At 45.4% G+C, this 72089-nt stretch overlaps 1 protein-coding gene across 1 annotated transcript; it reads left to right on the top strand.

The window, feature by feature from the left end:
* Nucleotides 1-20140: 20140 nt before the first annotated feature.
* On the top strand, nucleotides 20141-60995 carry LOC311226030 (collagen alpha-3(VI) chain-like; the record flags this gene model as incomplete). Its single annotated transcript, XM_084311410.1, has 3 exons — nucleotides 20141-20213; nucleotides 21094-21729; nucleotides 60985-60995. Exons 1-3 carry the CDS (start codon nucleotides 20186-20188, stop codon nucleotides 60993-60995), a joined length of 675 nt encoding a protein of 224 aa, XP_084167536.1. The 5' UTR covers nucleotides 20141-20185.
* Between the last annotated feature and the right edge of the window lie 11094 nt (nucleotides 60996-72089).

The raw sequence follows: 72089 nt of genomic DNA, 5'->3' as shown, positions 1-72089 counted from the left end.
TACTGCCATCAATAAAAGCACTTGCAGTGTACATACATTAGTATTTAGTAATGCATAATTGGTCAAACAAACTCAATCTTTGCAACTTCAAAGAAAGCTTGCTGTATTACCTACCTCACACACAGCAGTAGGATGCAGGGTTACAGCTCCGACTGCATTAATCCCTCTGGCATCTGAACATTCAAGAGGGGATGTGTCTAAAACTGAACATTTAAATGGATGGAATATTGTAGTGACGGGGCTGCTCAGAGTTGTAGCTAACACTTTTGTGTGACATTATGTAACCGTCTGGGTCAAGTTTAGGCCATTGGAAGGGCACCAATGGGCATGTGACGTCCTCTCATTTTCGCCACTCAAAATGCCATTTTAGCGTGATCTTTTCAGCTGTGGGGGCACATAGTCAAGTTTAACCATTGGAAGGGCACCAATGGGCACGTCCTCTCGCTTTTGCTACTCAAAAGGGCACTTTAGGTTTAGCACGATGTTTTCAACTGTGGGGGCACATGGTCAAGTTTAGACCATTGGAGGGGCACATCCTCTAGTTTTTTCACTCAAAAGGGCACTTTTGCGTGATGTTTTTCAACTGTGGGGGCACATGGTCAAGTTTAGACCATTGGAAGGGCACCAATAGGCATGTCCTCTCATTTTCGACACTCAAAAGGGCATTTTAGCCCAATATTTTCAACTGTGGGGGCACATGGTCAAGTTTAACCATTGGAGGGGCACCAATAGGGCACGTCCTCTCGCTTTTGCCACTCAAAAGGGCACTTTAGCGCAATGTTTTCAACTGCGGGGGCACATGGTCAAGTTTAGACAATTGGAAGGGCACCAATGGGCACGTCCTCTAGTTTTCGCCACTCAAAAGGGCACTTTAGCGCAATGTTTTCAACTGTGGGTGGGGGCACATGGTCACGTTTAACTATTAGAGGGGCACAAATAGGGCACATCCTCTAATTATTTCACTCTAAAGGGGCACTCAAAAGGGCACTTTTGCGTGATGTTTTTCAACTGTGGGGGCACATGGTCAAGTTTAGACCATTGGAAGAGCACCAATAGGGCACACCCTCTAATTTTCCGCCACTCAAAAGGGCACTTTAGCGCACGTTTTTTCCCCCAAAGAAATATTCACATTTGTAATCTTCAGAAATAGCTATACAAACCAAAAGCGAATGACTCATTCTTAAATGTATATCAGCATTGTTCCACAAGTTAACCCCAACAATAGAAATACACCTCCTTTTAATCCCTTTCTTAGCTTTTTGAACAGTAAATTTACAAATCTCAAATCATTTGTATGAGATTTGTACCTACTGTATGAGAGACTCAGAAAAAAGGCGTAGGCGGGTCTTCCCACAATCAATTCTTACTCCCCACAGCTGGGCCCACTCATTCACTAATCTGCCCTTATCACAGTCCTGGGCACCAGCCATAGGAAAAGACACAGATATTTCAGACAGAACGGCATCTCCAGTTATACAAAGAGAACTCTATTTACTAAATATTCCTGTCAACCCGTGACATCGACACCACCATTCCTCCCAGGTGTCAGGCTCCTCATTCCTTCTATTTTGGGGACTAAATATTATACTTCTGAAGTACAAACAAACTACTGCTGTGCAGATTTCAATAAAACAGACGATTCTGAATCAAAGGTATGTGTTGTGTGTTTTGGCATTTGATGTGTCTTTACAGGATGTATTACCTTTGAAAAATAAAAGCAGATCCGATAAATGAGTTGCAATTTTGAGTGTGGTGATCTTGAATCTTGAAATCTTCAAGATTCAAGATTTAAGATTATTTATTGTCATGTGCACAGTTAAACAGACAGTTTTCCGTACAATGACAATCTTAGTTTGCTAGTCTGCCCTTCACACAAAATCACACAGATCACACAATATACTTAACAAAAAATCTTAAATACAAGCTAATGCCAAATATAACGAGATATTTTGCCTTGCATGGAATGTTTGGGGAGTGTTTACCCATGGTTACTTGCTGGAAGAAAGATTCTAAACGTGAGAAGTCAAGACAGTTGGTCAACAAAAAAGTGTGTTTGTTTAAACATATTTTTAGACTAGGACTGGAAAATGAATGGAAGTGGTCACTAGCTTACTGGTAGATGACTTTAGATAGAAGACTGCAGAGTTATGACAAGTTCTTCTGAAGTGAAATAACCCTTTAAGGCCCAGCTACAATAATCCATCAAAAAACAGAGGTAAAACAGATGGAAGCTATTACTGTCTGTTCGTTTTGGTTTTAAATTCGAACCAAACATTTGCAGCAATAACAGCTTTGCTAATTAGCCCTTCAGGGGGCTGGAAAGGGGAGAGATGGAGGCAACACCATGAATACATTTAACAAGTAAACTGTATTTATTTATATGGAACTTTATAAGAAATAAGTTACAAAGTGCTTTACAATTTTTTTTTAAATAAATAATAATATACAACATCAGGTAGAAAAAAGGCAACTTTACCTCAACTGTGGGACAGGTGTGTACACACTCACCAGTCACCACTCACTCACTCACTGAACCACTGGAACGTTTCAGTTTGTGAACCTCAACGGTACACTTGATAAGGCAGCATATCCAATTTGACTTCTACAGTCATGAATGGCCTCTTCAATTGGCACAATTATTTGTATTTCATCATCATCATCATCATCATCATCATCATCATCATCATCATCGTCATCGTCGTCGTCGTCGTCGTCGTCGTCGTCGTCGTCGTCGTCGTCGTCGTCGTCGTCGTCGTCGTCGTCGTCGTCGTCATCATTTATTTATTTATTTATTCGTATTCTCTCCTCCCCTGGAGACGGAGCATTCTGCCTGCCTAGACCAGCCATCTGACATCTGACCAAATAGAAAACATTCTAAATACTTCACATTTAAACATTAAGCCTAACCTAGCTAACACAATCTTGTTGTAATTTGCTGCAAATGTGCTGCAAAAAAAGTATTGATTCTGTGCATAGATCACTAGATTTCTCAACTTTTAATAGAATAAGATGAGGGGACAATTGGCCATATAGCGAACATTAATATAAATACGCTGCATGGGTGTAACAAAACCAACAGGAGTAACACATTTATTAACCCTTTCACTGCCGCAGTACCAAACGGTTAACCCTTTCACTGTGACAATACACAGAAGGTTAACCCTTTCACTGCCACACAACAGCCGCGACCGTCGGTTGTGTGATAGTAAAGGGTTAACCTTCTGTCATGTGGCAGTTAAAGGGTTAAAAGAAAATAAATGTTTCTTTTGCTACAGATGAGCATCTGGACATCCAGTCCTCAGACATTAGATGTGTTATGTCCCTCCTGTCCCAGCTCAGACATTAGACGTGTTATGTCCCTCCTGTCCCCGCTCAGACATTAGACATGTTATGTCCCTCCTGTCCCCGCTCAGACATTAGACGTGTTATGTCCCTCCTGTCCCCGCTCAGACATTAGGCATGTTATGTCCCTCCTGTCCCCGCTCAGACAAGACAGTGGGACACAAGTCTAACACAGTGGAAATAATAAAGACAACATAGACAACGAATATATACCAAACATAAATGGAGGCAAATAATGTTAAACAGGTGAGAGAGCTGATGCCAGATCTGCCACATCTGGATCAGCCCACCAGGTGGCAGTGTTGTAGTGTGCAGTGAATGAATGAATGAATGAATGAATGAATGAATGAATGAAAACTTTATTTAACAGATTGCAGAATGGGTACAATACAGTACGGCTCAATACATACAATTGTTAAGGGGATGCAGACCTGAGAAAGACGTTTGTCTTGTTTCCATCAGGGTCCCCCATTTTCAATTCATATAGACATATATGACATACATGACATACAGATAGTCAGTACTGCTACATCTATACATTTATGACATACCAGATTTGCAAATACAGTACTGTTTGTGATACAGAAGGAGTCAAGAAAAGGGAGTATATACATTTGACGTAGAAACTGTACATTGGAGGTTGGGTGGGGGGGGTTGGGTACATTGGGATATTGACAACCATACTGGGTAATTTACATTGGAGGTGGTTGGGGGGGGGGGGGGGCGGGGGGCATACTGTATAAACAAGTAACACTGTACATTGAGGGGGGGGGGGGAGGAGACACTGTACAAACAAACACAATTGTACATTGAACTATTGACAAAACCATACTAGGTAAATGACTGTACATTGGAGGGGGTTGGAATGATTGGGTTAGGATATTTACAGGGGCCAGTGTTGAATTGCAGTCTCCCGTAGGTGTCCCTTGAGAGAGGTTTTGAAAGTGGGTAGTGATCCACATTCCTTTACAGCTTTGGGTAGGGCGTTCCACATTGATGTGGCATAATTGCGAAACGTGTTTAGTCCCTTATTTGAGCCGAATCTGGGTTTGACATGATTTGTGGAGCTCCCTCTGGTGTTGTGATCGTGGTATTCACTGACCTTTGGGAAGTATTTTGACATGTACATGGGTACCTTGGTCGTGTAGTGTATCTTGTAGACCAGGCCCATTGCAAGTTGTTGTACTCTGTCGTCTACTCTAAGCCATCCTAGGTTGTCGAAGTGGGCAGGGGTGAGGTGGGTTCTAGGAGTAAGGTCAAGCAGTAGTCTGACCAGTTTGTTTTGAGATGTTTGTAATTTTTTTTTTAGCGCCTTTGAGGTGCTTTGGTACCATGAGGTGCAAGCATAGTCGTAGTACCCCTGAATGAGTGCTCCTGCCAGAGTCTTCAGGGTGTTCTTGTTTACCAGAGAGGAGATCCGGTACAAGAATCGAGTTCGTTGGTTGACTTTTTTTATTACATTGGATGCCATTTTGTCACAGGAGAGATTAGCCTCTAGGATGGACCCCAGGTAGGTAATTTCATCTTTCCTTGTGACAATATTGTCACCCACTGTAACTGAGAAGCCGTCGGTCTTGCTGAGTTTGTTATTTGAACCGAAGAGAATGGACTCTGTTTTGCCCATGTGTAATGATAGTTTGTTATCAGCGAGCCATATGCAGATTCTGCCTAGTTCCGAGCTGAGGGTTTTTTCAACCTGTAACTTGTTCTTGTCAGAGACCAGCAGGGCTGAGTCGTCCGCAAACAGGAACAAGTTGCAGTCACAAGCTGACGACATGTCATTTGCATAAATTAGGAACAGTAGCGGTCCTAGTATGCTTCCTTGTGGAACACCACAGCTCACTGTGAGGGGGGGGGATAGGGTACCGTTTACCTCCACCATCTGTTCCCTCCCCTCAAGGTAGGATTGCATCCAGCTCACTGATAGACTATCAAAACCAATTGCTTTTAGCTTGTCAATCAGAATGGAGTGATTGACCGTGTCAAAGGCCTTTTGTAGGTCCAGCATGACCATGCCGCAGTATTTGCCTGCGTCCACCTCTTGTTTGATGTGGTCATTCAAATAGAGAAGGCATGTGTCAGTGGAGTGGGATGTTCTGAAGCCAGATTGGAATTCGTAGATTAGATTTTTTTCCGCTAGGTACTTTTCGACCTGTTCGTAGACTATTTTTTCCATGACTTTCGAGATGGAGGTGAGAATAGAAACAGGGCGGTAGTTGCCTGGGTCTAATTTGCTGCCCTTTTTGTGCAGAGGGGTCACCCTCGCAATTTTGAAGTCCTTGGGGACGTGTCCCTGTTTTATGGAGAGGTTTATTATGTGTGTGATGATTGGTGTGATGGCGGCTGCTGAGTCTCTGAGGAATTTGGAGGGGATGTTGTCATGGCCAGTGGCCTTGTTAGGTTGGAGGGCGCTCAGTTTATTGAGTACCTCATCTGTTGTTACCGTTTCCAGCTTGAAGTCGTCCTTGCGGACCCCTAGGTTTTTGTAGAAAGCTACTATGTGTTCTACCCCATAAAGCCCTGAGTGGGAGGGTAGTTTGTTTACCAGTGTTGTGGCTATGTTTGTGAAGAAAATGTTTAAGTAATTGGCTACATCCAGCTTGTCTGTGATGAGCGTGTTGTCAGTTTTTATGTTTATGTTTGAGAATCTGGTTTTAAGTTTTTTACTGCATCCTAGTTGATTATTGAGTAATTTCCAAAGTTCACGTGGTTTATTTTTGTTTTCCTCAGTTTTGTCATTGATGAAATTCTTTTTTGCAGTTTTGATCATGGAGTTTACGTCGTTTCTTAGTCTGTTTCTTTCTAGTTTGAGTTCAGTCACGTGGGCTTGGAGTTCACTGCTCGTGCTTTTAGTAAGCTTTGACTGACTTTTACGAAACTCAGAGCATTTTTTGTCTCTGGTTTTCATAGCGGCCAGTATTTCGGAGTGCATCCACGGCTCAGCGCGATTTTTTACCCTGGTGGTTCTTAGGGGGGCCATGTCGTTTAGTATTGCTGAGAATTTGGTTTTGAAACCAAGCCATGTTTCGTCAACCAGTGTACCATTGAGTTCATCTGACCAGTCCAGACTCTCCAGTTCAAGGTTGAAGGCCTCGCTAGAGTAGGTTTTGAGGTCTCTAGATGTGACTGTTTTGTGGCAGCCAGCCTTTTGTTTTAGTTTTTTTCGGGTACAGAATATCATATAATGATCACTTAACCCACATGCTATAACCCCTTTATTTGAGATCTTGGACTTGTCGGAGGTCAGAATGAGGTCAATGGTAGTCTGAGTTGATTCACATACACGTGTGGGTTGGGTGATTAGCTGGCTGAGGCCATGCAGATCACAGAACCTACTGAAGGCCTTGAAGACGGGTGCATCTTTTCGTTGCATATCCGTGTTCCAGTCTCCAATAAGAATTTTGTCTACATCCTCAACTCCAGCTAAACACCCATCCATTGTATCATAAAAGCCACTATGATCTGGCGGCCTGTAGACTGTGCCAACCAGTAGGGATTTCGCCCTTTCGAATAGGATTTCCACCCATACAGTTTCAATTGATTTATGATTCAGGTCATTTCTGTTGATGAATTTGGTGTCCTTGTGTATGTACATACAGACACCACCTCCATGTTTGTTCCTATCATTCCTGATTATTGAGTAGTTCTCAATCTCTATCTCTGGATCTTTTACAGAATCGTCGAGCTTAGTTTCTGAGAAGCACAGTATGTTTGCCTTACCATTTATGAATATTTGCTTGATTTCATCCAATTTGTTTTTTAAGCTGTTAATGTTAATGTGAAAAATGTTCAGTCCATTGGCGTTGGTTATTTCATTTATGTTGGCAGGTTCGAAGTATTGTCCGTTTGTAATCTGTTCCTCTGTGTTGTTGTGGGTGGGAAGGGGGGAGGGGGGCGTCGGGTCCCGCGCCGTGTTGGAACAACAAAGGACTCGTTCCTGGTTGTTTTTGTTGTTAGCTCTGCTAGCTAGCCGGCTATCGGGCGTCGAGATGTTTACATCCCGCGTCGAGATGGTCGTCATGGTTTCGACCCTCGGTTCACCTCCTCTCGTCACTGCCTCACGTGGTGTATTGTTATTGAAAGGGGTTCTGAAGGGGAGTTGTGAAGGTCCGAATCCTGGACCAGCCGAACCGGGAGGAGGGTTGCAGTCTGGTCCCGCAGGACCGGGGGAAGCGTTACATTCCCCCACCTGCTGGACAATTCCCATCATTCACCCTTGGACTACCCTCACCAGTGCATACTCTGTTACTCTGTTATCCTGTATCCTGTATCCTGCTTAGCTGTTTGTTCCTTTCGTATTCGTTCCTAGTCTCCTCGTGTCAGTTTGTGTTTTTCCCTGTGTTAGTTTTATGTACCTTGTTCTCTGCCAGCATTGCTGAGGTTTTGGTTCTTGTTTTTGAGAAGTACTTTTGTTTGTTGCAATTTAGTTATGTTCAAGTAAAGCTCTCTTCTTTGAATTACACCCCGCCGTGTCCTGCCTGCTTCCTCCTCGTTCTGTCTGCTATTGGGACCTCCTACAACACCACCATGCTGGCTAAACCCAACAAGACGTCTAACTGGCCAAACATTCTCAGAGTTTCAGGCTACATCACAGGTCACGTGAATCTAGTGTTGCCCGAGGCCTCCGATCTAGCACCAAAACTCTGAGTGTGAGGAGGTGGGCTGTTGGGACACAGTGTAACTAGTAAGGGTAGGTAAGAGATATGTACAGATACTGTATAGTATCTACAGATAATGTAAAAAGGATTATATGCAGGTATGTACAGACAGTAGGCCTGTCCCTGACTAAGAATTTGTATAGTTGACTTTGATTGGCCAAAATGTTCAGATAGTCGACAGGTAGTCGACTACCCCCACGAACAGTATATATATTTTTTTTTGGATCATTCCATTTGGGCTGTGGGGGGTGCTTAATGTCTGAAGGAGTCGACTGAAGGCTTCTTGTCCTCTGCGAAAGCATGCAATTGGTCCATTGATGGATACATCTTGATATTTGTCTAGTGTGTTCATTATTAGACGGTTGAAATCCTCTTTCAGTGCCTCTGTGCCTGTTTTCTTAGGCAGTTAGCTTCGCTGGTATGTGCGCCATTAGCGTTAGCCATGCTTCTAGGAGTCTTTGATTTTGGAAAGAATGATAATAAAAAAAAAAGTATGACACTTTAAAAAATATATAATTGGATTAGACTAAGAGGTTGGCAGTCTACTACGGCTCCTTTTGATCAATTAGTCGAATAGTCGAGGTCAGCCCTAACAGACAGATGTTGATATATATATGGACTGTCCGAGAACCCGTCTCTGTGTACTGAACCTCGCTGCTGGACCTTGGCCATTCTACTGGACTGAGGGTGGGAGCTTGCCGTTAACCCCTTCCTTCCCACAAACCGCAATAAAGTGTAGACAGCTGAATATGTCTAACAATAATTCAATGTGTCTAACCTAATTCCTTGTACTCTACTGTGTTCAGGATAACGTTGTGTAAACTCCCCTACCTAACATTGACATTTAATAGTGGAGCATGCACTGGAAGCTAGCGAACGCGTAGAGCCGGAGCTCTAGACACTAAAGACACGCGGAATATGACCCCCGTCACGGGGAGGGTTAGTAATGTCGTATGCGATAGCTTAGCTTCTAGTTATTGCTAAAGAGACATTGTGAACAAAGAAGCAGACGTGCTACTGCCAAAGAGTGCTGCACACATTGCGTTCTAGTTAAAGTATAAGCGACAGGACAGGGGGTCGTCCCGACCCACAGTTTAGCTTCAGTTAGGCCTAGCACCACAGTTTAGCCCGCATGTCGCTCCACCTCCCCAGCCCAGCAGCGGACCCCTCAACGGACGTCGCCGGACTACACCCACCTCCAGCCGTCACCTGCCTAACATCAACTCTTGTAATAAATAAATAAATAAAACTCTTGTATCTTGTATCTTGTATCTTGTAACCCAGCCCGCCTATGCCTGTCATCTCGCAACACAGACATTTGTTGCGGGAGCAGGCCAGCACTCGGTTGGTACACTCAAGCCAGGTACCAGCGTGCCCTCTAAGGGCGAAGAGAATAGATACTTTGAACTGGCACGTGTACCAGTGATTAGGGGCGCCCCGACGTTTGTTATTTTGGGGAATGCCGGCTTAGACAGGCTTTTTGTTTCAACTGTGGGCCCACTGTATTTTCTGGTTACATGTGTTGTGCGGTTAATTGGTGCAGACAGCACGTGTGGATAATAATAATCTTTCCCATCGAATAGCTCACAGAGCTCGCCAGTACCCTCTCTCTCTCTACCTACGGGGGAATGAAAAGTATCTTAACCCTTACAGGGACCTGTTTCATTACAGTAGAGTGTGAGATCTAAGTGCCATGCATTGTGCCTTGTATTGACTGCGTGTCTGTTAATGTGCATTCTGTTTAACCCCTTCCTTTCCGGGTAATGCTCATTATTGTTTAACCCCTTCTTACCCACGGCCTATACATCATTGGGACAGGTCTCTGCTCATCAGCAAGGAAAGGTACTGCTTTGGGGAGAAAGTATATCATCTATCACTACTGCCACCGGGTGTGGGAGGGTGCGGGAAGTATTAGGAGAAGTGTGGGTGTGTGGGGAATTACTGCGAGTCGCCCTGTAGGGCAAGAAGGACCAGCGCACCACCCCTAGGTTAGTAAATCCTAGGCCCCATCCACTCCCTCTGCTAAAGCTCCACTCTAATACTCCTGCACTACAGTCAGGGACTCAGCCGGACTCAGATCTGCTGCGTTCCCACTACCTGGTGACAGTGTACATCTACTCTCATAAAGTAGGGATAATCCACCCTGCTACAAAAGCATTTGATTTCTCTGGTTGTGACCTTGAATTTATGGTTTTCAGTCACATGAACACTCTACGACAACACGAGTGTGTCACAATATTCACGTACTAAAGAGATTTAAAACGAAGGAAAAATTATTAAAGGGGTCATTCACATGGCTATTAAAATCTTCAACCAATACGATTTTGTCATAACTAAGAACAAAAGAAGAGATCAAATATGAGAAATCAGATAAGGAGCCATTATTAGATTTAGGGGGATGGTAAATAATGGCGCTTTTCCACTGCATGGTACCTACTCTACTCTACTCTACTCTACTCTACTCTGTATTTTCGGTTTTCCATTACCAAAGTACCTGGTACCAGGTACTTTTTCGGTACTTTTTGGGTACTTTTTTAGTCCCTGCTCTGTCGCGGTTCCAAGCGCGTGCCAAGCGGGTAGAACTGGTACTAGAAAAGTCACGTGAAACACTGCAGACCACTGATTGGTCAGAAGAGAGACGCGTCACTCGTTGGAGAGTCTGAACCTGGTCTGAACGAAAACAGAAAGCCGCCATCTTTAATGTCTCGCATAGGATTTCATTATGGTTGCAGCAGGCACAAGTTCAATAAACAAACGATACAGTCACTGTGTATTCTGCCTCATTTATTGATTAAACAAACCGACATCAACACAATTTGCCACCGAGCGGAGAGTTTAGTCTCGCAAAAAGATCGCTGACTTGTTAAGGCTTAAGCTTATGTTGTGCTAATGTTGTGCTAGCGTTTTAGCATGGCTATCGTACATAGCGTGATCAATATAACTCGCTATTGATTGTTTGTATGAGTAACGTTAATGCTAGTAGAATAGACACAACGTGAGGTAATCACCATCCATTTTAAACCGGTTATTACCTAATGCTAACGTTAGCAAATAGACGCGACTGGTAACGTTACAGCTTGTTAGCCTAATGCTAACGTTAGCGTTAGCATAGACAGCCTAGCTAACGTTAAAGCTTGTAGAATAGACACAATGAGAGGTAACGTTAGCGTTAGCAGAATAGACACAACGAGAGTCTCGTTAATGTTGTTATTGATTGATTGATTGAAAACTGTGTTTTACTCTGGCTTGAGCCTAGCTCACGGACATAGCTATGCTGGAGCTCTCACAGAGCTATGGAGCTCTCAGCTGTACACCAGCAGCCCCGCCTCCCCACACGGAGACAAACTGAGTACTTTATTTTAGTACCTGCAGTGGAAAAGGAACAAAGTACCAGGTACCTAAAGCGAGTAGAGTAGAGTAGAGTAGGGTAGAGTAGAGTAGGTACCATGCAGTGGAAAAGCGCCATAACAATACAGAAGACGGGGATATTGCAACTCTCTGAAGTCTTGAGCTGTTTTGTGATATTTTAGGTTTGCCTGGTCAACTTTTATAAAACGTTTGTAAAACCCCAACTCTGTATTGTACAATGAAGTGATGTACATATTTATTTTCAGAACAACCTGGGCTATCGGAATATATGTGATTCAGTTTGGTCAGATCAAGGTATACATGCGTTATACCATAAATAATGTATTACATTTTTGCCATAGAAGTCGGTTCATTTTTCAAACTGTATTCTCAGGAGGCTCATACAGAACCAAGCATTTCACTGTAATGTACATGTACTTTATACGTGACAAATAAAACAAAACTTTAAATATTAGATCACATAGACCAGGGGTGGCCAACCAGTCAGAGACTAAGAGCCAAAAAAATTACTGTGGTACCACAAAGAGCCACACCATATATACCAGCGTTTCTCAGCCTTTTTTTCAGTCACGGCACCCTTCATGTGTTTATAGGTCTCACCCTCTGGCCTCTGATGTTGCTAATGTCTTTTTTATTTGCGCCTCACAGGGTTAACCTCTTAAGCCCGAGCGGTCCGGTACTGGACTGCAAATGACATCAGGCCATAAATCCATCTCTACAGAATGTATGAATTAATGTTGCGTTTTCTTTTCAAATGTAGCCAAGAGTAAATACCCTAACCCTGTCAAAACAGCAGTCAAATTGTATATTTTCAGCATTACGTTTGTTTACCAATGATTGTAACTGTTATTAGTGAAATATATGATTATAGAAATCTCAGGGCATTGAGTCGGAAACCGGCGCATATTGACGGGAGGAAGTGGCACAGCCAAAAGTGAGTGTAGTCTTTTGAAGGAAGAGACCCAGGGCTTTTGATGGACTTTCGAATTTCTAAAAACTACACTACCCAGCTCACGCCAGCCCCTGTCAATCATCTGACTTCTGGATTAACTTTTTTATTTCTCTTATTTTTCGGGATTATCTCCCACAAACCTGAACGTTATTGCCATAATACAGAACACAGTTAGTTTCTCTACCTTTCTGTGAACGTCTAGCAAAAAATGGCGTTGCAATCTGATGAAAGATTTTGGAGAAATTTACATTATAAAAAGTAACTGTACTTGTGAATCACGCCTGGTGATACTAAATCCAGATTGAATTCTGCCATTGGAAAGGGGAGATTTGGCCCGATCCATAGATGTGCGACTTGGCCATAATAAGGTAATTTATAGGCCTGATATTATTATTTTTTTATCTACTTTTTCTCCCCATTTTCTATTTTTCTCCCATCCCAATTTTTTATTATCCAATTCTACCCTCCCCTGTCTCAAACGTTGTTAGACCATGCCTCCCACTGGTCGGCTGCAATGTGGACGAAGCCTTGCATCACGTATCCCCTCCGGTACACGAGGAGGCAGCCGTTGCATTTTTTCACCTGCACAGCACGATCTCTCAGCGGCGAGGAGTAACGCATGGGAGGCTCACGCTGCCCCTGTTGCTTCCTGATTCTGCTGTACAGGCGCACCAACCGACCTGTAGGAGTCGCTGTCCACAACAGCCGATCCCCACCCACCGGCTTTCCCACCCCCTAATACTGCCAATTGTATTAGTATGAACGACCAGCCAAGCCGGAAGCAACGCTGAGAGCTGGGCTCAAACCCAGCATCTCCTGCGTTAGTGGCGAGTGCCTTGCCCACTACGCCACTTAGCCGCATAGGCCTGATATTATTTTTTTTTAAATTTTCTTTTTTATAATTTTTTTGACAAGACAAACATTAACACTAAATATCTCAATAAATCACAGGAATATACATTCCTGTATTTGAATCAATAAATGTAGGTTATGAGATATATACATAATCCCCATCATACAATACAGTACATACATATGCTCTTGCTCGTTCTTCTTCCCCCCCCTCAGGACCCCCCTTGAATAATCCATCCATTATTCGTTTCTAACCAGAGATTACAATTCATATGCTAACCTTTATTCTCTCCACCACTTCTAACCAGATTGCAATGCTGGCTTCATTGACACCTAAAATTCTTGCTGTAGATATCTCTAAATAAATCACATCGAGATAGGTAAGAATCCATACCTTCCGGCACATTTTATCCGGTTGAATCCATCGTGATGCTATTAACTTTTTAGCAGCCGTAAGACCGGACAAAATTAGTCTCTTTAGCTGTATAGAGGCTGCTAACTGCGAAACATCATTCAACAACAATACAGAAGGCATTACAGGTATGTTCAGAAATAAAAATTCTGATAATTGCGTAGTGACTTTGTAAGGTTTGGTTCTTTCCCCACCACGGGCTTCTTGAAGTACTGTGATGATTGGTCCGCTGCTCTCCCACTCGCTTTGTTCCTTTAAGCCTACTCGCTCTGTTTCCATTTGTTTTCTGTTAATCAATTCATTCCCCTATTCACACGCTTCTTCCCAGAGACGTCGTTGATTGGTTCTCCCCCGTCCACACGCTTATCAATCACATCCCTCAGCTGTCACTGCTTGTCAATTAAGCATTCCCGTATTATTTATACCCCGTTTCCCCATTCAAGTTTTGTTGGATCGTTTTGATATTTCAGTTGCATTCGCCGTTCCTGCTGCCTGCTGTTGTTTCCCTGTGCTTTGCCTCCAGGATATTCAAGAAGCATTCCTCTTGGACACCCTTTCCCCGAGGCGACGCACTCGCTCCATTCTGTTCCAACGCTCTTTACGCACAACGCCTGGGTGAGTTTTTTATGACTGTCTTTGATCCAATTCCGTTTTTCGTGTGTTTATATAACACTGAAGATTTCCAGCTTTTTATCAGACAGTCACTCACCCAGCGTTTAGCCTTTTTTTGGATTGTTTCATTTGGATAATATTTTGGCCTAACATCTCCCACTGTGTGTTTACACACCGAAGATATTATCACATTGGATTTGTATTTTGGGACTTCGCTCACAGTGTTTATTTTGCACCGAAGATATCTATCACTTGGGATTGTGTTTGGAACGTTACTCACAGTGTGTATTACACCGAAGATTCAGTCACTTGGATAACTCTGTTTTCGGGTACAAGTCACCTCTCCTGTTCACCTGCTCCGTTCCACCTGCACTCTGAGTTAACTCGCTCCCTCTCTCTCTCTCGGTCCCGCAACCACCTCGGAGATTCTGCCGAGAGAAGTCTGCAGAGCGGCTCTGACGTCAGCGTCTGCTTCCCCTGACTACCATCCCGGGAGAAGCTGCAGAGCAGCAACATTCATCCTTGCTTGTATTCCAGTCTTTGTTTGAACTCTTCCAAGTCTGTGCTGTTTATTTAGTCTTAATAAACAAGCCCTTGTTTTTGGCAACTCTGAATCCTACTCTCTTGTGTCGTTGCGTTTGGGGTCGGTGTCAAACCATAACATTACGATCCAACCAATATGACGACCCCAGCCGACACAGAGAGAGTCGTCACCTTGGGCATCGAGGGGGTGGTAAGGCGTGCCCTACGCTTCCATCGCGCTCCAGGCAATGTACCGGTTCATCGTCTTTTTGTCCCCAACTCAGTCCGGTCCCGGGTCCTCCAGTGGGGCCATACCAGCCGGTTCGCCTGCCACCCGGGCGTTCATCGCACATTCTCCTTCCTGGCTCGTCGATTCTGGTGGCCCACCATGAGGAGCGACGTCAAGGAGTTCGTACTGGCCTGCGCGGTCTGCGCCCGCAAGAGAGTCAGCACAGCAGCGGCAGTCCAGTTAGAGTCAGCCAGGGAACACAGCCTACAGCTAGATGCTGCTGCGGCAGCTGTACTGGAACTCAGGGAGCAGGTCCAGCTTATTCAAGGGTCCCTGGCCGCTCTGGCAGGACAACAGTCTGGTATTCTCGTTCAGCTTCACACGCTGTGCGACACCGTTAACGCTTTACTTCCCTCACTTCCTTCAGGAGCATTCCCCGCAGCCCCAGCAGTTCCCACGCTTCCCGATCCCGCACCTCGGGAACCCAGTCTCTCCGTCCCACGGCTGTTCGACGGCAATCCCGAGGAGTGTGCCACATTCATCATGCAATGTGAGTTGGTTTTCCGTCATCAACCAAGTCGATTCACTTCTAGAGGGGCCCAAGTGGCCTATATGACAAACTTGCTTTCAGGCCGGGCTGCCCAGTGGGTCACTTCCTCCTGGGCAATGGATGCAGATTTTGTTTTCTCCTATCCAGACTTCGTGGCTGAGCTCCGCAGGGTGTTCCACCATCCAGCCCGTGGTCTGGACCCTGGAGCCCGGTTGGGTACCTTCCGACAGAGGAGCGGCGGGGTAACAGACTACGTCCTGGAGTTTCGACTGGCGGCGGTGGAGAGTGGTTGGAGCGACCCAGCACTTCGCCTAACCTTCATGAGGGGGCTCAGTGACGCAGTCAAGGACCAGCTCGCGACCCGGGAGGAGCCTAACTCCCTCGAGGACCTGTTCAGCCTTGCCATTCGCATCGATGGACGCCTCCAGGAGAGAAGACGTGAGAGAACCCGACGGGGACCCCCAGACGTACCCCCCGAGGACCACGACCTCGAGGAGGTTTTCAGTACCCCAGATGTACCCCCCGAGTACCACGACCTCGAGGGGGTTTTTAGGGAGTCCAGGGCTCAGGTCTTTCCGCCTCGCCGGCCTTACGACTGTGCCATCGACCTCCGCTCAGGGGCTCCCTTTCCCGGCGGCCACCTCTACAGTGCTGACCGCTCTGCCCCCTCCGTGACTGGTGGGTTTGTTCCCTCCCGAGCCGTGACCGAGGAGGAACCCATGCAGCTGGGACGCAACCGCCTTAGCCCTGCCGAACGGGAGTCCAGGCTCTTCTCCGGCCGTTGCCTCTACTGTGGCCGGGATGGACACTGTGTCTCCAATTGCCGTGCCCGGCCAAGAGGACCAGGCTCGCCGGGACCCCGGGAGATCCTGGTGAGCCGTCTTTCCTGTTCCCCCACCCGTGCACCACCCAACCGTCTGGCGGACGTCACCCTAGCCTGGGCGGACCAGCGGGCAATGGTGGGTGCACTCATGGACTCTGGTGCTGATGGGAGCTTCATGGACGTTGGGTTTGCCACCCGGGCCAACATTCCACTTGAGGACCTCGAGAGGCCCTTGGAGGTCTTCGCAATGGGTCATCGCCGCCTGGCTGACGTCACTCAACGCACCTGTCCAGTCCTTCTCACCGTTGCTGGTGACCACGTTGAGAGGCTCCAGTTTTTCGTCACCAGCTCTCCTCTTGTCCCTGTGGTCCTGGGCAGGCCCTGGCTCGCGCTGCACGAGCCCCACATCGCCTGGTCCTCCGGTACCATCAAGGGGTGGAGCCCCTCCTGTCGTGCTCGTTGTCTTCGGGTGCCGTCCAGCCCCCTCACCGGGTCCCAGTCCCCGTCTCCGGCCTCCCTCGCCGGTCCTCTGTCCACGTCTCCGGTCCCCCTCTCCGAGCCTCTGTCTTTGTCCCCCTCTCCAGTGCCCCTGATCGCCGGCTTCCTTGGGTCCCGTCCGGGCAGGCCGGGGCCGAGTGGGTTGCCGGGTGGCTCCCGTGGAGGGGGGGTACTGTAAGGTTTGGTTCTTTCCCCACCACGGGCTTCTTGAAGTACTGTGATGATTGGTCCGCTGCTCTCCCACTCGCTTTGTTCCTTTAAGCCTACTCGCTCTGTTTCCATTTGTTTTCTGTTAATCAATTCATTCCCCTATTCACACGCTTCTTCCCAGAGACGTCGTTGATTGGTTCTCCCCCGTCCACACGCTTATCAATCACATCCCTCAGCTGTCACTGCTTGTCAATTAAGCATTCCCGTATTATTTATACCCCGTTTCCCCATTCAAGTTTTGTTGGATCGTTTTGATATTTCAGTTGCATTCGCCGTTCCTGCTGCCTGCTGTTGTTTCCCTGTGCTTTGCCTCCAGGATATTCAAGAAGCATTCCTCTTGGACACCCTTTCCCCGAGGCGACGCGCTCGCTCCATTCTGTTCCAACACTCTTTACGCACAACGCCTGGGTGAGTTTTTTATGACTGTCTTTGATCCAATTCCGTTTTTCGTGTGTTTATATAACACTGAAGATTTCCAGCTTTTTATCAGACAGTCACTCACCCAGCGTTTAGCCTTTTTTTGGATTGTTTCATTGGGATAATATTTTGGCCTAACATCTCCCACTGTGTGTTTACACACCGAAGATATTATCACATTGGATTTGTATTTTGGGACTTCGCTCACAGTGTTTATTTTGCACCGAAGATATCTATCACTTGGGATTGTGTTTGGAACGTTACTCACAGTGTGTATTACACCGAAGATTCAGTCACTTGGATAACTCTGTTTTCGGGTACAAGTCACCTCTCCTGTTCACCTGCTCCGTTCCACCTGCACTCTGAGTTAACTCGCTCCCTCTCTCTCTCTCGGTCCCGCAACCACCTCGGAGATTCTGCCGAGAGAAGTCTGCAGAGCGGCTCTGACGTCAGCGTCTGCTTCCCCTGACTACCATCCCGGGAGAAGCTGCAGAGCAGCAACATTCATCCTTGCTTGTATTCCAGTCTTTGTTTGAACTCTTCCAAGTCTGTGCTGTTTATTTAGTCTTAATAAACAAGCCCTTGTTTTTGGCAACTCTGAATCCTACTCTCTTGTGTCGTTGCGTTTGGGGTCGGTGTCAAACCATAACATTCTTCTTCCCAGAATATCTTAACAGGGGGGCATTCCCAATACATATGCATAAATGTACCTATATCACCTCTTAGACACAAGGAGCATAGAGAATCTTATTTAAGCCCCATTCGGTTCAATCGTATAGGTGTCAGGTAAGTCCTATGAATATAATTAAGATTAATCTGTTGATGGTCCGGGTTGCGTGACGCTAGTCGAACGTTTACCCAGACTTCTTGCCAATCAAAATCGACTTTCAAGTCTGGTATATCCCTCCTCCAAACTGAGTCTAGGGGAAGACGTTAGTAAGTGATGATAAAAGTCAGATACGAAGCCTCTCGATGTCTCCCTTTCATAGAAGAATTTGTGATATCTGTGGTGCTCAAGTGGTATCTTTAATGGGACTCCATGGGCCTTCAAAGTTGCTAATAACTGTATATAGAAATAATAAGTGGAGCTGGTGAGGTTAAATTTTTTCTGAATTTCATGATAGCTACAGAAACCCCGTTTGTTGAATATATCTCCCAATGTATGTATGTCTTGCTTTTCCCATTTGGGATATCTGATAGGTCGTTGTGCAATAAGGAGTGCATTGTTATTAAATATGGGAGAATGGCTATGCCATTTGTGTTGGTTAGTAAATTTTTTCTGTGTGTCACGCCATATCCGAATCACATGTGTTATAAGAGGGCCAAATTTCAAGTCGCATTGCTTAATTGATAATTTGATGTATACTATATCCTGCAATCTATGTGGTGACACTATGTTTTCTTCTAATGTTCTCCAGGATACAGATGCTTGAGGATCAAATCAGGTGCTCAGTGGTCTTAAATAGAACGCTTTAAAATAGTGGTAGAAGTCTGGAAATGCTAAACCTCCGTCGGCTTTGTTTCTCTGTGCAGTGGATCTTTTTATTCGTGGAGGTTTGTTATTCCAAATAAATTTATATGCGGTGGAGTGTAATTTTTTCCAGTAATCAGCAGGAGGGGGTAACGGTAACATTGAGCTAAAGAAGTTGATTCTAGGTAAAACATCCATCTTATCTATTGATACTCTTTAGTTTTTAAGTTTTGACCACCTGTCAAAGTAATTTGTGATCCTATCTAGAAGTCTTGTATAATTATACTTCACTGTTTGGCTTATAGTAGGTGTAACTGAGGGGTACAATTCCCTGACTGTATTGATAAGTATGGTATCATTAAACCACTACCGCTTTATGTACTTTAATTACTGGCCATACAGTACACGATATATGAATATGATGAACACTTCCCACAATGAAATCGGTTCCAAACAAAGGTATAATCAAGTATTTAATGGAGCAAAAGGTACATAGGATACTTTACATTATTCTTTGAATGCACTTGTAAGGCAAAGGAATATGCGTAGGCAAATCAATAATGAATGTCCATTCTCTGGTTACGCAGGAGGTAATTATACAACCTGAATCTTAGGGAATTATATCTATGGTACACTAGTAATATAGCGGGAGATACTGGAAGGGGTTCCCCCTGGTTGTAAGCCAGCGGGGGGGTAGAAGATCTGTCGGTAGTAGGACGTCTGGTCAACGATGACTAAGGAGACTTCAGGTACAGAAGCCGGTGCAATAGCCTCTTGATCCACAGACGAATACAGCTGTTCTCCTGTAGACTGTAGCTCCACAGTGAAGAAAGCTAGTCGGCCTCAGGCTCTCTGAGGCGCCGACTCGACTTGACTCCTCGCGGGGTAAATCCAACACGTGCAGGCGTCGGCGATTATCCGCTCCATAAATCACAGGACAAAAGCAAATATATTCCAGCCGCAAAGGGCTATGTAGTCGTCGGGTAGATTAATCCAGTGTACATGTCCATACGGTTCTCGTCTAGGTCTCCTCGGGTGAAAGCGCCATGTGGTCAGCCCAGCCTGGATAAGAACTCTAGCTAATACGAGGAAGCGTTGGAGATGCTGGTCACTGTAGAACTTTAACCGCACGATACACTATACACAAATAGACTATTAATGACTTAATAGAAATATGTCGCACTCGACGGTATAGCGCCAAACTCTGACAATTCAGGGAACAACGGTTGTTACCGCTGTGCGTCCTTCTGGGCTTCCTGTTCGCAGGAATGCTCCCTAAACTTGACGCTCAAGAAGGTAAGTTAAATTGAACTGAGGACAGTGTGGTGTCGTTTTAAGCTGTGTCTGTATGACCAGTCCGCTAGCTTTCAACCATGCTCACTTGTTTCTTTTAGCTGACATTTGAGATGCATTCATCGTATTGCTACCTGGAAGGCCTCAGCTAAGTCTGTGCCCTTCCAGATATGCAAAGATAAGTGGGATTTAATATTCACTGGTGGTATCAGTTCAACAAATTTGTAAATGTTTAATGACGTGATCTGTCATTTTGAGCATTGTCGTTGAGTTGGCATTGTATCACTGCTGTCGGGCAAAAATGTTGTATCTCCAATTTTGGTGATTTTCACATTTTTACTTGAATTGAAAGTGAATGTGGTTTTTCTACGTTGTGAGCAAGTTGAATGAATCTAAAGACCATGAACCCCTTTCAGAACCCAATGTATAATTTCAAAGACACGTGGATGTCAATCTAAAAATGTGATTGTTTTTGAAAATCTCCTGAAAAGGCAACCCTTTTGGAGATACAAGGTTTTCACCCAACAGCAGTATCATGTTAATACTTTTTTTTTTTCACAAAATATTGGGGTATGAAGACAAAAGAGTGTTTCCATGTACAATACATAAAATGGCTTCTGACAATCAGTCGAGTTGTCAACTAAAATCTCAGGATGCAATTGCGCACCAAGTCCAGTGGGATGTTTTCGATCCTTGGCTTTATTTATGAAAAGGCAAAAAGAGCAGAGCGATGCTGTCAGCATGCATTACCTACCGATTGTAGTGGAGTTTTGCAGCTGTGCTAGTGTTGCACTGAAACAAGGTTTTATTCATACCACTGGATTTGGGCACTGTAGCTGCTCTGTGAGAAAGTCCTCAAAACATCGGGTTTTCTCTTTTGAAGATTGCGCACAAGGACTGGCTGCCGATATATACTTTCTAGTGGATTCGTCCTGGAGCATGGGACAGCAGAACTTTGAGCATGTCAGACAATTTCTGTACAGCGTGATAAAAGCGCTGCCCGGGGGTGGAGGGGACACATTCAAGTTTGCCCTCGTGCAGTACAGCGGCTCGCCTAGAACCGAATTCCTGCTAAACACCTACCCGTCCGCGCTGGGAGTCCTGGCACACATCCAGGCCATGACCTACCGTGGGGGTGGCACCCGGACAGGCCTGGGCCTGGAGTTCCTAACCCGGGCCCACTTGAACATGGCATCAGGCAGCCGCACCGGTGAGGGAGTGACCCAGCTGTTGGTGGTGCTCACGGACGGGCGCTCTCAGGACGACGTGGCCGCGCCGGCCCAGGTGCTGCGTCTGGCGGGCGTGGAGATGTTCGCGGTGGGCGTTCAGGATGCGGTGGACTGGGAGCTCAGGGAGATGGCTAGCACACCCTACGACACTCACGTGTTCAGCGTAGACTCTTTCCCAGCCTTGCGGGACATGATCCAAGATTTAGTAGTGGGGCTTTGCAGCGCCGTGACGCGGGCAGGGGACACCCCTGTGGCACGGGAGTCCAGACAAGTGGCTGGAGGTGGGACAGGTAACAAAACGGGGACCTATGTGTCACTACCATACTAATGTGTCCACTTGAAGAAGCACATATGGACAAGAAGCGAGTATTAACACAATTAAGGGTGTTTTAACCACCATAACTCTTCCTCCACCAGCAGCATTAACATCACCTGTTGTTGTTTTCTCTCACCACATTTAATACACCCATAACCTTTTTAGAATCCCAACCAGATTTGCATGTGATTCATACTCCTACTGTACCTTTGGATGAGAGTGTGTGATGATAATGATGGCTGCAACAATATGCCTGTGCAAAGCCAGATTAACAGAAAATTACACTGAGCATGAATCGAGAACAAGCGGTGTAAGCGATGAAACAGTGTTTCTTAATACAATTATTACTGGATTACTGTTTTGATCTGCAAGTAAATATGTTGTAGGGACAAGTAGAGCAAATTGTAATATTTTTAAAGGACATTTTCACCACTTTTATTTTCTATATCTGCAGGATATTGATCCGATCCTCTTCACACACACACACACACACACACACACACACACACACACACACACACACACACACACACACACACACACACACACACACACACACACACACACACACACACACACACACACACAGACACACCATCTATAAGCAAAGGAACATTAATCCTCAAATCCTCAACAACAAAAAAAAGCATCCTATCATTTCGAAGAGAAGATAAAATGTCTGTAACATTAGTGATGCTTTATCCTCCAAAGAAGAACCCACAAAAATCAACAAGCTTTTAACAATGGCTAACCACCCACCACTGCTTGTATTAATTTGCACGCGGTCTCAATGCTCTATTCTGGGGCCAAACAGGCCATACTTCACCGCACGTTGTATCGTGGGTGAGGCTTCAACTTATTGGTAACATACTAAGGCTAAGAAGGCTAAGAGGGTAAGGGGCTTCTATATTCACCTGCGCCGTATTTATACGCACGGTGAACAAACTAGTTCCAATCTCATTTCTGTCGCGTATCCCTGGGCAAGGCCGGGCATGTCCAGACACGTCTTGACGGTGACTTTGAACCTGACTCCGGAGGCCGGTCCCTGGCGCCGGTGGACCGCTGTCCAATAGGAGAATGAACTATTATGGTCTGGGCTAAAGGGATATTCCGTGTATATGTACAAGGAATATACAGGGGATATCAAACGATATACAAATACTATGCAATATATATCAATAAATAAATATATATATTCGGTTTAATCTGATCCTTTGTAACAGCCGCCCCCTAATTAGTCCCACCTAATTAGCTAAGCAGAGACAGATTAACCGCACTGTCCACTACTCAATGTCTGTTGTGAGGGGTCTGTCAGTTCACAAAGTCATGGGGTCATGGTCGTCATCGATAGTATCGGGGAGCCTTGGCAGTTCTATTAGCCTTGCCACGGGTCGGGTGTAGATCCGCCCTTGGACGAGCACTTCGGCTGCTCGGACCTTTCCGTCGGCACCGGTGATCACTTTGCTTACGCGGCCAGCCGGCCACATAGCTCGGGGTAGTGACTGGTCGATAATCATGACGACTGTTCCTTCTGTCAAATTGTCTCTCTCTTTCACCCATTTCTGGCGGGTCTGTAGAGACGGTAGGTAGTGGAGTAGGAAGCTGTTCCAAAACTTGTCAGCCAATACTTGACTGTACCTCCACATTCTTCGGCCGTTTGCTTCTTCAGGCCTGTACATTGTCTGTGGTAGCGCGGGGTCCAGCCGCCCCATCAAGAGTGTGTTGGGGGTGACTGGGTCGACATCTGCTACATCACTTGAGACGTAACCGAGGGGCTTTGAGTTCAATACTCCCTCGATCTCCGTGAGGACTGTCATTAGGACTTCTTCCGCCACGGTCTGGGCCCCAAGCACGGCGTACAGGGCTGTCTTTATTGAACGTACTTCTCGTTCCCAAGTTCCACCGAAGTGAGGTGCGTTCGGGGGATTAAACTGGAAGTCAATCTGGGATGGAGCGAGGTGGGTCTTAAGTTCTGGGCCCATAGCTTGGAAGCTCTCTCTCAGCTCTCTTTCTCCACCTTTGAAGTTTGTCCCGTGATCAGACAACAATATAGACGGTTTACCTTTCCGCGATGTGAATCTTCGGAAGGCCATAAGGAATGAGTCTGTGCTCATGGTTGGAAGGAGTTCTATATGCATCGCTCGGGTGGTCATGCATTTGAATACAATACCCCACCGCTTCTCGGTTCCTCTTCCTTTCTTTATATACAGCGGGCCGAAACAGTCCATACCGGTGGAGTGAAAAGGCTTGTCGCCGAGTCGGAGGCGACAGGGAGGTAGGTCAGCCATCCGGGGTATACTGGGCTGCGCTCGCCACTTACGACAGTCTAGACAGGTTCGCTGGAAGCGCTGCACTGCTTCTCTCCCTTGCAGTATCCAATAACGACGTCTGATCTCCGCGAAGACTCTCTCTGCCCCGGCGTGATGCACATCCTCGTCGTATTTCTTTATGATCAGCTCTGTGACCTTGTGTTGGCTGTTTAAGACTATCGGGTACTTGACGTCATCCGGTAAGTCTGGAGCTCTCCGCAGACGACCACCCACTCTGATGAGACCATGGGCGTCGCTCTCGGGGGCTAGGTGGAGCAGTCTGCTGTCTGATGGGACGGGCTTTAGACAGTCTAGCTCATCGGGGAACGAGTCTCTCTGGGCTCGTTGTAGTAGAAGAAGTTCCGCTTCTTCGTAGTCAGCTGCAGTAATGTCAGTAGTGAGCTGAACCTCTGGGTGGTGCCACAGGAATGTCTTTAGCTGCGCACTCTCTAGGGTGAGGCAATCGTCTATGTCGGGGTCTGTGGAGACGAGTGTGTTCAATCCACAGAACATAGATTTCTTGTTTTCTGCCTCCTCTTTACTCGCTTCCCGTGGGGTGGGTGTAGGCCACTCTTCTTCCGGGAGCTTGAGGAACTCTGGCCCGTCACTGTATAGGTTGTGACGGGTGAGGTCATCCAGGGACATTCCCCGGGTGATGACGTCAGCTGGGTTGTGTTTTGTGTCCACATACCTCCAGCTTGCTACTTCTGTTAAATCTTGAATCTCTGTGACTCTGACTCCCACGAAGACCTTGTATCTGCACGAATCAGACCGGATCCATGTGAGTACTGTCGTGGAGTCTGACCACAAGATTGTTCTTTGCACCGGAATGGTGAGTTCACGTTGGATTAACGTGGCGAGTTGCGCTCCTGCTAGGGCTGCCAGAGCTCTAGACGCGGGATAGATTGTTGCTTTCGTGGGGCTATTCTTGAGCGGGCCAGGATGAAAGCAGTATGTATTTCTCCTCCCTCCTCTCGGGCACGCAAGTAGGCCACCGAACCGTAGGCTACTTCGGAGGCGTCTCTGAAGACGTGCAGGTCCATCTGGCACGTCTCCGGCCTCACTGTGGGTGGGAAGTAGCTGCGGCGTATGTTGACACCTGGGAGTGAGCTGAGTTCCGTCTCCCACTCTCTCCATGTGGATGCAAGGTGTTCGGGTATGGGGTCGTCCCAGCCCTGGTCCTTGTCCCATAACGCTCTTACAATCATCTTTGCCCTGGTGGTGTAAGGTAGAATACATCCCAACGGGTCATATTGTCTGGCGAGTGTTCTGTATACACTCCGTCTGGTGGTCGGTAGTGCAGTCGACCTCCCCTGCTCCTTGGTCAGGGGTGTGTGTTTATAATGGAGCGAGTCTGTTTTGAAGCGCCAGACTAGTCCTAATGTCATTTCTTGGGCTTCTCCTGGGATGGTCGCCATCCAGGTCTCGCTGCTTGCTGCCTTGTCCTCGGGGGAGAGGCTGCGCAATACTTGCGGGTCGCTGCTGGCCCACTGCCTGAGATCAAAGCCGCCTTTGATCAGGGAGGCGCGGAGCTTGAGTAGAAGGGCCTCGGCTTCTTCTGGCGTCGAGACGCTTTGCAGACAGTTGTCCACGTAGAAACTATTTCCTACACTTTGTCGGACCTCTTCATCAGCTGCTGGGTCCTCTGCGACGTGTTTTTGCAGTGCAAACGTAGCACAGCATGGGCTGCATGTGGTTCCGAAAGGGAGGACTTCCCATTGATAGATGGCTGGTTGCTCATCCCCGATCCTCTCTCTCCATAGGAACCGCAGCAGGGGCTTGTCCTCTGGGGAGAGGCTGCGCAATACTGGGGGGTCGTTGCTGGCCTGCTGCCGGAGATCAAAGCCATCTTTGATCAGAGAGGCGCGGAGCAGCGCACGACGTCGCCAGTCAATTTTCTTTATGTGTCCCGCTGTGATTAGCTTGTTAATCTCAGCGCGGTACACCGTCTCTTGAGCGGGGTCTCTAGCTAGGCGCCGCTCTGTGTTCAATAGATACCGCTCCGTCGCTTCTTTTGGGGCGTGGAAGGTGGGCATACCCTCCGTTGACTTTGACTCTCTTTGTCCCTTGCTCGAGGAGTGCTATGGCGTAAATGTCTTCCTTGGAACGAATGTCTTTCTTTTCGTTCTTAAAGGGCATTGTCTCTAGTGTCCATAGCCTCTCGACATGCTGTAGGAGGGTGGTGTCTTCTTCTGTCACTCTGGAGTGGAGGCAGTTAGTGGCTGCTGTTCGGTTAAGAGACTTAGCGAGGGGGCCTTGTAATGTCCATCCTAGGCGGGTCTCGACTGCTGCAGGACAGCCTCTGGGCCCTGTGTGGACCCGGTCTATCGGGACTATGAGGTCTGCATGGTCGGAGCCTATCAGCAGGGTCGGGGTGGCACCGTCCATGAGCGGGATAGGTAGCCGACGCAGGTGCACATATTTATCCATCAGCTTGGCGATGGGGTAGGTGTACTGCGACAGGCCTATTTCTTGGCTGGTGAAAGCATTAGTAATCCTATACCGTCTCTCTGGCTGCCCGCTTGCTGCGATAGTGAAGGAGACATTCTCGCCCTTTATCGTCTTTAGATCTCTTCTTATTGTCCGAATCGTCATCTGGTTTTCGCTCCCCCGCAGCCCCAGCTGGGCCGCAGCGGATGCGAGGAGAAGGGTCTTCTCTGACCCGTCGTCAAGGACGGCGTAAGTGTCCATGACCTTGTCTTGGTAACTCAGTGTTACGCGGACCACCTTTAAGAGCACTCGGGCGCCCCCGCTGCTGGCGGGGTCAATGTACATAACACTTGCCTTTGTGCTGCTTGAGGGTGCAGGCTTTCTTCTGTTACTGTCGTGTAGGACATCTAGGTGGGCTCCGTCACACCGACTACACCTCTTCTTTAAGCGGCAGTCGGCTGCCATGTGACTGCGCGCACATCGGTAACAGCGTCGGTTGGACTTTATCCATTGACCCACCTCGTCGGCGGTCATCTTCTTGAACGTGTCACATTGTGACAGCCAGTGTTCCTTTTCGCAGTACGGGCACACCATCTTCCACTTCTCTTTCATCGAGGGGGTACTGTGGTTCTTGCTGCTCTGTACTGATTCTGATTGGTGCATGACGGTCACCAATCTTCGGCCATCGTTTGCTCTCCTAGGTCCCTCTCTGGAGCTTGGGGTGCTCCGCATGAACGTATCCAACCGTAGGCTGTTGACTTCTCTCGCCAGGAAGTCGGCTAGGTCTAGGAGGGATGGCTCGGGACCGTTAGGATCACGGTGGTCTCTTTGCCGCCTGAAGCGCTCTTGTCGGGCGGGCGGAAGCTTCTCTAAAATCCTCTCGACATTAGAGTTTGCGTACAGTTCGTGCATACCCTTTTCTCTTTGCGCCCCCAGCATCCCTACCAGGGATTGTACCTTGATAGACAGGTCATCTAGTGAGCGATTGTCTGTGGCTGGGGGTAGGCGGTCAATATGCCTTATCTCTTGTATTACGTAATCCCATATGCGTCCATATCTTTGGTCGAGTGCTGCTAGAGCCGCTGTGTATGGGGTAGTAGAGGTGGCATAGGCCAGCGCTATATTGTGCGCTCGGGGCACCTTGAGGTGCTTCAGTAGGATAGCATACTTGTACGGTTCGTCAGTTACATCGGACATCATTGTCTCTAAGCACATTCGTAGCTCTGTGTACTGTGCTCTGTTCTCGTGGGTGAAGTCCGGAAACGTCGGTGTGCCAATGTATGATGCCATGGATGGCTGGCACATCGGTGAGCGTTGGAAGAGAGGCCTCCTAGGCGAGTCTCCTCTTACGCCTCTTGGTGGGCTGGTACCTGCTGGGTACCATGGCCCGCGTATCCAGGTGCTATTCCTCGGGGCTGGTCGTGCGTCAAGCTCACCCGTGAATTGAGTCGGGGGTCTGTAGCGCAGAGCCGCGGGGGTAGAGCCTGGGCTGTACTGGACCTCCTGGTCCTGTGGAGTTCTGTGCTGCTGTCGGGCTTGACTCTCCTCCTCTCCCTCTTCTTCTTGCTCTGGCAGGTCCTCTAGATCCTGTAGTCGTCTATTTAGCCTCTCCGCGGTGTAGACCGTTTCTTCCTTGTAGCTGGTCCTCGCGTGGACCGGTCGGGGAAGGAGTTCGGAGGGGGGTATAGGCTCTCTCTGGTGGTCGGGCTCAGGGTCGCTTGATCGGGTAGGGGAGGGTGCCCTTGACCCGTGTCTTGACGAGGCCCTGGAACCCCGTGCGGAGGGAGGGGGTGTCGCCCTGGCGATCAGCTGCTCCATTATCTGCGCTTGTAATCGGTCGCGCTCGGCTTCGCGCTTGGTGAGAGCGATGTCGCGCTCTGCTTCTCTTTGGGCACCGGCAGCGGCGCGCTGGGCTTCGGCGGCGGCGCGCTCTGCTTCTCTTTGGGCACCGGCAGCGGCGCGCTGGGCTTCGGCGGCGGCGCGCTCTGCTTCGGCCCGGTCTCTTACCATATTCTCTTCCGTCTGAAGGCGTCTAATCTCTAGACGTATACGATCTTCGTCGCTCCGTTGCTGCGCTTGAAGGCGTTCTCCTTCCATGGAAGAATGTTCGCGCTCGCTAAGCATCTGTGCTTGGAGTCGATCGCGCTCTGTAGAGGCTGCTAGGCTGGCGAGGAATGCCTGTGCCAGCATCTTGTCCGCCCCGCTGGGGGAAGACGCTGGTTGAGGTGATCCGCTCCTGGCAGTACTCGATGGAGATCTGTTCTCCTGTGGCGAGTCCTGGAGATCCATCTCCGGGGTGCTCTCCTCTTCTTGTAGCGGGTAGAGTTCCATCCCTGGAGAGCTGTCTTTATCCTGGAGCTCTCCGGGGACTACTTCTTCGGTCTTGGCGGGGGGTAAAGTCGTGTCAGGTCCCTCCTGGTCCCTACCGTGAGCTTGGTCAGTTACGTTAGAACCCACTAGGGCCTCTATTGGCGGGGTAGCCTGGGCGATAGGGTCGGACATAATTTTACTATCTACTTTTTCCGCGTTTACCGTCTGTAGAAGGCTAGGTAGTATACTGGCAACGTAATCCTCTAAGTACTGAGGTGTCTGCCGTCTACGCTGCGGGCAATCTACTTTAGGAGAACCGTTTTGTGGAGTGTTCATCATAGGCCATGTCAATATTAATACCGCTATATTAATATTACACTAGTTACCATCCGGCTCGAAGGACCAATTGTAACTGAGGGGTACAATTCCCTGACTGTATTGATAAGTATGGTATCATTAAACCACTACCGCTTTATGTTCATTTAATTACTGGCCATACAGTACTCGATATATGAATATGATGAACACTTCCCACAATGAAATCGGTTCCAAACAAAGGTATAATCAAGTATTTAATGGAGCAAAAGGTACATAGGATACTTTACATTATTCTTTGAATGCACTTGTAAGGCAAAGGAATATGCGTAGGCAAATCAATAATGAATGTCCATTCTCTGGTTACGCAGGAGGTAATTATACAACCTGAATCTTAGGGAATTATATCTATGGTACACTAGTAATATAGCGGGAGATACTGGAAGGGGTTCCCCCTGGTTGTAAGCCAGCGGGGGGGTAGAAGATCTGTCGGTAGTAGGACGTCTGGTCAACGATGACTAAGGAGACTTCAGGTACAGAAGCCGGTGCAATAGCCTCTTGATCCACAGACGAATACAGCTGTTCTCCTGTAGACTGTAGCTCCACAGTGAAGAAAGCTAGTCGGCCTCAGGCTCTCTGAGGCGCCGACTCGACTTGACTCCTCGCGGGGTAAATCCAACACGTGCAGGCGTCGGCGATTATCCGCTCCATAAATCACAGGACCAAAGCAAATATATTCCAGCCGCAAAGGGCTATGTAGTCGTCGGGTAGATTAATCCAGTGTACATGTCCATACGGTTCTCGTCTAGGTCTCCTCGGGTGAAAGCGCCATGTGGTCAGCCCAGCCTGGATAAGAACTCTAGCTAATACGAGGAAGCGTTGGAGATGCTGGTCACTGTAGAACTTTAACCGCACGATACACTATACACAAATAGACTATTAATGACTTAATAGAAATATGTCGCACTCGACGGTATAGCGCCAAACTCTGACAATTCAGTTATTAATTCGCACGCGGTCTCAATGCTCTATTCTGGGGCCAAACAGGCCATACTTCACCGCACGTTGTATCGTGGGTGAGGCTTCAACTTATTGGTAACATACTAAGGCTAAGAAGGCTAAGAGGGTAAGGGGCTTCTATATTCACCTGCGCCGTATTTATACGCACGGTGAACAAACTAGTTCCAATCTCATTTCTGTCGCGTATCCCTGGGCAAGGCCGGGCATGTCCAGACACGTCTTGACGGTGACTTTGAACCTGACTCCGGAGGCCGGTCCCTGGCGCCGGTGGACCGCTGTCCAATAGGAGAATGAACTATTATGGTCTGGGCTAAAGGGATATTCCGTGTATATGTACAAGGAATATACAGGGGATATCAAACGATATACAAATACTATGCAATATATATCAATAAATAAATATATATATTCGGTTTAATCTGATCCTTTGTAACAGTAGGGAATATTTCAACTCCAAGACATCTAAAATCTTCTACCATTGGTATATTTCCTGGAAGGAATGTTGCCTTCGCAGAGACATTAAGTGGGAGGAAGGCCGATTTTGGCCAATAGGCCTGATATTCTATAATTATATTTCAAATTGCATGTGTCCGGATGGCAGAATTCAGTACTGTATCTACAAAACCTTCTGTTTAATCATCTTCCCTTTATTCATTTGCTTAGATTTTTCAGGTCTGGTCAATTTTAGCATGGTGTTATTCACAGTTGTAACTGAGGGGTACAATTCCCTGACTGTATTGAGAGTATGGTATCATTAAACCACTACTTAGTTATGTACTTTAATTACTGGCCATACAGTACACGGTATATCTGGTGAACACCCACACAAGAATACGGCTTAACAAAGAAAGTTATATTTAGAAGTATTTATTATCAGAGCAGCAACAATAGGTTACAATATTGAGAATTATGAATTGCGCTTATATGGCGAAGAACACTTAAGTAGGTCAAGAGCGTAAGTCCATGAGCATATTAAGATGGGTATAATTGACACCACCTGTAGCATAAGAATTACATAAGGCACACTCGTAGTCAGCTGGAGATACTAAGGGGGTTCCCTCCGGTTGTAAGCCAGCAGGGGAGAGGAATGGTCGGGAGCAAAGTCTGGATCAACGAGGAATAAAGAGACTCCAGATACAGGAGACAGTGCAATAATCCCTTGGTCCGCAGACAAAGCAACAGCTATACTCCGGTATGCAAAACAGCATGGATGAAAGCTAGCCAGCCTCTGTGGGTCCTAGAGGCGGGCTCGACGGTGCTCCTCACAGGGTAGATCCCACACAGCAGTGGGGTAGACGGTTCTCTGCTCCAGCAGCCACAGTACCAAAGCAATATAATCCAGCCGGAAAAGGCTCTGCATTCGTCGGTGTAGGTTCTCCGGTGTACATATCCAACGGTTCTCGTCTAGGACTCCTCGAATGGCGGCACGAGTTTAGGCCGCCCAGCCTGGATAAGTGCACTAGCTCGGTACGACGAACCGGTGGTAATGCTGGTCACTGTAGAACGGTAGCCGCACGATACACTATAAATAATAGACTATTACTTTACAATAGAATAAGTCGAACTCGACGATACAGCGTTAAACTCTGACACTTTAGCTATCAATTCGCACGCGGTTCTCAAGGCTCTATTTAGGGGCAAAAAGGGCCCACTTCACGGCACGTTGTATCGTGGTGAAGGCTTCAACGTTTTGGTCTAAGTCACTGCTGTATCCACCTGCGACGTATTTATACGTAAGGTGAATAATCTAGTGCCAACCTCAGTTCTGTCTCGTATTACTGCGCAAACCTGGACATGTTGAGACATGTCTTAGCGGTAGCTTTGAACTTGCCATTGGGGGTATGGCCGTTGGCGCCTAGGGGTCGCTGTCCAATAGGAGAACGAATATTATTGTCTGGCCTGTACCTAGGTAAAGGGATATTCCGTGTATATGTACAAAGAATATACAAGGGATATCAGACGATATACAAATATTATACAATATATCTCAAGTAATAAATATATATATTCGGTTTAATCTGACCCTTTGTAACAGCCGCCTCCTAATTAGTCCGCACCTAATTAGATAAGCAGAGACAGATTAACCGTCTTGTCCACTACTCAATGTCCGTTGTGAGGAGTAGGGCAATTCACAAAGTCAGTGGGTCATGGTCGTCAGCAAGGGAATCAGGTAGCCTTGGCAACTCTATCAGCCTCGCCACGGGTCGGGTGTATGTCCGTCCCTGGACGAGCACTTCTGCCGCTCTGACCTTTCCGTCGGTGCCAGTGATCACTTTGCTTACGCGGCCGGCCGGCCACATAGCTCGGGGTAGTGACTGGTCTATAATCATGACGACTGTGCCCTCCGTCAAATTGTCTCTTTCTTTTACCCATTTCTGGCGGGTCTGTAGAGACGGTAGATAGTGGAGGAGGAAACTGTTCCAAAACTTGTCAGCCAATACTTGACTGTACCTCCACATTCTTCGGCCGTTCGCTTCCTCAGGTCTGTACACTGTCTGTGGGAGCGCGGGGTCCAGCCGCACCATCAAGAGAGTGTTGGGGGTGACTGGGTCGACATCTGCTACATCACTTGAGACGTAACCGAGGGGCTTTGAGTTCAATACTCCCTCGATCTCTGTGAGGACTGTCGTGAGGACTTCTTCCGCCACGGTCTGGGCCCCAAGCACGGCGTACAGGGCTGTCTTAATTGAACGTACTTCTCGTTCCCAGGTTCCCCCGAAGTGAGGGGCGTTCGGGGGGTTAAACTGGAAATCAATCTGAGAGGGAGCGAGGTGGGTCTTAAGTTCTGGGCCCATAGCTTGGAAGCTCTCTCTCTCAGCTCTCTTTCTCCGCCTTTGAAGTTTGTCCCGTGATCAGACAATAATATAGACGGTTTTCCTTTCCGCGCTGTGAATCTCCGGAAGGCCATAAGGAATGAGTCCGTACTCATGGTTGGAAGGAGTTCTATGTGTATCGCTCGGGTGGTCATGCATTTGAATACAATACCCCACCTCTTCTCCGTCCCTCTTCCTTTCTTCACATACAGCGGGCCGAAGCAGTCCATACCGGTGGAGTGAAAGGGCTTGTCGCCGAGTCGGAGGCGACAGGGGGGTAGGTCAGCCATCCTGGGTATACTGGGCTGTGCTCGCCACTTGCGACAGTCTAGACATGTCCGCTGGAAGCGTCGTACTGCTTCTCTTCCTTGCAGTATCCAATAGCGACGCCTGATCTCAGCGAAGACTCTCTCTGCCCCAGTGTGGTGCACGTCCTCGTCGTATTTCTTTATGATGAGCTCTGTGACCTTGTGTCGGCTGTTGAGAACTATAGGGAACTTGACGTCATCCGTTAAGTCCGGGGCCCTTCTCAGACGACCACCCACTCTGATGAGATCATGGGCGTCGCGCTCAGGGGCCAAGTGGAGCAGTCTGCTGTCTGACGGGACTGGCTTTGATCCCTGCAGACAGTCTAGCTCGTCGGGGAACGAGTCTCTTTGGGCTCGCTGTAGCAGAAGGAGTTCTGCTTCTTCGTAATTAGCTGCATTAATGTCAGTAGTGGAGGGAACCTCAGGGTGGTGCCACAGGAATGTCTTTAACTGCGCACTCTCAAGGGTGGGGCAGTCGTCTATGTTGGGGTCTGTGGGGACCGGTGTGTGCGTCAACCCACAGAACATAGATTTCTTCATCTCTGCCTCCTCTTGACTAGCCTCCCGTGGGGTGGGTTTAGGCCACTCTTCTTCCGGGAGCTTGAGGAACTCGGGACCGTCACTATAGATATTGTGACGTGTGAGGTCATCCAGGGACATTCCCCGTGTGATGACGTCTGCTGGGTTCTGTTTTGTGTCCACGTACCTCCAGCATGCTGATTCTGTTAACTCTTGGATCTCTGTGATTCTGACTCCCACGAAGACCTTGTATCTACACGAATCGGACTGGATCCATGTGAGTACGGTCATGGAGTCTGACCACAGGATTGTTCTTTGCACCGGGATGGTGAGTTCACGTTGGATTAACTAGGGCTGCGCAGAGCTCTAGACGCGGGATCGATTGTTGCTTGCGGGGGGCTATCCTTGAACGAGCCAGGATGAAGGCGGTATGTATTTCTCCTCCCTCCTCTCGGGCCCGCAAGTAGGCCACCGAACCGTAGGCTACTTCGGAGGCGTCGCTGAAGACGTGCAGGTCCATCTGACACGTCTCCAGCCGCACTGTGGGTGGGAAGTAGCTGCGGCGTATGTTGACACCTGGGAGCGAGTTGAGTTCTGTTTCCCACTCTCTCCATGTGGAAGCAAGGTGTTCGGGTATGGGGTCGTCCCAGCCCTGGTCCTTGTCCCACAGCTCTCGCACAATCATTTTTGCCCTGGTGGTGTAAGGTAGAATACATCCCAACGGGTCATATTGTCTGGCGAGTGTTCTGTATACACTCCGTCTGGTGGTCGGTAGTGAAATCGACCTTCCCTGCTCCTTGGTCAGGGGTGTGTGTCTATAATGGAGCGAGTCTGTTTTGAAGTGCCAGACTAGTCCTAATGTCATTTCTTGGGCTTCACCTGGGATGGTCGCCATCCAGGTCTCGCTGCTTGCTGCCTTGTTCTCTGGGGAGAGGCTGCGCAGTACTTGAGGGTCGCTGCTGGCCCACTGCCGGAGATCAAAGCCACCTTTGATCAGGGAGGCGCGGAGCTTGAGTAGGAGGGCCTCGGCCTCTTCTGGCGTCGAGACGCTTTGCAGACAGTTGTCCATGTAGAAACTCTTCTCTACACTTTGTCAGACCTCCTCGTCAGCTGCTGGGTCCTCTGCGACATGTTTTTGCAGTGCGAACGTATCACAGCATGGGCTGCATGTGGTTCCGAAAGGGAGGACTTCCCATTGATAGATGGATGGTTGCTCATCCCTGATCCTCTCTCTCCATAAGAACCGCAGCAGGGGCTTGTCCTCTTCCACTAGTCGCACCTGCAGGAACATCCCTTTGATGTCGCCGCTGATGGCCACCTTGTTCTGGCGGAAACGTAGCAACACGCCTAGTAGAGAGGGGCCGAGTGTTGGACCGGGCAAGAGTTCTTTATTCAGATTTTGTAATCCGATCTGGTAGCTGCAGTTAAACACAATACGATCCTTGCCGTTGTGGTGGACCTTGTGGTGGGGCACGTACCATGATTCGGTCGTCTGATCGGCCTCTTTAATGTCAATTTTCTTTATGTGTCCCGCTGTGATTAGCTTGTCAATCTCAGCGCGGTACACAGTGGCTTGAGCGGGGTCTCTGGCTAGGCGCCGCTCGGTGTTCAGTAGATATCGCTCCGTCGCTTCTTTTGAGGCGTGGAAGGTGGGCATACCCTCTCGCCTCAAGAGTGGAGTTGCGTATCTCATCACTCCATTGACCTCGACTCTCATTGTCCTCTGCTCGAGGAGGGCTATGGCATAAATGTCTTCCTTGGAACGAATGTGTTTCTTTTCGTTATTAAAAAGGGCATTGTCTCTAGTGTCCATAGCCTCTCGACGTGCTGTAAGAGGGTGGTGTCTTCTTCTGTCACTCTGGAGTGGAGGCAGCGAGTGGCTGCTGGTCGGTTGGGAGACCAAGAGAGGGGGCCTTGTAGTGTCCATCCTAGGCGGGTCTCGACTGCTGCTGGACAGCCTCTGGGCCCAATGTGGACCCGGTCCGTTGGGACGATGAGGTGTGCGTGGTCGGATCCTATGAGCAGGGTCGGGGTGGCGCCGTCGATGAGCGGTATAGGTAGTTGACGCAGGTGCACGTATTTTTCCATCAGCTTGGAGATGGGGTAGGTGTACCGCGACAGGCCTATGTCTTGGCTGGTGAAAGCGTTAATGATCCTATACCGCCTCTCTGGCTGCCCACTTGCTGCGATAGTGAAGGAGACGTTCTCACCCTTTATTGTCTTCAGGTCTCTTCTTATAGTACGAATTGTCATCGTTTCTTCGCTCCCCCGCAGACCCAGCTGGGCTGCAGCGGATGCGAGGAGGAGAGTCTTTTCTGACCCGTCGTCAAGGACGGCGTAAGTGTCCATGACCTTGTCCTCGTAGCTTAATGTCACTCGGACCACTTTCAAGAGCACTCGGGAGCTCCCGCTGCTGGCGGGGTCAATATACATGACGCTTACTCTGGTGCTGCTTGGGGGTGCGAGTTTCTTCCTGTTGCTGTCATGCAAGACGTCCAAGTGGGCGCCGTCACACCGGCTGCACCTCTTCTTCAAGCGGCACTCGGCTGCCATATGGCTGTGCGCACAGCGGTAACAGCGGCAGTTGGACTTTATCCATTGACTCACCTCGTCGGCGGTCATCTTCTTGAAAGTGTCACATTGTGACAGCCAATGTTCTTTCTCGCAGTACTGGCATACAATCTTCCACTTCTCTTTTGTCGAGGGGGTGTTGTGGTTCTTGTTCCGCGGTACTGATTCGGCTTGGTGCATGACGGTCACCAGCCTGCGGTTATCGTTGGATCTCCGAGGTCCATCTCTGGGGCTTGGTCCACTCCGCACGAACGTATCCAGTCATAGGCTGCTGACTTCTCTCGCGAGGAAGTCGGCCAGGTCTAGGAGGGATGGCTCGGGACCGTCGGGATCACGGTGGTCTCTTTGCCGCCTGAAGCGCTCTTGTCGGGCTGCAGGGAGCTTCTCTAATATCCTTTCTACATTAGAGTTAGCGTACAGTTCGTTTCTACCCTTTTCCTTTTGGGCCCCCAGCATCCCTACCAGGGATTGTACCTTGATAGAGAGGTCATCCAATGAGCGATTGTCTGTGGCTGGGGGGAGACGGTCAATATTCCTTATCTCTTGTATCACGTAGTCCCATATGCGTCCATAACGCTGGTCGAGGGCTACTAGAGCCGCGGTGTATGGGGTACTTGAGTTGGAATATGCCAGCGCTATATTATGCGCTCTGGGCACCTTCAGGTGCTTGAGGAGGATAGCATATTTGTACGACTCATCAGGGACATCGGACATCGTAGTCTCTAAGCACATCTGTAATTCCGTGTACTGTGCTCTGTCCTCGTGCGTAAAATCCGGGAACGTCGGTGTGCCAAGGTACGATGCCATGGATGGCTGGCACATCGGTGAGCGTTGGGGGAGAGGCCTCCTGGGCGAGTCTCCCCGTACGTGTCGTCGTGGGCTGGTACTTGGTGGGTACCAAAGCCCGGGTACCCAGGTGCTGTTCCTCGGGGCTGGCTGTGCGTCAAACTCACCCCTGAGTTGAGTCGGGGGTCTGTAGCGCAGGGCCTCGGGGGTAAAGTCTGGGCTGTACTGGACCTCCTGGTCCTGTGGAGTACGATGCTGCTGGTGGGCTTGACCTTCCTCCTCTTCCTCTTCCTCTGCTAGGTCTTCTAGATCTTGAAGTCGTCTATTCAGTCTCTCGGCGGCATAGGCCGGTTCCTCCCGGTTGCTGGGTCTCGCATGGACCGGTCGGGGAGGGGGTTCGGAGATGTGGATAGGCTCTTTCTGTTGGCCGGGCTCCGGGTCGCTTGGTCGGGTAGGGGAAGGTGCCCTAGACCCTTGTCTTGATGATGCCCTGGAGCTCCGTGCGGAGAGAGGGGGTGTCGCCCTGGCAATCAATTGCTCCATTATCTGCGCTTGTAGTCGGTCACGCTCTGCTTCGCGCTTGATGTGAGCGAGGTCGTGCTCTGCTTCGCGCTGGGCTTGGGCTGCGTCGCGCTGTGCATTGGCGGCGTCGCGCTGTGCATCGGCGCCGGCGAGCTGGGCATCGGCGCGGTCTCTTTCAATATTCTCTTCCGTCTGGAGGCGTCTGGTCTCCAGGCGTATGCGGTCGTCTTCACTCCTTTGCTGCGCCTGGAAGCGCTCTCGCTGGGTCGCAGAGTGTTCGCGTTCACTAAGGGCTTGCGCTTGGAGTTGCGCGTGAAGGCGCTCTCTTTGGTCTGCAGATTGTTCGCGCTCACTTAGCTGTTGCGCCCGGAGGCGCTCTTGTTCCATGGAAGAATGTTCGCGCTCGCTAAGCGTCTGTGCTTGGAGTCGATCGCGTTCAGTGGAGGCTGCCAGGGTGGCGATGAATGCCTGCACCAGCATCTTGTCCGCCTCGCTGGGGGAAGACACTGATGGAGGTGATCGGCTTCTGACAGTGCTCGTTGGAGATCCGTTCTCCTGGCGCGCTCCGAGGAGGTCTATCTCCTGGGCGCGCTTCTCTTCTGGTAGTGGGTCGGGTTCCGTCCCTGGAGCGCTTTCTTTATCCTGGAGCTCTCCGGGGACCGTCCCGTTGACGTTGTCTGAGGGTATAGTCATGTCATGTCCCTCCTGGTCCCCCCCGTGAGCTTGGTCAGTTACGTTAGAACCAACTAGGGTCTCTACTGGCAAGGTCGCCTGGTCGGTAGGGTTTGACATGCTTTTACTATCCGCTTTTCCCGCATTTAACGTCTGTATAAAGCTAGGTATTAGACTGGCAGCGTAGTCCTCTAGGTAAGGAGGTGGCTGACGTCTGCGCTGCGGGCGTTCTAGCTTAGGAGAGCCGTTTGTGGAGTGTTCACCGCTGGCCATGGTTAATATCAATATTATATTTAGATATTACACTGATATTCCTCCGGCTCGAAGGACCAATTGTAACTGAGGGGTACAATTCCCTGACTGTATTGAGAGTATGGTATCATTAAACCACTACTTAGTTATGTACTTTAATTACTGGCCATACAGTACACGGTATATCTGGTGAACACCCACACAAGAATACGGCTTAACAAAGAAAGTTATATTTAGAAGTATTTATTATCAGAGCAGCAACAATAGGTTACAATATTGAGAATTATGAATTGCGCTTATATGGCGAAGAACACTTAAGTAGGTCAAGAGCGTAAGTCCATGAGCATATTAAGATGGGTATAATTGACACCACCTGTAGCATAAGAATTACATAAGGCACACTCGTAGTCAGCTGGAGATACTAAGGGGGTTCCCTCCGGTTGTAAGCCAGCAGGGGAGAGGAATGGTCGGGAGCAAAGTCTGGATCAACGAGGAATAAAGAGACTCCAGATACAGGAGACAGTGCAATAATCCCTTGGTCCGCAGACAAATCAACAGCTATACTCCGGTATGCAAAACAGCATGGATGAAAGCTAGCCAGCCTCTGTGGGTCCTAGAGGCGGGCTCGACGGTGCTCCTCACAGGGTAGATCCCACACAGCAGTGGGGTAGACGGTTCTCTGCTCCAGCAGCCACAGTACCAAAGCAATATAATCCAGCCGGAAAAGGCTCTGCATTCGTCGGTGTAGGTTCTCCGGTGTACATATCCAACGGTTCTCGTCTAGGACTCCTCGGATGGCGGCACGAGTAGGCCGCCCAGCCTGGATAAGTGCACTAGCTCGGTACGACGAACCGGTGGTAATGCTGGTCACTGTAGAACGGTAGCCGCACGATACACTATAAATAATAGACTATTACTTTACAATAGAATAAGTCGAACTCGACGATACAGCGTTAAACTCTGACACTTTAGCTATCAATTCGCACGCGGTTCTCAAGGCTCTATTTAGGGGCAAAAAGGGCCCACTTCACGGCACGTTGTATCGTGGTGAAGGCTTCAACGTTTTGGTCTAAGTCACTGCTGTATCCACCTGCGACGTATTTATATGTAAGGTGAATAATCTAGTGCCAACCTCAGTTCTGTCTCGTATTACTGCGCAAACCTGGACATGTTGAGACATGTCTTAGCGGTAGCTTTGAACTTGCCATTGGGGGTATGGCCGTTGGCGCCTAGGGGTCGCTGTCCAATAGGAGAACGAATATTATGGTCTGGCCTGTACCTAGGTAAAGGGATATTCCGTGTATATGTACAAAGAATATACAAGGGATATCAGACGATATACAAATATTATACAATATATCTCAAGTAATAAATATATATATTCGGTTTAATCTGACCCTTTGTAACAACAGTCAAAGATAAAAAAGAAATATATATAATTGAATTGATATTCTCCTTTGGTTCATTGCAATTTACTCAAGCCTAACATACACAATATTTCTGACACTGGGAATACATTCCCTGAGATCCATAGATGTCCCTAGAATCAGATATCAAGAACATGCAAATTAACCATTTAAAAAAAAAAGTCTGTAAAAAGAATATATATAATTATTTTTTCTTTTTTTTAATGGAGGGAGGAGCCACACATTGGTGGGCAAAGAGCCTCATGCGGCTCGCGAGCCGCGGGTTAGCCACCCCTGACATAGACTCACACACACACAGGCTCACACATTTGCATCAACATCTCCACCAACAGGCTACAGCTCAAATGTTTTTAATAACCACAGCAAGGCCACTTCCCCGACCAGAAAGCCTGGGGGAATTAAACAAAACCAGGGGACAAAGTTCAGCGAAAGAGCTGATGTCATCAGACCTAAGCCAAGTCTCCAATGATCTTGGATTTACAGTATGAAGGCAAATTAGCATGGCTGGTGAGACCCATAGGTTGAGCAGCAGATGTGATTAGCCAGAGATAATGTACACAGAACAGTTTTTAGTAATTTCCCATGCGGTTCAGGTTATTGACATTGACCGTTGATTCTATAAGTGGAGCAGCTATCAAACAGTTATGCTAACATAAGGCATTGTACTAGTGAGAACTGGTATGGTGTAAGATGGGACTTGAGAAGGGTTGGATATGTATATCAGGAGAAGGAAGCATAAGCATATGAAAATCATACTGTTGCTGAAATACTATGGTGTATGTTTTATCATCTGGTTTCCATGCCATTCATTCATAATTTCTGTCTGTTTAGCTGGGGTAATTGTGCATGATCTTTGACATTTCACTTACTAATTATTACATCATGAAATCACTAGACTTGTTTTTAAACAGTTTATTTTCGTCTTCTTCTCTATTTCATCCCCATTAAGAAGGAACCTGTTTGTCTGAGGGTCATATTAGTTTTATGGCACTAAGGTTGGTATTATTAAGTGATATGACCAATTACTGAGTTAGCAGCCTCTAATTACCCAGATAAATATGTTCCCCTTCTTTGTTCAGTAAACCTAATTGAACTGATGAACTGTGATGTATTGTAACTGTAATCATTGGTAACCACTTTCAAAAGAAAATGCCTAATGCACCAGGGCCGCGGGAACTCAGTCAGCTTTGGGGGTGCTGAGATAAGTGATATAATAACGTCATAGGTTTACAACTCTGGTAAACCAACACTCTCGTTCACTAGAGGAGACCACTGCCCAACTCCGCGCTCTCACGCTCAGCTCTGCGGAGCGACAAACAATGTAACCGTTTTGATGCATACATCTCTGCCCAGCCTACCCCACCTGTCGCGCCCCCGTACAGAAAGCCCCATGTCCCCGCACCAGAACGCTACGACGGGGACGTCTCTAAATGTTGTGCCTTTATTTTTCAATGTTCACTAGTATGCGGACAACAGCCGCACACCTTCCAAAGTGATACATCTAAAATCGCTTACCTTCGGGTCTGCTCAAGGGTCCTGCGTTAGAATGGGCGACAGCTCTCCACTTCAGTCAGTCCTCCCTCTGCAATTCGTTCCCTGCATACATCGCCGACATGCAAAAGGTCTTCGACCACCCTCCCGGGGGCTCGGATAGTTCTGCTGGCTTGTTCGCCATCCATTCAGCGTCCCAAAAACTATTCCAGGCCACGTCTATATTTTTACCAACGGATTTCCAGTTCCGCGTTGACGCTTCCAGGCCGCGTCTATTCGAAGCCTAACCGGTTCATGCTTCCGCTGCACGCTGCTTTAATAACACTGCATTATCGAGACAGCGCCCCTATGAGGATCTAGCCGGTAATGAATTCCAAGAGTAGGGTAAATCTGCAGTGCCGCTCTGTCTGTGACATTGAGTAGCCTCGGTATTACAATGGAATAAAAGCCAAAACAACCTTGCAGTTGCAGTTACAACTCCCCGCCAGCAGGGGGTGCTGGAGCCCCTTCAGCACCTGTACTACCCGTGTCCCTGTAATGCACAGTAGTGAAATTTGTAACACACTGGAAAATTAGTGAATTTTAGTGAATTAGTATGACACCAAATTATTGTGTTTTATTGATATATTTCTCATAAATCAATACATAGCAGTCGTTTTGCACATAGCAACCGTTGTATCTTGCACACAATAATGGTTGCTATGTTACAGGCAGCCATTCTGGAAGAAAGAGAACTACATGAACATTCCATGCAAGGCTTGGGGGAAATATGAGCCATTGATGGCATTCTACACTGAACCCACTAGCAGCAAGCTACAGTAATATCCCTATACTAGATAAATGCTATGGTAACAAGGTGTTTCTAGGATAGCTGAATGAAAGATACATGTCCATTTCCTCAATGTTCCTCAGAGAGCCTGGTGGAAAAAAATGCACAATGTCAAGTTGTTACTCAAAATGGCAAGCACCCCAGTGGACTGTCAATGGCTATGGGTCAGCATGCAAGGTAAGCCAATATCAGTCCTCCATCACACTCTGTTTCCTGCCATGTTGTTTCCTGCCAATAACCAAGGTAGTGTATCGCTAACAGTAACCAGACTGTAGTGACTATGTGACAGCAGCCACATGTGATCTACTGCAAGTGGACCAATTACAGTGCATGCTAGTGGCCAATAATGAGGGGGGGGGGGGGGGGGGGGGGCAGTGGGACGTCCATTCCCCTTAGAATTATATTCTTTATTAAGACAGTAGGAAGGACCGTGGTTCTTATGGTTAACGTACTGCATGCTTTGTCTCTTGACACATTTAACAATCACTAACCCTACCACTAGCCTACGCCTTTTTGACAGGAAAAAATAGTCGATCTACACTTTTCTTCCATGTCATGCATCTCCAGAATTATTATAGCACAGTTTGATTGGTTACCTACTTGGGAATGCAGACCTTGCCATAGGTATACTTGTGATTTCACTTACTGTAGGTTCTGACTGTAGCAGAAGAGGAGGGGACAGAGTAAATGTTGGCAAAGCAAATAAAGTCAGGAGCTAGCATTTATTTGTGAACACTGCAGAGTTAGTTCTCCTGAAGTGAAATATCCCTTTAAAATCTTCAACCAATACGATTTTGTCATAACTAAGAACAAAAGAAGAGATAACATTTGAGAAATCAGATAAGGAGCCATTATTAGGTTTAGGGGGATGGTAAATAACAATACAGAAGATGGGGATATTGCAATTAACTTTAAGCATCAGCATCTCCACCAACATGAGGCTACAGCTCAAATATTTTTAATAACCAGCAAGGCCACTTCCCCGACCAGAGCACAAGTACCCTTGTACTGTCTACCTGTATGTCATGTATGTCATGTTATGATGAATTGAAAATGGGGGACCCTGATGTAAACAAGACGGAAGTCTTTCTCTGGTCTGCATCCCCTTAACAATTGTGTGTATTGAGCTGTACTGTATTGTACCCATTCTGCAATCTGTTAATAATATGTTCAATCAATCAATCAACCCCCTCCTACTGCTCCCTCCTTTACCACCCTGCACCATTACCCTCCTAATGCTCCTACAGTATGCACCTCCTCTACCACCCTGCACCATTACCCTCCTATTGCTCCTACAGTATCTCCTCTACCACCCTGCACCATTACCCTCCTATTGCTCCTACAGTATCTCCTCTACCACCCTGCACCATTACCCTCCTATTGCTCCTACAGTACCTCCTCTACCACCCTGCACCATTACCCTCCTATTGCTCCTACAGTATGCACCTCCTATACCACCCTGCACCATTACCCTCCTACTGCTCCTACTGCTCCCTCCTCTACCACCCTGCACCATTACCCTCCTATTGCTCCTACAGTATATCCACTACCACCCTGCACCATTACCCTCCTATTGCTCCTACAGTATCTCCTCTACCAACCTGCACCATTACCCTCCTATTGCTCCTACAGTACCTCCTCTACCACCCTGCACCATTACCCTCATATTGCTCCTACAGTATGCACCTCCTCTACCACCCTGCACCATTACCCTCCTACTGCTCCTACTGCTCCCTCCTCTACAACCCTGCACCATTACCCTCCTATTGCTCCTACAGTATCTCCTCTACCACCCTGCACCATTACCCTCCTACTGCTCATACAGTATCTCCTCTACCACCCTGCACCATTACCCTCCTACTACTCCTACAGTACCTCCTCTACCACCCTGCACCATTACCCTCCTATTGCCCCTACAGTACCTCCTCTACCACCCTGCACCATTACCCTCCTACTGCTCATACAGTATCTCCTCTACAACCCTGCACCATTACCCTCCTACTACTCCTACAGTATGCAACTCCTCTACCACCCTGCACCATTACCCTCCTATTGCTCCTACAGTATGCACCTCCTCTACCACCCTGCACCATTACCCTCCTACTGCTCCTACTGCTCCCTCCTCTACAACCCTGCACCATTACCCTCCTATTGCTCCTACAGTATCTCCTCTACCACCCTGCACCATTACCCTCCTACTGCTCATACAGTATCTCCTCTACCACCCTGCACCATTACCCTCCTACTACTCCTACAGTACCTCCTCTACCACCCTGCACCATTACCCTCCTATTGCCCCTACAGTACCTCCTCTACCACCCTGCACCATTACCCTCCTACTGCTCATACAGTATCTCCTCTACCACCCTGCACCATTACCCTCCTACTACTCCTACAGTATGCACCTCCTCTACCACCCTGCACCATTACCCTCCTATTGCTCCTACAGTACCTCCTCTACCACCCTGCACCATTACCCTCCTACTACTCCTACAGTACCTCCTCTACCACCCTGCACCATTACCCTCCTACTACTCCTACAGTACCTCCTTTACCACCCTACACCATTACCCTCCTAATGCTCCTACAGTACCTCCTCTACCACCCTGCACCATTACCCTCCTACTGCTCCTACAGTACCTCCTCTACCACCCTGCACCATTACCCTCCTACTGCTCCTACAGTACCTCCTCTACCACCCTGCACCATTACCCTCCTATTGCTCCTACAGTATCTCCTCTACCACCCTGCACCATTACCCTCATATTGCTCCTACAGTACCTCCTCTACCACCCTGCACCATTACCCTCCTATTGCTCCTACAGTATCTCCTCTACCACCCTGCACCATTACCCTCCTACTACTCCTACTGCTCCCTCCTCTACCACCCTGCACCATTACCCTCCTACTACTCCTACTGTATGCACCTCCTCTACCACCCTGCACCATTACCCTCCTACTACCAGTGTTAATTTTGGCAGCTATTTTCATTTTAGTTTTAGTCTTAGTCATGTGTCAAGTGCTCCTTTTTCGTTTTCATCATATTTAGTCATCTTCATTTATTTTTCGTTTAGTCAGTTTTAGTCAACTAAGCATTTTAGTCTTAGTCAGTTTTTGTCTCAATTTTGTCTTCTTTGTTTTAGTCTAGATTTTGTTGACGAAAACGGATGACATTTTTGTCTATTTTTAGTTAATGTACAAAAAAATATATATATATTATATAAATTATAAAACTTTTTTTTTCTTTTCTTTTTTACAGCTACTGTTTTATATATACGGTTTTTAGTAATAACTAGAAAGTAATGGTATTTATTCAACAACAGGTGATTGTATAGATTAGTATTAGTATCATTAAAAGTGCTATGCTCAACTATGCTTCACCCACGGAAAGGTTGTTGGCACATTGGTTCCACACGGACATTATACGTTGTTGCGCACTTCCTCCTATCCACAAGGCTCCGTTTAGGTTAGCTACTGTAGTAGCAGAGGCTCTGTTGTGATTTTAAATGCACAATAAATATTCAACATTCTCTTTTGAGACTCCGCCTCAGACTCTTATCATTTGGCACAAAAAGCTAAACATTGTCACCGGTATGGCTGTCCGCAACATGTCATTAATTGTGTGCGAGAGGTCGATCAGTTAGCCACATTAGCTTGAGCTAGGTTAGCCACTAGCTAACGCGAGCTAGATGGAAATACAAACAATGTAACGTTACTGGTGAAAAAGTGATTTACCTTGGAATACTCCTTTGCCAACTTACTGTACTTTGCTTGCAGGTCTGCAGCTGGATTAAGGTAACGTTAAGCTAAAACTAGCTTTTAAAATAGCTCTTCAGCTAATGCTAATAACATAGCTCCCCGTCACACTGCTCAACTCGGGACGAGGGAATTAAGAAAAGTTATAATTATTTTGTCTCATCTTGTTTTAGTCAACAAGTCCAGGGTTCGATTCCCGCTTGGGGACCAGGTTTCCATGATGCCAGGTACCCAGGTGGGGTATCTCCCAGGCCTTTCTGTGTGGAGTTTGCATGTTCTCCCCGTGCTCGCAAGGGTTTCCCCCCCGATAAGATAAACCCAATGGAAAAACATGCACAACAACAGATCGCTAACGCTGTGACGTCCTTGACGAAGACGGACAGGAGCACTTGGATTGGTCCCCTGGCGCGGCTCACGTTGACGCCTGTCTGCTCCCGGCTGCCCTTGGGGGGAAGGACAACGGGATGGGTTAATCGCAGAGACGAATCGCATCAGCGATCCTACAGACAATGCATGCGTGTGTGTTCTGGTGTGTGTGTGTTGTGGATAATAGCCAATGCCAATTAAAGACCTCTGAGCAGGTCCTGCATTATTATTATTATTATTATACATGAAGAGTAATTTCGTCCTGGTTTTTGTAAATTACATTTTTGTGTCCTCAGTTGTGGTCAACGATATTTAATAAACTATTTAGTCTCATTAGCGTGACATGGTCTTCAATAACGTGACGTCACGTCTCGTTGTCGTCATGAAAAAACCTTCGTTGACGAAGATCTTTCGTCACCATTTTAGTTGACGAAATTAACACAGCCTACTACTCCTACAGTACCTCCTCTACCACCCTGCACCATTACCCTCCTATTGCTCCTACAGTACCTCCTCTACCACCCTGCACCATTACCCTCCTACTACTCCTACTGTATGCACCTCCTCTACCACCCTGCACCCTTACCCCGCCATACTGCTCCTACAGTATGCACCTCCTCTACCACCCTCTCCTCTGTCAGCCTCAAAGGTGTGTATGGTCTTTATAGGGCAGACAGCGTGCTCTGTCTCAGCGAGCGTCCATTCGTCTCATAGTTATTGTGGTCAGAGTGCACATTCTGTCACCATAGCAACGCCAATCATTGCGACGCAGTCGGTCTGTGTGACCGGTGTCTCGTGTTGCCAGACCTATCTCCACAATTTCTTTAAGGATACACAATCATCACTCACTCATCATCTAGAGCGGCGTTATACCGAAACGCACCTTGCAAAATAATGTTATATCGTAAACGTGATCATAAAATAGACACATAAATCTGTTCAAACTGGACTGCTGTTATCAGATGACCGAGTTTGCAGAAAATCTGTATGCAATTTGCTCTTGATTTTTAACTGTAAGGACTTAAATGACAGACCTGGTAGATTCATACATACTGGATTAAAATCATGGATGCCATTGGTAATAATTACACGACCTGCTCCAAGTAAAACAAAATATTTAATCTTTAGAGCTTAGGAAAGGAGTCGATATCCCTTGAACAGTAAGCTCCATTTCCTCTCCCTTGCTAGTCTCATTAGTTCATATCTATCCTTGTTTCCCTGCACTGGCTCTGCTGCGTTTCTCGCCATGTACCGATGCAATTGATTTTGTTACCGTTGAACGGCATCATCAGCGGAATATCAAAGCACAGCAGTTGTTAAAATAATTCTATGTTGTGATCAGAGTTCAGACATGCCTTTTTGTCTCATCTACATAGAAAGCAAGCATTTCAAGAACACAAAAGAAAAGTCCCTGAGAGTAGTAAGGAATTACATGACACATTTTACAAGATACATTTTTCAGACACGTCACATATAAATTACAAAAGACAGTAGTACATACTAGGGGTGTAACAGTACACAGAAGCCACGGTTCGGTACGTACCTCGGTATTGGGGTAACAGTTCGGTACGAGTTTGGTACAACAGAAAAAAAATATTTATAATTATTATTATTAATATAATAATTTCTTTTAATAACATTTTTTAATGTTTAATTTATTTATATATTATATTTATGATAATAATAATAATAATTATTATTATTAAATAGAATAATTTTCTATAGGCTTGCCGTGTTAGTCAGTGATACTGGTGTCATTCTGTGTTCAGGCATCCAGAGTAAATTAATTGCCTAATGCCCCTTTAACAGCTTATAGGCTTGGTAAGTTTCACTTTCACTTCTAGAGAGGATTTAACTTCACGTGAAGCCGACTAGAGAAGTTGAGAACAGATGACATGTTACACAACAATGGCAGAGTATTATTTGGATTTAAACACAATAGCAGTTCAAATGGAGAGGAGCTCAGATGATCAGTCCGAAAAAGTATGTTTCTCTTTTTTATTTGATCAGCGTGAGTCCGAATGTTGTTGTTGTTTGTTGGCGATGCGCGGCGTGTGTGTGTGTGTTGGCGACGCGCGGCGTGTGTGTGTGTTGGTGTGTTTGCGCTGAGGCGTATTCGTCGTAGGCTGCATGTACCGCACCGTGACGTCCGTACCATAAATTCGCGGGACGAATACGCGTACCGTTACACCCCTAGTACATACTACTATACATGTTTACAGGCATTCTACAACTAGCCTAGCTGTTGGCCAAAAACACCTCTCCCGAAGTTTTAAGCTAGCCTAGTGGTCCATATCCAGTTCCATTCATTTGTGCTAAGCTAGGCTAGTTTACAGCCAGATTTTCTACTGAACACATAGTAGAGGAAATCCATTTTCTTGTATGATGTTGTATGAGAAGTTAGTAAGCACATTTCCCATAATGTCTGCGTGCCCCTTTTAAGCAAAGCTTAAATTAGTTACACTACTTCTTACATTACTTTTGAGTTGCACCCCACAACATCTACAATGCATTCTATCCAGTGGTGCAGTGCTCATGGGACGCGGTAGCACGCCGTTCCACCTCCTTTCTGAGCAGAAGCACGCGCACGCACATGCACGCAAAAATGCGTTCTACAACTTTCACTCGACTCTTTGTGCCGTGCGCCAAGTACCTGACTACTTGTCTTTTGCATAACAATGCTAACTTAATGTTCGACGGGCCCCAAACAACATTTTGCATAGGGCCCCCAAAAATCGCCCACTGCTCCTCGTGAAAAGAGTACACGACACTCGGCTGTCAGCAGTGTCCTTGCGGTGGCTCTCTTCTCCTCCTCTCTCAACCAGTGCATTCTACACTTGAGTGATGTGACAGAAAACAGCAACCAGGCTAGGGGATGAAAACAAGAGGATGTTTTCCCGGTCTGCCCATTACGCCCCCCTTCTAACTGGAAAAGGTTTTGGCATTTTATAAGTGCTGCAATTAAATAGACAGCAGTATCACTCTGCTGATGCTCCCTGGTGTTCAATTGAGGCCACGTCGTTGCACATCATCCTCTCTACCCTCTCTCTTATGTTCCTCACATCCATATCCCCGTCCTCAGGCATGCAGTGGTGGTCAAACACGGTTAAACGCCGTTTAGGCTACGTCACTGAGGCAGAAGTGCGCGCAATGATGTGCACGCACGCACACAAAAATTACTCGTCGCGCGTATACCCCGGCCGGCACTTATCACCTAGACTTTGCATAATAATAGGATACCGACAACCAAAATACAAGCCCTGTAGGTGGGGGTTTGCTTGATCTCCCGACTGGAAGGATGAGACAAGTTGTGCTTCAGTCTGAAGGAAACTGTCCTTCAGTAAACTAACTCTAAGTTACATTGTTAATTTAGTTTGTATTTACTTTTCTAGTTTAAGTTAATTCAATTAAAGAAATTGTAACTACAATTACATTTAAAACATTGTTATGCATAATAATCATCTGTTCTGTGCGCAACCGAGGGAACATGTATGCACGTGCGCGGGAGCGTGCGTGCACGTGGCGTTTGGCCTTGGCCCATATTACGACTGCACCACTGCCCGTCCTATTGGTTAATCTGTAGACCGTTTTCGCCTAAAGGTACATGCCTAAGTAAATGGAAGATTGCTCCACTTCTGCAAGGTCAATTTGCATGTTCTTGGTATCTAGGAACATCTAGGGACCTGGGGGTATGTATTTCCAGTGTCAGAACTATTGTGTCTGTTACTAGGCTGAGTAAATTGTAATGAAGAAAAGGAGAATATAAATTATGATTTATGATTTTTGCATTTTTGATCAAAAATGTATACGGTAGGAGAAAATGCTCACTGAGCTCATTCACCACCTTATTGAGATCATGTGTACAAAAAATCTAAGCAAATGAACCGCGGGAAGATGATTAAACAGAAGGATTTGTAGATACAGTAATTAATGATAATCGACTTTAATTATAAATTCATATTTGACCTTGAACTTGACCTTGACCTTATTATGGCCAAATCATACATCTATGGATAGGGAAAATGCTCCTCTTTCCAATGGCAGGGTTTAATCTGGATTTAGTCATTTTTTGCGGTTTTTACGATAATTAGCATTTTCAGATACATTTGTATTTCCGATAAATCGTATAAAACATCGGTAAAAATGAAAATATACACTTTGACTACTGTTTTTGATAGGGTTATGGTCTTTACTCTTGGCTACAAAAAGAAAATATTTAAAAACATTGACCTCTTAACATCCAAGGGCCCACATGTGGACGATTATTTGCCGACCTCTAGTGGCTCGGTGTGCATTTCTTTTAATACAATATATAGATACAATTAAAGCCCTATGTGTTGCCTGTCGATTGCCCTTTCAGGTGACAAAATCCGTTCAGCGGTTCTCGAGTTACATGCCGATATGTGAGGCGTGCCCCAAAGTACGCAAAAAAGTACACATTACCACCCCCGACTCCCGGGGCTCTAGCTCTGTCAATCATTTGGCGATCTCGAAAATCTTTGCACAGGGTTGTAGCCAATGAGTATGGCTTTCCAATGATACCCCATTATATGATAATTGGGGATCTAGGTTCCGGTTCCTGGTCGATGATGTAGGTCGCACTCTGCTAAGCTGCTACTCCCGTTTTTATATTTTGACTTTAAAAGCCTCTTTTTATACTACCAACTCGGTTAAACCTGTATGTATACATCACCTTAGGTTTCCAACTAACTATATTGACTGAAAGAACCATAATGCCACCAAAGAAAGCAAGCGATACGAGAAAAGATGAGGCTTCCACCGATATGGAATCCATTGCTAAGCTAATCGAAGATATAAAGCTTAAGCTCGAACGGACGGTTTACAATCCCTAACCATCCAAGTTGCCTCTACCAAAGAATCTATCGAATCCAAAATCGACAAACTATGGGCAACGATTGATGCACAGACCGTTCGTCTAAATTATATGGAAACCGGCTTGACTACTTGCACTGAGAAGGTGGATGTGATGGATGCTAGGTGGGAAGAAATAGAAGGAATCAACGATAAGCTAATGGCTAAGATAACCAATGTCGAATATCGACTCCGCCGACCTAATATTCGTATAATAGGTCTGGATGAATCCGTGAGTTGTGACCAACCCAATGTCTTGTTTGCAAGAGTACTGGTTGAAATTCTGGGACCGGAGATCCTCACTACGACACCCGAAGTGGATCAATGTTACAGAATTGGTGCTAAAGCTGTAAATAACTCCAAGCCTAGAGTAGTTATTGCTAGCTTACGTCAAATTGGAATAAAAGAAAGAATTGTTCGAGAGGCACGGAAGAAGAGTGGGAAACTGGCATACGGAGGGCAAACAGTCTATTTCTATGAAGATTACTGCCACGAAGTTGTGGAGCAACGTTCCCGTTACAAGACCGTCATGCCCTTACTTTACAGTCAAGGTTTCAGACCGACCCTCCGGTACCCTGCGAGGCTGTCCATCATCACCAAAGACGGATTGAGGACGCATCTTTCCTCGCCTGAGGAAGCCAACACTTTCTTGAAGAGCCAGGAGGACACCTCGTCAGAGAGAGAGAATAGGTATACGCATCCTGTCTCATTATGCAAACCACGCCCCTTTTAGTTTGATTGATTGAAGCCACGGCCCCTTTTGAGATGATTGGTCGAGGGGCACAAGGAGGCGGGACTTCCGGTTTCGGAAGGAGGGACTTCCGGTTTAGGAGGGGGCGGGGCTATAGGGGGAGGGACATCCGGAGGCGGGACAAAATGGAGGCGGGATTTTCAGAATAAATCAGCCGAAAACTTCTGTCAGACCATATATGGATTTATGATTTATGACCCTGTGTGGGTGTGTGTGTGTGTGTGTGTGTGTGTGTGTGTGTGTGTGTGTGGGGGAATATTTTTAAGAAAAATACAATGTGTCTATAAAGTGGTTTCTTGGATAAAGCCAAATGCAAGAGAGTGTTTAGACACTTCTCCTTAACATTTCTTTTTTTATGGATTATAATGTATATGTGTAAATAAAGAAATAAACAAATGTATGTTTCGTAGAAACCTGTGTGATTCCCCTCTGAAGGCTGTCAAAGTGCACCTTCTCAGTATGCAGGATATCTCTCTGTCAGTCTGCAGCCCCATGCTGTTTTTAGCACAGGAGGTGGTACAAATGGATGAGGATAGCAAATCAGGGAAGTCTAAAGCTTCTGTCATTAACAGGGTACGTATTGATTTACGACTTGAGGGGGCCTTCAGAAGGAAGGGGTGTAAGTTCCGTTTTCTACAGAACGTGTCAGAAAACTACTGTCACTGCCCCTATAAGGGACATAATAATTGAATGATTTATGGCCCTAAGGTGTGTGTGTGTGTGTGTGTGATTATTTTTTAAGAAAATTACAAATGTAATGTGTCTATATTTTAGTTTCATGGAGAATGCCCCCATGGAAGAGTGTGTTTAAGCAATTCTCCTTCACATTTCTTTGTGGATTATATTGTATTATATATACTTGTTTTTTTATATGTGTAAATAAAAGAAAATACAATGTAAAGTAAATAATAGGCTGATTTGTTTGAAAAAGAATGATAAGTTGTAAACAGGGATTATAAGTAACCACACTAGGTATGTATGTATGTATGTATGTATGTATGTATGTATGTATGTATGTATGTATGTATGTATGTATGTATGTATGTATGTATGTATGTATGTATGTATGTATGTATGTATGTATGTATGTATGTATGTATGTCAGCTCTGCTGACCCGGGGGTTAGCCATTTGGGGGGCAAGGGTTGTGTTTAAGTTATATGCATGGAGGCTAGGTTCTCCTAGATGGGTGCGTCTCGGGGGGTGGGTTGAGGGGCTGATTACAACCACCCCAAGGTGTCGTAGTAATTAGGTTTCGGTGAAGCGTTTTATTTAAAATAGATTATTTTAAAAAAGGTTGCATTACCGTGTTTTGTATTATTGTTCACATTAAATTATTACAGTTAAAGATATGAATAGGTATAAAAAGTTATACGTGATAGTTAGAGTTGTGCTGAAAATATAATGTTCAGAAAATATGTGTCTGTGTGGGTGTGTGTGTGTGGGGGTGTGTGAATTGGGCCCCCTTAGGTGTTAAAACACCCCATGACAACCTCAGTTCTCAAAAATTCTAGAAAAGCTCTTTTCAATAAGACTTTTCAGTTTTATTGAAAAAAATAACTTGCTTTCCGACAGCCAGTATGGTTTCCGAAAAAATAGATCAACTTCATTGGCGCTTACAGACCTAATTGAGGAAATCACCACATGTACGGACAATAAGAAATTAGCTGTAGGAATATTTATAGATTTTAAGAAGGCGTTTGATACTATAGATCATGGTATATTATTAAAAAAACTGGATCGATGTGGTATTAGAGGAACAGTTCTAAATTGGTTGGAAAGTTATTTGGAAGACAGGAAACAATTTGTTCATAGGTCAACATAGTCTGCGGAGTACCGCAAGGGTCAATTTTGGGTCCGATACTGTTTTTATTATACATTAATGACATATGTAGAGTATCATCAATCATGAAATTCATCTTTTTTGCAGATGACACTAATATAATTTGTTCAGGGCAAAATTTGCAGGATCTTTTGCAGGTGATCACACAGGAGTTGATCAAGTTAAAAAAATTGTTTGATGAGAATAAATTGTCGTTGAATTTGAGTAAAACTAAATTAATGTTATTTGGAAAGCGAAATAGTGATTTAACAGTGAAAGTTATGATAGACAATGTATGTATTGAAAGAGTAAAGCAAACCACATTCCTGGGTGTAATCATAGATGACAGGATATGCTGGAAACCTCACATCAGTCATGTAAAATCCAAGATGGCCAAAAGTGTGGGGATTATGTATCGATCCAAGAATTTTGCCAACCAAAGGTCACTTCTCATCCTCTACCATGCACTTGTAGTCCCATATTTAAATTATTGTCTGGAAGTATGGGGTAATACTTATCGTTCCAATATATCACCTCTTTATATTCTGCAAAAAAAGGCCATAAGTATTGTGTACAGTGCTAAGTACAACCAACACTCTACCCCATTGTTTTTACAAGCATCAGCTTTTAAATTATGGGACTTGATCAAAATTAAAACTGCCGAAATCATGTTCAAAGCTTCACATAACTCTCTTCCAACCCCCATCCAATATCGGTTCACTGAGAGGGTAGGAACCAGGAATTATAATCTTACTCCAGCAACCGGGTGTAAGAACCACTCTAAAATCTATGTGTATATCTGTTTGTGGAGTAAAAATTATGGAATGGATTGGACGAGGACGTTAAACTGAGTAAAAACATATACCAGTTTAAAAGAAAGTTAAAAAAAGGAATATTGGAAAGGTATAAGGAGGAGGGTGAACATAATGTTTGGCATTAAAAGGAGTATGTATATAAAATATGTATTGACTGGTCAGACTCATGTGTGTCTTGTTGAGATGTCGGGGGATGTGGGAAGCGGAGCTGTGTTACATGTTGTATGTAGAGGGTGATGGCCGGGGTGTGGGGAATGGAAGTTCACAGGATTGGCTTCTTCCATCCCACTTTTCGGACCATGGGTGGTGTCTGTTGTTGCTGTTGTCTATTGTTTTGTGGTGGTTGTAGTGTTGTTTTGTGGTTGTCTTGTATTGTATAGGTTGTATGGTTTGAAATGAACAAATTAAACTGATACTGATACTTGTTTAGTTTAAGAATAGGGGGCAGGTAACCATAAGATTTATTCTTCTTCCTGCTCCTTTTGCCCATGGTAGAACTCTATTTATGATTTTGTATGAAAACTGTATGATTGTATTGCTTCCATGTGGCAAATAAAAATTCTGAATCTGAATCTGAATCTGAAGGGAAGGCCTACATACGACCCTGTAGAGTTACAGCAGAAATCTGACATATTTTACAGGCATCGTTCAAATACATATGGTTTATATTTTTGTAACATGTACATGTACAAGTATTGTATTGTAGAACCATATACTCATAGCATATTTTTAGTTCACACAATGGAAGGGGTCACATAACATAATTCTGTATAAAAGGATGCTATACATTTATGATGAACATTGTTTATAGCTGTTTATCTGTAACATAATCTGACCATTGCCTAACTAACCTTACAGTCAGGCATTTATCCTAATAAACTAACCTGCACTGTAACACGCAACACTTTGATGAATATTGTTACTCAGGTGATAGAGTTGTACCCTCCCTGATCACCTATCGTACAGAACTTGTAAGTCGCTTTCATTTCAAACCTTTATTTATACTCGTGAAAGCACTGAGGTTTCCCTCATTTACAGTGATGACGAGTTAACAAAGGACACAAATATCATAACAGTTAATAATTACAATGAATTACAATTACTACAATGATGGATTAAAAACAATTACATGATTCAGTACATAGGTCAAGTGCAATGCCTTTAAACTCCATGAATGACGGGAATGTTCCAAGCTTTAGAGTCTTTTGCAGGGTATTCCATGTGTATGGAGCATCGTAGGAGAAGGCAGATTTTCCAAGCTCAGACCGAACTCGAGGCACCCTGAGCACAAGCCGATCATTCGAACGAGTTTGGTAGGTGACAGCACTCCAGACCAACAAAGATGTAATATAAGGTGGAAGTTTGCCAATAATTGCTTTGTAGATAAAAAGATACCCATGATAACTACGTCGCAACGAGAGAGATGGCCAGCCTACCCTCTCATACAAAAGACAATGGTGAGTATCATATTTAGGGTTTAGGGCGGAGTGGTAGGCAGAATCCAAAGGCCTTAATGTAGACGCAGACGCATGCCTGTAAATTACATCACCATAGTCCAATATTGACAAAAAACAGCCTGTATAATTATTTTCCTACAGAACATAGGAAAACTAGCGCGGTTACGGTACAAGAAACCAATCTTTTGCCGTAATTTTGTAGCTAGGTTATCTATATGGAATTTAAAAGAAAGTTTATCATCCAGCCATATACCAAGATATTTATACTCACTAACTCTTTCAATATACAAACCATTTGCTGTTGTTAGGTGTAGCATGTCATAATCTATAACCCTGGCTCTAGAAAACATCATAGACTTGGTTTTACTAGCATTAAGCACTAACTTGAGCTTAGCTAGAGCATTTTGGAGAGTGTCAAACGCAAGCTGCAGGTTCACAATAGCTTCCTGAACAGTATCCGCAATGCAGTAGACAACTGTATCATCCGCATAAAGATGTGCCTGACAACCTGCTAGTGCTGAAAGACTAGAAACAATATCATTAATATAGATTGTAAAGAGGACCGGCCCCAATACCGAACCCTGTGGTACACCCTTAGACAATGGCAGGAAATCAGATTGAAAGTTACCTGAATTCACAGATTGACACCTTGAAGATAAATAGTCCTGAAACCAAGCACAAGCGGCTTTATCCAGGCCAATGCTAGCTAGACTATTCAAAAGCAAGTGATGGTCTACTGCAGGGGTCAGCAACCTTTTTGACATGGAGTGCCTGTTTGAAATATAGTTGTAACTAGTGTGCCTCAACAATATTCCATGCATCGTAATTTTTTTTCTCATAATCAGGCCTTTTTAATGAGAATTTTTACATTATTACATCATTATTGTTATTGTTATTATTAACAATATTATTATCAACCCTAAATCTTGGGCGGGGGAATGCAATGCAGACAAACAGCTGCATACAGTGCGACCATTTCACTCACATTTGCCCATTCATTTTTGGACACATCACACACCATCGGTGTGTGTACTGTACGTGTGCTGTCATAGCTCCACCTACAGGCCTAATGGAGAACACCAGGATGTGAATGGAGGGTGAATGTGAGGTATATCGTGTAAATAAGTTTTGATTGATCGCAAGACTACACTGAAAAAAAAAATAATAATAAGTTACCAGAACTTAAAAAGATTGAGTTCAGTTAGTGTGCATTAAGGTTTTCAGTTTTCAATCCATAATAAGTTAACAGAAAAATAAGTACACAACCACATTATTTCAACCTAATAAAACTATGTTTATTGTAATTTTTTAAGAACACAAGTTGACTTGGTAATATTCACATTTTGAGTAAAAAAAATTGCTTTTAACATGAAATAGAAAAATAAATAATAAAATATGTTGATTAATCCCACTGGTCACAATGGTGACCGTAATAATGTTTTTGTTATAGGCTCTGCAAATGTTACTGAATGATGTAGCAATGTATTTCCAGCTAAATTGAAATAATAAACAAATAAAGGGTCTCAATTAAATATGTGGTAGTAAAAAGAACCTTTGGGAGGATTTCAACAAGATAAATGCGACAACAGTGCAAAATAGTTCACTATAATGTTTCAAAGCAAAAAATAAAAAATAAAAAAAAAAACGTATAATTTTTTTTTCTTCTGCTGCCCCCTGTGCCTATGAAAATGCCCCCGCGTGCCTATGCAGGCACGCGTGCCTAGGGTTGCCTACCCCTGGTCTACTGTATCAAACGCCTTTGAGAGGTCTACAAAGAGAACTGCACAATGCTTCCCATTGTCCAGGGCTGAAATAATGTCATTAGTGACCAAAGTAACAGCTGTAATAGTACTATGATTTGCTCTGAAACCTGATTGGTGAGTACTTAGCACTGAGCAACTTGAGAAAAAGGTTTTTAATTGGTTGTTTACCAAGGTCTCCAGTGCTTTAGCTAGGCATGATAGTTTGGAGATAGGACGATAGTTATCCATCTTATCCCTATCCCCCCCTTTATGCAAGGGGAGCACCTTGGCAGATTTCCACACTTGCAGATGCAATAGAAAGTGTAACTGAGGGGTACAATTCCCTGACTGTATTGAGAGTATGGTATTATTAAACCACTACTTAGTTATGTACTTTAATTACTGGCCATACAGTACATGAATATATATGGTGAACACCCACACAAGAATACGGCAATGACACATAAAGTTCTATTTGAAGGGTATTTATTATTATCAGAGCAAGCAACGTTAGGTTACAGATTGAGAATTATACTCGCGCTTGTAAGGCGAAGAACACACGTAAAGTAGGTCAAGAGCGTAAGTCAATGAGAATAGTAAGATGGGTCTAAACTGACGCCACCTGTAGCATAGCAATTACATAAGGCACACTAGTACCAGCTGGAGACACTGGGGGGTTCCCTCCGGGTGTAAGGCCGGCAGGGTAGAGGAATGTTCGGGTGCAAAGTCTGGGTCAACGCGGAATAACGAGGCTCCAGATACAGGAACCAGTGCAGTACTCCCTTGATCGGTAGACAAAGCAACAGCTATAATCCAGTATGGCCGACAGCATGGATGAAAGCTAGCCAGCCTCCTCCTAGAGGCGGGCTCGAAGGATGCTCCTCACTGGGGTAGATCCCACACGATAGTGGGGTAGACGGTTCTCTGCTCCAGCAGTCACGGTACCAAAGCAATATAATCCAACCAGAAAATGGTTCTGCATTCGCCGGTGTAGATTCTCCTGTGCACTATCCGTCACATTAAACTAGGTTGAACTTGACGTTACTTCACCAAACTATGACACTTTACTATCCTATTCGCACATGTTCTAAGTGCTCTATTTAGACGCAAGGTTGCTCACTTCACTTGGTCGTTGACTCGTGGTGAAGGCTTTACTAGTAATGAACGAATCCCTGCTGTTTCCACCTGCGCCGTATTTATACGTAAGGTGAATTATCTAGTGCCAACCTCAGTTCTGTCTCGTATTACTGCGCAAACCTGGACATGTTGAGACATGCCTTGGCGTTGCCTTTGAACTTGCCATTGGGGGTATGGTCGTTGGCGCCTAGGGGTCGCTGTCCAATAGGAGAGCGAATATTATGGTCTGGTTTGTACCCAGGTAAAGGGATATTCCGTGTATATATACAAAGAATATACAAGGGATATCAAACGATATACAAATATTATACAAGGGATATCAAGCAATAAATATATATATTCGGTTTAATCTGACCCTTTGTAACAGAAAGGTTAAAGATGTGTGACAATGGCTCACAAATGACGGGCTGCCAGTTTTATAAAAAAATAGTCTAAATTGTCCACACCAGTAGAACACTTAGGGTCTATGGATTGCAAGATATTGAGAGTTTCACTAGATGAAAATGGCTGGAAGGAAAATGTAGGTACACACGAGGCATGATCGAAGATTGGGCTAGGGTCAGAGTCAAAATCCAGTTTAGCCAGCCCAGTAGACAACCTGTCAAATAAGGACCCAGCCTCAATGAAGTGTTTATTGAAAGCAAGACAAATTTCCTGAGGATCCGAGATTTTACAATCAGCCACATTAATACACAATGGCAATGTAGCAGGGTTATTTTTTGACAGGTTTACTGCACCCCAGAATTTAGCTGGGTTAGAGTAGGAATTCGAGACTAAGTCTAAAAAGTTATCAGATTTAGCCTTCCTCACAGCTGCAGTAGTTCTATTTCTAAGTTGTCTGAAGGAAAGCCAGTCTTGCGTATCCCCAGTGCGTCTAGCACGTGACCATGCAGAGTTCCGCTCAGAAAATAATGCTGACAGCTCACTTGAGAACCACAGTGCCACCCTATCCTTAATCCTAGTCCTTTTATAAGGAGCATGTTTATCTACAAAGCAATTAAATGTCATTATAAAAGAATCCAGTGCAGTTTGCACATTATCAGACCCTGCTAAACATAGACTATTATTAGTAGCAATGTCCTCCAAAAAGGTTTGGGCGTTAAAGATTTTAAGATTTCTTCTTTGAACAATACGCGGTCTTGATTTCAGCAGCTTTGTGGATCTAACACAGACCGTAGGACAATGATCACTAATGCCTAAATCAAAAACACCACTAGCAGAGATCTTGTCACATCTGTTAGAAAATATCAAGTCAATGAGAGTGGATTTAGCATGATCTTTAGGGTTTGGTCTAGTGCTCTCAGTAATCAACTGAGTAAGGCAGAGGTTACCACTCACCTCCTTCAGGTAACTAGAAGCAGCATTTCGCCAGTCCAAGTTAAAATCACCCAGCACTAGCATCTCTGAATTAGAATATAATGACAGTATATCCATAATGTTATCAGTAGCACTAGCCTCAGCTTTGGGAGGCCTATAGACACCAATCAAAACTAAAGAGTTACAATGCCCCAAATCAACCTTCAGCACAAGTAATTCGAAACACTTTGGAACTGTGATGGTATTCAATACTGAAACAGACAAACAGGATTTTACATACATTGCAACACCACCCACTCTGCCAGCTCTGTCGCTTCTATATAAATTATAGTGCTGTAAAGCTGCAGATGAGTCATTGTCAGATTTTTTTAACCAGGGTTCCGATAAAACCAGAACATCAGGATCAGCCTGAGATACTAAAATGTTCAGATGGTCTAACTTATGTTGTTGAAGGAGGCTTCGTATGTTTTAATGGATTAGGCCAAGCCCTTTCCTATCCTTGAAGGCAGATGGGCTGTTCAGACTAACTGTGGCAGAGACTGTATCATTAGGTACAGAGGTTATGGGAACATAAACCTGAGACAAGGGGTGTACATATCTCTCATTTTTAAGATCCACCAGGTTACTCCTGACCACACCCCTCTCTTCTACATAACTGCGCCTACCACGCGACAAACCATCACATACAACAGAGATATTTTTAGGAGTAGGTCCATCAATAGGGCTTTGATCCGCCTGATCCCTGGGAGTGGCTTTAAAAACATGGACACAAGGAACTATGAGATGGATCGGACTCACCCCATTTCAGGCCACATCCACTGTTCTATGTTTTCGGACCAGTTCCCTACTCCCACTCACTGCGGATCTCAGAGCCATGACCATACCCATGGAGAGCAGCCGGGCTCCATTCCAGTTGGGATGAAGGCCATCCCTAGCAAAGAGCTCCGGACGTCTCCAGAAAACATTATCTATATAGGGAATCATCATTAGGCAACAGTAACCCTTCAGCCAGATATGAAGTTCACGGATCCTGCTGTACTTGCCATCCCCATACCTAGGGGAGGGAAAGGGACCAGAGATAATGCAGGATTTATTAGATGACTGGACTGTGGAGATCAGGGCCCTAAAGTCCTCCCTCAATAACTCAGACTGTTGATACCTAATATCATTAGACCCGGAGTGGATGGTGATGGATGATGCCTGAGGATGGTCCTTAATTAGTGAAGGGAGTGCTGCCTTGATGTCCGAGACCCTGGCTCCTGGGAAGCAGTAGGTTCTGGCCCTCGGGACAGCCACATGACGCACCATTGAAGTCCCAATGACAAGCACAGAGGGAGGGGGGGGGGGGAGCGGTGCAGGGCTCACCATGCCTTGTGGGTCTCTGTAGAGGTTTACCATTCCGAGTGGGAGGGGGGCGCGGCTGGCGAGGGGGATCCTTCAGAGAGTGAGGCAGGGGACCCATCCACGCCTCCTGCGTGTCGGCTACAGGCATGGTACCAGGAGCAGCAGTGAAGGACATTCCTGCATGAACAGTCTGCTGCAACACCTGCTCCCAAACCCGGGAGAGGAGGTCGGTTTCGGTCTGGGGGTGAAGACCGGGAGACCAGGGCGCCTAGAAATGCTAGGAGTAGCTGGCAGATCCTCCTCCCGCTCCTGTGGTGGGGGGCCCAGACAGCTCCTAACCGTAGGAGTGGGTGAGCCTGACCCCGGACGTTGCCTCTTGGCCCCTGGTGTCCGGTGGTCAAGCTCCACACTCTCCAGGATGTTGAATCTGTTGGAGAGTGAGAGAGACTCATGGGGTGGAGGGCTAAGACGAGAGTCCCAGGTTCGCCTCTTACGCCTCGACCGCACTTTAGACCAGGCCTGGGGAGGGGGGTGAGTAGGAGTGGAGCTGTAGAGCTTGGGCTTGGCTCCCTGCTTCCTGTATAGGCTCTCCCTAGAAGATCCAGCCGAACGGGGGGCGCGCGGGGGGGGGGTGCTTCTCTCAGGTCAGCCGACAGGATGGTCTCCCAATGTCTCTGCTCATCCAGATGGATGGTGGTGAGGAGGGAGACCCGCTCCAGCAAATCCTCCAACTGCTTGGCGATCTGGCAACAGCCAGTAGTGGAACACTCCAGTGGGGGACCGGCGCCCGATGTCATCCTGGAGCTGTAGGCTCAGGCAGAGCAGGCTGGAGGCCTAGTGGAGCTGGAGGTCCTCAGGTGGAGATGGAGGCCCAGTAGAGCTGGAGGCTAAGTGGAGCTGGAGGCCCGGTAGAGCTGGAGGCCCAGGTAGAGCAGGCTGGAGGCCCAGTAGAGCAGGCTGGAGGCCCAGTAGAGCTGGAGGCCCAGTAGAGCTGGAGGCCCAGGTAGAGCAGGCTGGAGGCCCAGTAGAGATGGAGGCCCAGTATAGCTGAAGGCCCAGGTGCAGCTAGTGGCCCAGTAGAGCTGGAGGCCCAGGTGTAGCAGGCTGGAGGCCCAAGTCAGGCCAAAGTAAAAAATATATCTCTCAGGCAATAAGCCTCTGCTGCAGATCTAGGCTATAGACGAGCCACACTGCAGCAGTAAGATGGTTGTGATGGGCAGGTAAACAGGAGATTATTCTTCCAACTCTGGACTGGATTGATAGCAGTCTACTGCAGGTCTTCCATCTCTTGGCTAATTGCTAACAGAGCCAGTAGGCTAGGCTACTGCTAACAAGCAAGAGCACAATTTCAGAAAAGTTCCCAAAAACAGTATAAGTAGTCCACAGTTAAAGCAGATTAAATAAAACAGACCTTTTCAACTGGCAGTACAATTCCATGTTAAAAATCCATAAAAATTCAATAAAATCCAATAAAATCCAACAAACTTTTCAGGAGCTGTCATTTCACACAGCTATCACGGCAGCCATTTTGTTTTGGATAAAAGCGTCAGATAAATGACTAAATGTAAATGATATCCAAGGGCTGGGGTGTCTGTATGCTGACAGTTAGGGACACTGTGCAGACCATGCAATAGAGATAGCTGTAGTTATTATTTCTTAATACACATAATAATAATAATAATAATAATAATAATAATAATAATAATAATAATAATAATAATAATAATAATAATAATAATAATAATAATAATAATAATAATAATAATAATAATAATAATACGTGTAAAACGAATACATTGTATTAAGATATATTAGAGTATTTGACAAGGTTAAGAGAATACATACCATAGAAAGACTTTTGTCATGTTTACATCAGAGTCCCCCATTTTCAATTCATCAGGGCCTATATGACATACATGACATACAGATAGACAGTACTGCTACATCCATACATTTAGGACATAACAGATTTACAAATACAGCACTGTTTGTGAAACAAAACAACAACAAAATAGTGATAACTTGTAAGTGTGTGTATGGGTGGGTGTGTGTCTGTCCAAGCTGCTTTAACTGTTTCAATAGGGTATTTCATATGTCTTAAATTAATAAATTAAAACTTATTTTTGGATATAGATCACATCAAAACACTCTGTATGCTAAAGTTAACTAGCTATCCATGACTGGCCCTAGACTGTTTCAATGGTACACCTTCATTTATAAAGCATTTATAAGTCAACTACCCTTTTTACCATGGCTCATACCTCACCATCACATCAAACCCAGTTTACAGTTTACGATCCCAGGACTATTTTATAGGTCTCAGTACCCCTGAAAATAGCACAGAGTTGGGGGAAAAGGCCTACATGTTCGCTGCTAGCTCTGCCTGTAAAGGATTTCAAAAAAAGAAAACTTTGAAACTGTAGGCCCTCAATACCATATCTGATTTTAAAGTTCAAATTAAGGGCATTTTAAAGAATGAGACCATTCAATATAGTTTGCTCCACCTCAAATGTAACCCCAGGGCCCACTTTGCCTTTTGTATGTATCAGTCTGTGTTTCTTTGTGTATTCTATATGATTGTTTTGCTGTCATTTGGGGGCCTGGTCTAGCTAAAAAAGGGATCTATGAGTTTTCGGAATTTTCCCAGTTTTTGGATTTTTCCGGGTTTTCGGGTTTTCGGACTTTTCCGAGTTTTTGAACTTTTTCGGATTTTTTGTTTCCGAGTTTTCGGAATTTTCCGAGTTTTCGGAATTTTCAGAGTTTTCGGAATTTTCCGAGTTTTCGGAATTTTCGAAATTTTCCGAGTTCTTGGATTTTTCCGGGTTTTCGGACTTTTCCGAGTTTTTGAACTTTTTCGGATTTTTGATGTTTCAGAGTTTTCGGAATTTTCCGATTTTTTGGATTTTTCCGAGTTTTCAGACTTTTGCGAGTTTTTGAACTTTTTCGGATTTTTAATGTTTCCGAGTTTTCGGAATTTTCAGAGTTTTGGGATTTTTCAGAGTTTTCGGGTTTTCGGACTTTTCCGAGTTTTTGAACTTTTTCGGATTTTTGATGTTTCCGAGTTTTCGGATTTTTCCGAGTTTTGGGATTTTTTCCGAGTTTTTGAACTTTTTCGGATTTTTGTGGTTGTGGCCTAAGGGGGCGTGGTCTAATGATCGGGGGAGTGAGATCACGAGTTTTCGGAATTTCCCGAGTTTTCGGAATTTTCTGAATGTTTCCGGGTTTTCGGGTTTTCGGACTTTTCCGAGTTTTTGAACTTTTTTGGATTTTTGATGTTTCCGAGTTTTCGGAATTTTCCGAGTTTTTGGATTTTTCCGAGTTTTCGGGTTTTCGGACTTTTGCGAGTTTTTGAACTTTTTCGGATTTTTGATGTTTCCGAGTTTTCGGAATTTTCAGAGTTTTTGGATTTTTCCGAGTTTTCGGGTTTTCGGACTTTTCCGAGTTTTTGAACTTTTTCGGATTTTAGATTTTTCCGAGTTTTCGGATTTTTCCGAGTTTTCGGATTTTTCCGAGTTTTTGAAAGGGGTTGTGGCCTAAGGGGGCGTGGTCTAATGATCGGGGGAGTGGTCAACATCGACCAATGAAAGGTGGTCAACATCGACCAATGGCACAATCCGCAAGTCTCTACGACAAACGGTTCAAGAGATACACTGAGGGGGTGTGGCCTAAGGGGGCATGGTCTAAGGATCGGGGGAGTGGTCAACATCGACCAATGAAAGGTGGTCAACATGGACCAATGAAAAATGAAAGAGGATATCCCTACTGAGTACAATGGCACAATCCGCAAGTCTCTACGACAAACGGTTCAAGAGATACACTGAGGGGGTGTGGCCTAATGGGGCGTGGTCTAAGGATCGGGGGAGTGGTCAACATCGACCAATGAAAGGTGGTCAACATCGACCAATGAAAAATGAAAGAGGATATCCCTACTGAGTACAATGACACAACCCACAAGACAGAGGGCGCTGTCCAGCAATTCAGTACTGCAACACAGTGATGGGCAATGATGGGTTAAAGTGGATGAGGTCATTGGCAGCTCAGCCACGAGCCACACAGCTGTTAGGCTGAGTGAGCCACGAGCCACACAGGTGACGCAATCACTATGACTTGCATTTTCTATCCAATGCATTTCTATGGAGGCAGATGCATGCATTGTCACGTTGATTAAAAGAAAACTATAAGAGATGAAGCGTTGTGACGAGCACAGAAGCACTACAATGAGTAGGCGAAGGGTTGTGTGCGATATTGTGGCATTCGTGCGATATTGTGGCACTCCTTCGGCGATCGGAACAGAAGGCTAAAAAATAGTCTGAAAAAAGATATTCCTAGTGTGCGATTGCATGGCGGTCAATGGAGAGGAGAACCTTCAAACAAATGGTCGTCAGTTGAGATAGAAATGTCCAATTCCATTTATTTTTCTTTTGTGAGCGGGCTGACAGCCGTGTCATCGTTTTGATGTGTTTGTTTTATTTCTACGTCCAAAATTGAGATCACACTCGCAATTCACCCAAGGTAGGGGAAAAAAGATTATTTCAGCTGCTACACTCTAAATTGCAATGCATTTCCAATGGGGCCGAAATTTTACCGTTTAAAGTCGATTCGTAGCCAGACGGTGCAGTGAAACTTTACGAGTTCGAATACCGCTGTTGCCATAGGCAGGCCGGTCGTTTTGATACCTTTCACGTGTATGGTAATTGGGGAGGTCACAAAAAGACATACAAATACATCATTATGTTTATGATCTTTGGTATATAGATGCGTTTTTCAAACCTACCGGATATAGTCTACACAGCAACAAATTCGATTTTAAGTATTGTTTTGAAATCATTGGTGTTACTGGTTGTCATGAGATTTCAAGGCGAGCTGCTCCAAAACATTGTTCCATCTGATCTCCACAGATGTTGAAGACCTCTGTGTTGTTGCTGATGGTGCTCCATCTGGCTTATGCCAACATCTGCCCTGACGGTACCCGCTGTGCGTATCACCACACCTGCTGCGGGACGAGGACTTTTGGGCGGTTTGGCTGCTGCCCCTATACCAGCGTGAGTCAACAAGGCGTTCTGGTTGAGGCGGTTTGGCCATGAATAAAATTTACAATGTGTTTATGAGGGCGCTCTTCTTCTGGGCTGAAGCAGAGGTGTTTGCTTATCGTCGTTGACAGATAATAATATAATAATCAGTCTAATAACAAGATAATAATGTTAACTTTATTCACTCACACGCGGGTATGTAACTGGTCATGTTAAATAGTTATATAATGCACATTCATTGTTTTATTATATTTAATAATATTTTATATGTATTATTGTATGGCCTTATTTGCCTTTGTACATTCTATTATTCATATGCAATGCTGTTGGACAATAATGTAATTTCCACAGGGAGTGAGTTATATCGTATCTTATTTCATCAAATCTTACAGTGTGAATGCCGTTGTGGTGTAATGTGTTTATTCTGAATCGCCCTACAGGCTGTGTGCTGTGAGGACAAGGTCCACTGCTGCCCGTCCACGCACCACTGCAACCTCAGGACGTACAGGTGCGTCCGTGCCGACCGGCCGTGGGAAAGTGTCCCCATGCTGGAGAAGACGGAGTCCGAGGACGCGGTCGCTCTGGACCTCCCCGTAGTAGCCCCTCTGCCCCTCGGGGCGCCAGGAGGAGGTGGAGGCGGTTCAAGACGAGACGACGGTCCTCCAGGCCACGGAAGATGAACTGAGCAGCACCGTGAGGTGGTGCGACCACCGGTCCTACTGCCGCGACGGCTACACCTGCTGCCACAATCGTCAGGGTCACTGGTGGTGCTGCCCTTACTCCCCGGTACGTCAGCTTGTGATGTTACGTGTACAATACTGCTATAAGCCATTGTGTCGTCGATAATCCAAATTCATAATCCAAATCTAAATGTTTAGAATGTCCCTTTGTCCTCCAAGTTGGAGGAAAGTCATGTGTTGATACATGATAAATATATCAACATAAATGTAATGCATCTGTTTATTACTGGATTTTTTATTACTGCTCCGAAATTAGTGACCAGAGGTTTGAAAGTGGTTGCCAATGGTCACAGGCAGCCATATTTGTAAGAACAAGAACTACGCAAACACAATTAATTACCCTATTGATGAAAATGAAATAGTGTAAAATGACATGGTTTTGTGCTGCCTGGTGAACTTGTTAATTTTTTCTGACGGTCCCCAGAGTAAGTGCTGTGTGAGTGGGAGACATTGTTGCCCCCACGGCTATGACTGCAACAACGCACACACCCACTGTCTGAGAGAAGGCTTGAACTTGAAGTATCCCTTCACTGCCAGACTGGCTTCAACTTCCATCCCAGCCATGAGGGTCTCCGAGCCAGAGGACCAAGACTACGGACAGGAGGTTTAATCACAGGGGATTAATTAATGAGAAAGTGTCCTCATGGCTTTGTCTTTTATAAGCCTCTCTTAGTGACACAGGTTTGGGTATAGCACTTCATGGCACAGGGTAATTACTAATAACCAGTCATTTCTGGTAAGATCTGGTAGTGACATGTCATTATTTCTATAATAATAATAACAATAATAATGACATGTCATTAACAACTAATTACGTTATTGATTTCACTATTTTATTGCACTGCTTTATTCTGCAAATTTTATGTCTATTTCTATGTCTCCAGTTTATGCATTGCTTTTATTCTGTCAATTCATGTTCATTTTATTCCTATGTATATTTTACTGATTGGTCTGCAACCACCATACAAATAAAGTGTATTATTATCATTAATGTCACAGTAATTACAGTGATGTTTGTACTGTGCTACCAAGATTAGTTTTTACTAATTTAGACAAAGAAAAATAAACAACTGAACCCTGTACAACATGAAAAGCAACCATTATGTTAAACATACTGTATATAACCTATATATATATATATATATATATATATATATATATATATATATATATATATATATATATATATATATATATATATATATATATATATATATATATATATATATATATATATATATATATATATATATATATATATAGATATATATAACATTACCATACCATACCATTTTATGATATGATGCATTGTGATGTGATGACATTGACAATCACTAATATATCTCTCCGTTTATAGGAATAGGCTGTTCTTCCACCATCAACACATACTGCTGTATGTTCATCCTCCTCCAATAGGCTGTTCTTCCACCATCAACACATACAGCTGTATGTTCATCCTCCTCTGCACGTCTCCAGAATGATTATAGAATAAGTCAACATGTTGTGTTCTTCAGTGTTTTATATATATACTATATTTAAACCCATATATGGCACCTCTAACATGTTGAAATCAAGTGTAATCTTTGCTGTTCTCCATTTCATTCATCTTCAAATCTATTAAATTTTGATTGATGATTTATTGCGAGGTCATAGTTTCTTAATTTTGGAACGAGGGAGTTGGAGAGAGTTGGGATTTGTACACACAGTAGTCGGCATGCAGAACAAGACACCATTAGATGATGCAGTTTAGGTTAACAAGGTTCTGTTCTTCTGGGTGGGTCAATAATGGCCGTGATAATGGACCAGAACAGTCCATGTGGAGGATCTGCTAATTTAATCCTATAATTTATGATTGTTTGACACGTTTTGTTAGTTTAAATAACACTATAGGGAAAGCAACTATAACTATACCCAAACTATAACCAAGACCAGTGTAATGTATCACTGTCCAATACCAGATTCAGGTGCCATATGTTTCCTCTTGTTGACTGTTTCAAACTCCCAATTTGAAGGACATCTTCACCGTATTCTCTCAGTGTCTTTTCTCAAATGGACATAATTAGAAGGCTACTGTGTTATTATTGCCAGATTCCCCAGGATAATATTATTAGAATATTATAATAGAATATTAGAGGATATTATTATATTAACGAACTTCCCACCACACAACCAATCTTTCGCTGTCAACTAAAAACACACTTCTTCGGTCAATATCTGAAATGAAAGAAGAATAACCTTCTTACGGTTTTCTATTATCATGCACTCTTCCACTAAATAATCTTCCTTGCCTATATTACTACCTATACCTATAGGTATGTCTCTACTACTATGCACTCAATACTATAGCACCCAAGTTTCAGCTAAATGTAAATGGACAGGCTTCCTTCTGGTATTTAGTGCTGTTCTCTGCCCTGTTTAGGGAGTATTTAGTGCTGTTCTCTGCCCTGTTTAGGGAGTATTTAGTGCTGTTCTCTGCCCTGTTTATGGAGTATTTAGTGCTGTTCTCTCTGTTTAGGGAGTATTTAGTGCTGTTCTCTGTTTAGGGAGTATTTAGTGCTGTTCTCTCTGTTTAGGGAGTATTTAGTGCTGTTCTCTCTGTTTAGGGAGTATTTAGTGCTGTTCTCTGCCCTGTTTAGGGAGTATTTAGTGCTGTTCTCTGCCCTGTTTAGGGATTCCAATGTTCCAATAGTCGTGTCCGTCTCCACATTCGATTTTCATGTCATGATGAGTAAAAAAAATATATATAGTATAACATTTTTATTTTTAAGTGAAGCAAACCATCCTTATTTAATTCATTTTTATATTTAGAGGCAGCCTAATCTTCATAGCCTAATTGATCTAAAAGATGCACATGCTACCGTTTGTTTATTAAAACCGGTTGATAGGCCAATGCAATGCTGTTATTATAGGCTACGATGGTGAATCATGGTGTCATTTAGATTTATTGTCGGTCAGCTGAGCCGATTCAACGTTCTGAAGGATTATCTGAAGTGCCTATTTATGTGCAATACCCTTTGATTTCAATGATCCATTCTATTAAAAATAATTTTCGAATATTGGAAATATTAGTAGACTATTCGAAAATGATTTTGGTCAGTCATGCACATCCCTAGCCCTGTTAAGCATTTAGCCTTTCATTGTAGCCGTTCTTTAGGCTACTGGCTTAATTTAGCACTAAAAGCAGCTTTATTTAGCACTTTGTTTTCTATAAGATTAACCCTTTATTGTAGTGTGTTTCTTTTCATGATAGTTTATTTTTGTTTGTTGTCAGTCCACTACTCCTGGAATATTATCCTCACTATAATCCGGTCATGAACATATTATTGTACATAAAACACGTCTTTCAAATTAGAAGAAAACTCATTGGTTCAATGCTAAATGGTATGCATTCTACAGACTACATTGGGAATATTGCATTTGCAATATAGCTGGTATCATTTGAAGTTGAACCAATAACATAACGGTGTGTTACTTCTTCAAGGTGTGGCCCACATGCCAGTGATTTTAACCCCATCTAAGCTTCATGGTCTCAGGTCAAATGTCCTGAACGATTAGGATATTGTGTCTACATTTAAAAGCAGCAGTAGGCATCCTGTCCTGTTACCTGCCCAGCAGAAATAGAGCAAGCTCTGCTTCACTTTTCAAATCCACGCACCGTAACGGTCACCATTATGAATTGAAAATGGGGTCCCAGATGTAAACAAGACTAAAGTCTTTCTCTGGTCTGCATCCCCTTAACAATTGTGTGTATTGAGCCGTACTTTATTGTACCCATTCTGCGCTCTGATTGGCCACTGCTGTTTCTGGTCGCACCAATCCTGTGACGGCAAGTTCTTTCGCCGGTTAAGCTTAGGCAGTCTTTCGAAGTTTGTTAAGGTTAGAGTTTGTCTTAGAGCATGGCGATAGAACGCCAGCCCTGATTCCAAACTCTAACCTAACCAACTTCGAAAGAGTCGCCTAAGCTTAACCAGTGATAAACTAGGCGTTAGGTAGTTTGCTGCTGGTCGAGGCGGAAATGGGCACGTCACGCGATTGGGCGCACATGTCACATGACCAGAAACGTCAATGGCCAATCAGATTCGCAAAACGCATGAACCGGTTTCCTTTCGAAGACGCGACCAGGCATCGTATGGCCATAGTCCATATTGTATAATTTGTAAATAATAAATGGGTTTGTTTGTGCCAAATCCCAAAAGCGACAATGTCTGTTAAGCTATTGTGCTGCAGCTATGCAATCCTGGTGCTATTATTTTCATGCTGACAAGTTGACGTCACACAGTCAGACACGTTACTCCAATAGGTTTTCCAGTCATTCATATAGGAATATAACAGCAAGTTTCAAGTTTCAAGTTTCAAGTTTCTTTAATAGTTGTCATACAGAAGTACAGAATACTTTCATACAAAATGCTTCTTACTGTTATGCTCCAGAGACTGTGCTAGACAAGATAGTATCAAATAACATAGTATAGCATGTAATTTAGAAGTAGAAAATGAGGTCACAGTGTTCAGTATAGACATATGTACAATGTTCGATGCAGAATAGACGTAACTGAGTTACCATATAATATACAATACTATGCAGTGTACTAATGTACAGTACTATATAGTGCAA

This window comes from Notolepis coatsorum, assembly GCF_963971535.1.
Source record: "Notolepis coatsorum genome assembly, chromosome: 3".
NCBI lineage: Eukaryota > Metazoa > Chordata > Actinopteri > Aulopiformes > Paralepididae > Notolepis > Notolepis coatsorum.
This window is presented reverse-complemented; position numbering and strand designations above follow the sequence as displayed.